The sequence below is a fragment of the Hibiscus syriacus genome, unplaced genomic scaffold (genome assembly GCF_006381635.1).
Source record: "Hibiscus syriacus cultivar Baekdansim isolate YM2019G1 unplaced genomic scaffold, ASM638163v2 tig00000329_pilon, whole genome shotgun sequence".
Lineage (NCBI taxonomy): Eukaryota > Viridiplantae > Streptophyta > Magnoliopsida > Malvales > Malvaceae > Hibiscus > Hibiscus syriacus.
The window spans coordinates 2,258,100-2,330,188 of NW_024061782.1; the positions used below are offsets into that span (position 1 = coordinate 2,258,100).

Here is a 72,089-nt window from a genome sequence, read left to right on the forward strand (position 1 = left end):
ACATGATGTAAATGATGCAATAATGAAGAAATTTAACCACACCAAATATATAAGTTCAAACATCCATAATCCATCAAATAAGTTCAAATATCCAACAACAAAAAGAAAACAATCCAAAAACATTCAAAATGTTTAAACAATAAGCTTTAAGTTCAAAGTACTAAAGCAAAACACAGAATCAAGCATCAGTAGGAGGATCGGGAGGAGGAAAACGAGCTCGCATAGCGGCCATTTCATGAGTGAGTTCATTAATACGAGCGTTGGTTGCTTCATTGTTTGCACGTATCTCCCGGAGAATTTCCAATTGCTGAGCTCTCATTGTGGATAAATGAGATTCTAAGGAAGAGAAACGAGAATCCATGGAAGCATATCGGAAATCGAATGTCTCCATAAAGGATTGAAAATATGGAGGCACTTGTTCTTCGTGCTGAGCTTGTTCCTCATGTTGTTTCGGCTCATCGTCGGCTTCGTCAATATCTTGCATTAATTTCTCAAGTTCAGGATCGTCGTCATCTGTTGGAGGAGCTTGAGAAGAGCTAGCTCCCGGAGTATTTTCAGAAGATCGAACCCATTAATCGGTGTCCTTATTCTTTATCTATCCCGCTCTCGTTAAGGAAAGAAGATTAATTTGTTTCTTGAGAGGAAAGACGTCATCTAGACCTACTCTAAGCCCGGTTTTAGAAAATAGATTACTTAGAATGCAACCATAAACTAGAGAGGAACAAAGTTTCTTATTTGGCACTAAGTTTACGGTTTCAACGATTTCAGCAAAAATAATCTCAGGAAGATTTATTTTAATAATGTTTTTAAAACAATGTAACCACCAAAGATCTAAAGCACGAAGAGTAGAGTAACGACCTCCGGATGGTCGAAACCACCAAGAAATCATTAGATGAAGAAAACGATCATGAAGATCTAAGACACTCGCAATATCCCTTCTTTTATAACGAGAATCTAAAAGCTGTTTTTCATTTGATATACCATCATTATTTAATCCTAATTCATTAGCTATTTAAGCCGAGTCAAGATGGATGAATTGTCCTAGGAGATAGGAACGAACTGCTATGGTTTTGGTTTGAGCTCGGTTTTTAACACACACGACATTAGAATAGAATATGCGAACAAGTTAATGGTAAACTATAGGTTCAAGGTCACAAAGTTTATCAAATTTCCACTCTTGTAAAAGAGGAAGATATCTAAAATTGATATCTATCATAGCTTGACGAGAAGGGATACGTTATTCTCTAATTTTGTAAGAGTCAAAATATTGATAATACCAAAAACGATGATTTCTAAGACCAGGATGAGTTTTGGATAGTCATATTAGGATAAATGGGATTAGGATTAGGAATTGAAATTTCAGGAATAGGAGGAGGATTTGGAGGTGGATTTGGTTGACGGTTTGAGCGACTAGATGATGACCTAGCACGTTTAGGATTGGACATTGTTTAGGAAATCAGAATAGAATGGATAACCTGCAATTTAGAAAAACACATGTATTCAATTCAATTAATCCCGAAACTCATTTGAGTTCTCAATATTTCAAGGTTTTCTAAACCAATCCTAATGGGCAAAGTTTTTGAAAACTATTGAAAAATAAGATTTTGAAAATCAGTATATGTATAGTTTTCATAACAACAACATAATTCAATCAAAACACAATAATTTAAAAACAATTTTTTTTTAATTTCGAAAATTTCAAAGAATTTTGGAAAATTCTTGTGTTTTTGATGAAATTAGTTGTAAAATCAAATCTAATCACTAAACAATCAATGCCCGATCACTATTTATATCTTGAACTAATTGAAACTAGTCCTATGTTCAAAATCAATGAAATAGAGAGTTTAGAAAAATTTACCTTGAAAGATGAGATTGAGTGGATTTTGATGTTGTTTGCACGATTTTAATTATGCTAGCAGGTTTAGGATTTGAAATATGATGAAATTCCGACTAAAAATCGATGTTATGAAGCAAAGAGGAGATAGGGAGAGAGGAAGAGAATGGCGTGAATGAATAAATATTGAGGGTTTGAGGAAAAATTAGGGTGTTCTGCCCGTAAAAACCAGAACCCCAGGGGGGTATCGATTCCCCTAGGGGGAATCGGTTCCCCTTCAAAGGGGGAATTGGTTCCCCTCAAGGGGTATCGATTCTCTCTGCCCTATAATTTAAAAATCTGTATTTTAAACATTAAAAATGCTAAATTAATCTTCTATAGTGGTATTGGCAACTCATATATCAAAAATTAATTATGTTTAATCAATCAAATTAATCCTTAAACTACATTTGAACATAAAGTTAATTTTTCATCAAAAATCATAAACTCCCCCTAACTAATAGCAATGAATGTAATCAGAAATTACTATTATAAGCATTTTTCATTTAGTCTTAAAAGTGCTAAAATTATTTTAAACGCTGAGTGAAGATAAGTCAGTTAAACCTAATTCTCTCCTAAGTGTCCAAAAACGTTCCTTATCTAAAGATTTTGTAAAGATATCCGCTAATTAATGCAAAGTATCAACAAATTCTACAACTACATCTTCCTTAGTGACATGGTCTCTAATGAAGTGATGTCTTATTTCAATGTGCTTAGTTCTAGAGTGTTTGATGGAATTTTTAGTAAGACAAATAGCACTTGTATTGTCACACTTGATAGGAATGATACCTACTTCAATTCCATAATAAAAAAGTTGTTTCATCCATAAAACTTGTGTACAACAACTACCAGCTGAAATGTATTCGGCTTCAGTGGTAGATAATGCAACACAATTTTGTTTCTTTGAAAACCAAGAAATCAACATATTTCCAAGGAATTGGCAAGTACCGGAGGTGCTTTTCCTATCTAATTTGCATCCTCCATAATCCGCATCAGAAAAGGCATGCAAGCTAAAGCTAGAGTCTCTAAGATACCAAAGTCCTAAACTAGGAGTGTCCTTAAGGTATCTAAAGATTCTCTTAACAGCTAGTAAATGCGATTCCTTAGGGCATGATTGAAATCTAGCACATAAGCAAACACTAAACATAATGTCCGGTCTACTTGCAGTTAGATAAAGTAGAGATCCAATCATTGACCTATATAATTTAACATCTACACATTTACCTCATTCATCCAAGTCAAGCTTTGTAGAAGAGCTCATTGGAGTGTCATGAGGTTTCCCATTTTCCAGTCCAAACTTCTTGAGCATATCTTTGACTTACTTAGCTTGATTGATGAAGATGCCATCTTTTCTTTGCTTGATTTGGAGTCCCAAGAAAAATGAGAGCTCCCCCATCATGCTTATTTCGAATTCGCTTTGCATTAGCTTAGAAAATTCTTGGCAAAAAACATCATTAGTAGAATCAAATATTATATCATCAACATAAATTTGAACTACTGATAAATCTTTACCTTTATGCTTTAAAAACAATGTAGTGTCAACCTTCCATTTTGAAAAACCTTTTTCAATTAAAAAATTTGACAGTCTTTCATACCAAGCTCTAGGAGCTTGTTTTAAACCATAAAGTGTTTTTGTCAATTTAAGAACATGATCCGAAAATTTTGAATCTTCAAAACCTGGAGGTTGTTCCACATACACTTCTTCTTTTATAAAACCATTTAAAAATGCACTTTTAACATACATTTGATATAGTTTAAATTCATGAAAACATGTAAATGCTAATAACATTCTAATTGCTTCCATCCTAGCTACGGGAGCGTATGTTTCATCATAGTCTATGCCCTCTTCTTGAGTATACCCTTGAGCAACAAGTCTAGCCTTGTTTCTCACTATATTACCACTCTTATCAAGCTTATTCCTAAATACCCATCTAGTATCTACAATAGATTTATTACTAGGCCTTTCAACTAATGTCCATACTTTACTTCTCTCAAATTGATTTAATTCTTCTTACATAGCCATAATCCAATGTTCATCTTTTAATGCTTCTTTAATATTCGTAGGCTCTATGCATGAAATAAATGCAACATAATTACAAATATTTCTAAGAGAAGATCGACTTGTTACCCCTTTGGATGGATCACCTATAATCTCACCATCCTTGACATAGTTGTACTCTCTTGGATAAGATATTTCCCTTTCTTCAATGGTTGGATTCTCAAGAGGATCATGAGTTACCTCATCTCTTGTTTCTTCCTTTGATGATGGTTCTTCAACGTCATGTCTAACTTCATTTGTATTTATAATACCTACATCATCATTCACATAAGAATCCTTCCTCGGAAGGGGATTTATCATCGAAAACAACATGTATAGACTCTTCTACAACTAAAGTTCTTTTATTAAATACTCGATAAGCTTTAGAATTTAAGGAATAACCCAGAAAAATTCCTTCATCACTTTTAGCATCAAATTTGCCAAGGTTTTCTTTACCGTTGTTAAAAACAAACCATTTACATCCAAAAGGATGAAAATAGCTAATGTTAGGCTTTTTATTTTTGAAAATTTCATATGGAGTTTTCTTTAAAATTGGCCTAATCATTACTCGATTTACAACATAACAAGCGGTATTTGTGGCTTCCGCCCAAAAATATTTTGGTAAATTATTTTCACAAAGCATGGTTCTAGCCATTTCTTCTAAAGTTCGATTTTTCCTCTCAACAACTCCATTTTGTTGAGGGGTTCTAGGTGCTGAAAAATTATAGCTAATACCATTAGAATTACAAAACTCAATAAATCTAAGATTTTCAAATTCAGTACCATGATCACTCCTAACACTAGTTATAGAGTAAACTTTTTCATTTTGGATTATTTTTGAAAATGTGATGAAATGTTCTAATGCTTCATCTTTAGTGCTTAAAAATAGAACCCAAGTATATCTAGAATAGTCATCTACCAAGACAAATGCATATTATTTTCCACCCAAGCTAGTAGTCCTAGTTAGCCCAAAAAGATCTATATGGATCAATTGTAATACTCTACTAGTTGATACGTCATTAATGGATTTAAAAGAAACTCGCTTTTATTTTCCTTTAGCACAAGCATCACATATTTTATCATTATCAAATTTTAGTTTAGGCAGTCCTCGAACCAATTCTCCTTGAACTAACCGTTGCAAAACACTCATGCTAGCATGTCTTAGTCTCCTATGCCATAACCAACTATCATGCTCATCCTTTGCAACTAGGCATAAATTAGTCATTTCTATAGAGTCTAAATGCACCATGTATATGTTTCCTATTCTATGACCAACAAGCATAATCCTATTAGATGCAATATCAATGACTTTACAACCATTAGTTTCAAATATGGCATTGAATCCCTTATCACATAATTGACTAATACTCAAGAGACTATGCTTTAATCTATTCACATATAAAACATTCTTAATTTGTATGGAAGAGGTATTACCAATAGTACCAATACCTTCAATGTGACCTTTTGAATCATCACCAAAAGTCACTTCTCCTCCATTTTTGGCGTTAAACTCAATGAACCGGCTTTTGTCTCCGGTCATGTGTCTTGAGCATCTACTATCAAGGTACCATGAATTTGGATTTGTTTCCCGTGCCTTGTAGCAATGCTCATTTTCCTACAAACATAGATTAATTTCTAATTTTTGGTACCCAAATTCTTTTGGGTCCATATTCATTAGTTTCCAAAATCCTAGTCCCCTTAGGTATCCATTTGTGTAGGATATCCTTATCTTTAGTAGTAATGAGCTCTTTAGGAACCCATATACTTCTAACGATTTTTCCATTAGAGGTTTTTTTGGGACCTCTATGATTGTAGTTTTTAAAACTTTTTCTAACAAAGTTGGATTTTGAATTTTCTCCATTTTCAAAATGTTTTGTTCCAACTTTATCAAAAGAAGCTTTAAGATAATCAATTTTCTTTTGATGATCATCATTGACCTTTGAAAGTAAATTTTGCAAATCCAAAATTTTCTTTTCAAACTCTTCTAGTTTGATTTGCAAATCTTTGATTTTACTTTCAAGATCGTTGTTGGTTTTAGATATGAGTTTATTTTCATTTTTCAATTTTGAAACATCATTTTTATATTTTAAAAACAATTTCTCATAATCCGAAGCCAATCCATTATATTCCTCTAATAGCTCATCATAGGATATATCATCAAAATCAGATGAGTTAGAGGTTACCTTAGAATCTTCCCCGAATGCCATCAAGCACAAGTTTGCTACTTCTTGTTCTTCTTCATCGAAACCTTCTTCATCGCTCCATGTAGCCACATGAGCCTTGTGCTTATTCTTTGATTGACCCTTTCTCTTCAATTGTGGGCAATCATATTTGACATGCCCAGGCTTTTTGCATTCATAGCAAATGATCGTGTCCTTCTCTTTTGGTTCATTTTTGAGGCCTTCATTTCGTTTGAATTTTCTCCCTCGGTAAGGTCTCATCATTTTTCTGAACCGTTTGGTAAACAATTCCATTTCGTCATCATCGTCATCTTCATTCCAATCACTCTCATCTTTTGTGGATTTGAGAGCAACTCCAATGTTTTTCTTATTCTCCTTCTCCTTTGGTGTCTCTTCAATCTTATCAAGGTCCACCTCATCTTCAAGCATCATTTCATGAGTGAGGAGTGAACCGATTAGCTCTTCAAGAGTTAAGGACGTTAGGTCCTTAGACTCGATGATTGCCGTCTTCTTTGATTGCCACGATTTTGGAAAGGAGTAGACTAACTTCCTCACAAGCTTTTCATTTGAAATGATCTCTCCATATGATTTGAGACCATTGACAATCGCTGAAAATCTATCCGTCATAGCTTTGATATCTTCATTTGGTTTCATCCTGAAATTTCATAGCTATGCGTTAGAATACTAATTTTAGATTTCTTTACCTCATCGGTACCTTCATGAGTGACTTGAAGTTTGTCCCATATTTCTTTGGCGGTTGTACAAGATGAAACTCTTTCTTATTCATCTGGTCCAAGAGCACAAAATATGATATGGATGGCTTTGGAGTTGAGCTGGAACATTTTTGTCTCTCATTCACTCCACAATCTTAGATGAGTGAGAGGCTTGATGTATCCTTCTTCTACGACATTCCATGCTCCCATGTCACTTGCTTGAATGAAGTACATCATCCTACTTTTCCAATAGGCATAGTTAGCCCCATTGAAGAAATGAGGCTTGTTGACGGGCATCGAATCGAGATCGGAGTCAAAGTTTGAAGTAGACGCCATTGATGACTTTGATTATCGATGTAACTCTTCCTGAATCGACTCGAGAGGCGATTAAACCTTCAAATGAGTTAGGCTCTGATGTCAATTGTTGAGTTAATCGATTGACGAATATGGCCAAGAGGGGGGTGAATTGGCAATTAAAATTTTGGTGGAAGCTTTTGCAAAAAATTGAAAGAAATTTGCACAGAGATTTAGAGTGGTTCGACTTTTTCAACCAAATTCTACGTCCACTACCTTAGTTATCCACACTAAGGATTTTCCACAAATTCACTAATTTGTCTTTCTTTTGAGGACAAAGATAAACCTTACAAACCCTCAAGAATTATACCCCAAATTCTTGAGAACACTCTCTCCCAAAGAGAACAATACAAATTTGCAAACTTACAAGGAGATCCTCACAAGGTAGATTGTTTGCACAATTCTAGAACAAAGAAAATAACACTCAAGAATGAATACAATTAACACAATAACTGTTCTTGAAAGCAAAATGAATATTGAATGAAAGATAGACTTGAAATGCTCAAACTTGAGGTTTGATTCTTTCTCTTTGATTCTCTCTTGATTCTAGTTGCTTGATGTTTCTTATTTTTGATCAATGGCTTCTAAGCTTGCTTAAATACACCTTGAATCACTTCTGAACTTTGGGGATCATTAATGAAGTTATTGTAGCAGTTTAAGTGTGAAAATAATTAATATTTCTGCTTGGAGTTTGGGGGGAATCGGTACCCCTCATGGGGAACCGATTCCCTAAGTGTAAAATTCAAATATTTCGACCGTTGAACAGTGGGGGAATCAGTTCCCTCTGAGCATACTGGAATTCTTGGAGCCAAACCATTCAGGGGGGAATCGGTTCCCTCTGAGCAATCTGGAATTTTTGGCTTTGAAATGGTTCGAAATATTTTGTAAAATCATTTTGAAATTATTTTAAGATTAAAACTTAATTTTACACTTGAGTAAGGATTTAAAATGAACTTTGAAATACTTTGAGTAATATTTTGATATTCGATTTAATATATCGAATATGCTTAGAAAAAATCTTTTTCAAAATTAAAATTCTTTTAATTTAATTTGTTATATCGAAACATCAAAATGTTTTCAACACTCTCCATTGGGATTTCATCTCTGCTACTCTCAAAGCCATTGGCCTTCCTAGTATTTTCTTAAAATGGATAGAGGTTTGTTTCAAAGAAGCCATATATTCTATCTCCTTCAATGGTAGCTTAGTGGGCTATTTTAAAGGTCAAAGGGGAATTAGACAAGGAGACCCCTTATCACCTATCTTTTTGTGCTTGCTATGAACATACTCTCCAAAATTCTTAATCTTGCTGCTTCTAAAGGGATCTTTGGGTATCACCCTAAATGCAAAAAAATTGGTCTAACCCATCTCTCTTTTGCTGACGAACTTCTAATCTTATGTAAAGGAAATCTTGAATTTATTGCTGGAATCATTTCAATTTTAAACCATTTCTATGCCTTGTATGGACTCAAGTTTAATGTTAGCAAGACTGAATTATTTGCTGCTAGTATTTCCTCTAGAAATCTTGAAAACATTCATGCCATTTCTGGCTTTAAGATTGGTCAGCTTCCAATCAGGTATTTAGGGGTTTCATTAATCATTAAAAAACTTTCTGAGCTTGACTGCCAGCCTCTACTGGAAAAAGTCAAACTAAAGCTGTATCATTGGTCTAATAAACTGCTCAGTTATGCGGGGAGACTTGAGTTAATCAAAACTATCCTATTCAGCGCGGTTAATTTCTGGTGCAGGCAATTCATGCTTCCTCAGTCTATTATTAACCTAATTGATCAGCTTTGTTCTCGGTTCCTGTGGAAAGGTACTGATCAATATGCTTCAGGGGCACAAGTTAGCTGGTCAAATATTTGCTCTCCTAAATTAGAAGACGGCTTAGGCCTGAAGAACTTAAAATCCTAGAATATTGCTTGCATGATGCTGTTAATTCAAAATATTATGGCAGGTGAAGGATCCATTTGGGTGGCTTGGCTACATTGTTATGTTCTCAAGAACAATGATTTCCGTGATATGGTAGTAAACAATGCTCACAGCTGGAGTACTAAAAAACTTCTGAAACTGAGACATACTGCTCTTCCCATTCTGAACTCACGAACAATTTGCACAAAAGATATTTGGGAAGCTGTTAGAGATAGAAAGAGTAAGGTTTCTTGGCACAAAATCATTTGGTTCCCTATGCATGTTCCCAAGTTTAGTATGATAGCTTGGATGACAATCCTTGACAGACTTCCAACTCGGGAAAGACTGTCAAGGATAGGAGTTCTCAATGATACTCAATGTGTTCTATGCAATGAGACTATCGAAACTAGGAACCATCTATTTGCATATTGTAGCTTTGCTAAAAACATGTGGCATGTTATCTTAAACTCGACTCACTTGCGTAAACCCCAAATATCTTGGGAAACAATGATAGAATGGGCTTGCCATGAATGGAGGGGTAAATATTTGATCTCCATCCTACTGAAAATTGTATGGACTTCATATATATATATGATTTGGGAGAAGAGGAATAGAAGGATTTTTCAACAAAGGAAAAGGGAGGTTGCTCAACTTCTGACAACTATCAAAGAAATTGTTCGGGTCAAGCTTAGTGGAAAAAACATTAACAGAACTGATTTTATTAACTTTAATATTTGCTGTAAATGGGGTATATACTAACTATTATTTTGTTGTAAGTATAGTTTCTACTCCCTTAGGAACGATATGTAGCTACTGTTTCTCTGGATAATAAAATCTTACTTATCCAAAAAATATAAATGAGTTTAAAATAAGTTGAGATAATTAATTAAATTAGGGTCAAGTACACAAATAGTCCTGTGACTATAGGGCTTTGTTTTATTGAGTTTTTCGACTATTGAAAATTATGAAATGGTCCATTGAGTATAGAACATTACTTTTTTAGTCTCTCCACTATTAAAAATTTAAAAATGATCATTGGACTATTTATATGTTCTAAACTTGTAATTTTTTTATGTTAAAAATAAACGTTAATATGATGATTGTGATATTATAAAATATGATCTCAAAATCTCAAACGATTATCATATCTCAGTCAATAAGTTAACGTGTAGCTCAAACCGTCATCAATTTTAATGAAAAAGGATGAGTTTGAAACATTTAAATAGATAAGTGATCATTTTGTAACTTTTAATAATAAGGGCACTCAACAAAGCAAGAAGCAAGGCCTTATAGGTGGGGGACCATTTTATAATTTTTAATAGTTAAGGACTCAATAAAGCAAACACGATATAGTTGGGGGACCATTTATTTACTTTACACATTAAAATATTACCAAGTTATGTAAATTATTATACATGAATATTGTAACATTATAATAATTTATATAGTTTTATCATAATCTTATTTTTCCTTCATAAAACTATCCGTAAAATGGCGTACGTTGGGGTGCGATGCGAGAGGATATAAGAAAAACAACATCAAAATCAAAGGGCATTGGCGCCAAAGCCCTAAAACCTTCCCGCCATCCATAGTATTAAAATATATAATTATATTCCCCGATTTCACCGAAAATATTGAAATCAAAGGCATTCAGGAACTCTCTTTCATCGAAAGAAAAAAGAGAGAAAAATCTAGTAGATCAATGGACGTTGATAGGCCGAATGATCAACCTACAGACACTGGAGGCCGCCGCCGTGGCCGAGGAGCGGAGGCGGAGAAGCGTGCGGGAGCCCTAGAACGCTTAAAAGCTTTACGCCAAGGCGGCCGTCGCTCTGACTCTTCCGTGCCTGCTTACCACGTCAAGCTCGATGAGCCGGTGTTCGTTAACTGCGACGAAGATGCTTACCAGGAGATCGTGAACAAGAGGCGAAAAGAGGCTGAAAATTTCATCGAGAATGACGATGAATATGGAGACTTTGGCTACGGCGACGACGGAAATGATGACTGGACTCAGGCGAGTCATTATCTGTCGTCCGATGATGATGGGTCCGAAGGCGGAAGATATTCGAGGAAAAAAAAGGTTGAGAATAAGGAAAAGAAGGAAAATAACAAGAATAGTAGCAGAGTAAGCAAAAGCAGCGCTTCCTTGTCTGCGGCGGCGGCAATGATGGGGAAACAGAGGGTTTCTTCGATGTTTACTTCATCGGCTTTTAATAAGAAGGGTAAAGAAACTGATAAGGTAAAATGCGAAAGCATTGTTGATGATGTGATCAAGCAGTTTGCCCCTGATGAATCTGACAGGGAACATCGCAGACGAGGCCAAACCAGTCTTTTGGCTTCGGTTAGGCCCTCCAAAGTGGCTCCCACGGTGGTTAATTCTGTTAAGAGTGAAGATGAGTTAGTTTCCGAAGGTTTGACGGAATTGGTTGAGAAGTGCACTAAGACCATTGAAGAGGCGGTTGTAGAATCTAGTGAACTAGAGTTTGACAAACTGGAGCCTGAGGTTGAATTGAAGGTGGAGTCCACCGAGGAAAGGAAGGAAGAGAAAGAGGAGAATGTGCATAAATTAAATGCAAAGATTTTGGAGGAGAAGAAGGACGAGGCTTTGAGTGCAATGGCTGGATGGAAGGCAGTGAAGAGTGAAAGGAATGTCAATATGAATGGCTCTGGGGAAGGTATAAATGGATTTAGTAGTGAAAGACAGTCAGAATTTGAGCTTGATGTGGATGGTTCGGTTCCATTTTATATACTTGATGCTCACGAGCAGTTTTATGGTGCTAATATGGGTACTGTTTATCTCTTCGGGAAGGTAACTGTATTGTTATTGACTTATCTATAGCTTCTTTACATTAATTTTATTGCCCCGCGATTGGTTGTTGCTTTAAATTCGGATGTAAACTCTGTTTTCTATGTTTATTAGTATGGCGAATGATATTTGTAGTCTGAAATGGGAAGTGAATTTAGGTCAAAGTTGGAAGTGGATACCAAAGTTGCTGTGTGGTTGTAAAGAATATTCAGAGATGTGTTTATGCAATTCCCGACCATTCTATATTTCACAGTGATGAGAATATGAAACTTGAGAAAGATGCAGAAGAATCAAAGATTTCACTTTCCAGTTTCCGAACTAAGTTGCATGTGAGTTTTTCTCTGCGTTCATCGTCTCTCTTTGTTTTTGTATCCCTTTCAATTCTGATTGATGGCTTGATGCCTCTCCTATTTTTTTCTTCAAGGATATGGCATCAGGGTTGAAGAAAGAAGTTGCAAAACACTTGTTAAACCTTAATGTTTCAGGTTTTACCATGGCACCGGTTAAGGTTTGGACATTCAAACAATCTGACTTTTCGTACTTGTCCACGATTTCTATTTCCTTACATTGTTATTCTGTTTGGTTTGTTGAATTGGTGATCAAATTTCAGAGGCGATATGCATTTGAGAGATCAGATGTACCTGTTGGTGAGAATTATGTCCTCAAAATCAACTACCCATTCAAGGTACATCTCGAGCTGTAAATCAAACAATTACATGGTTTCACCTGGAGTTTATTTTCAGACATTTTGTTGGGGAACTATGTTTTGTTTTATAGTTAAAGTAAATTTAGAGTCTGGCAAGCTTTCAAGGACCATGATTTCTTTGTCACAAATAGATAAACTAGATACTTACTCTATCCTCGATTATTACCTCTTGTTTAAAATTGGTTTTTTCCTCAATATTCTTTTTTCAGGATCCACCACTTCCATCAGATTTAAAAGGAGAAAAGTTCTGTGCTCTGCTTGGAACTCACAGCAGGTTTGAGTACTTGGAACATTTTTCTTGAAAGGAAAAAAGTAATGGATTGTAGCTGAATGTACAATATATTCATTCTAATCTTCTCAATGCAGTGATATGAGTTGTTACAGCTGTTTGTAAAGTTTTCTTGATTGTTTAGTGTTATTCTAGCGTCTAGTTTTTGCAATGCTCTTTTTTAACTTATCTTGCGTGGAAACTGTTGAGTCAACGTGCTTTTGGTGATTGACTCCGTCATTTGATATATACGATTGATTGGTTAGTGATAACCTTATTAGTTTTTCTATGAAATGCAATGGTAATGTTATAAAGCTATTTTTGTAATTTAAAATTGATTTGACTTAATTATCTTCCAGAACATTTACTCTTGATGAGTTTCTGTTTAACCAAAGTAAATTTTCAAGGACTAGATAATGCTATTACCTATGGGTTCTTTACTTGAAAAAAACTGGATTGATTACTGACTAGTGTTGTCACTTGCAGCGCATTGGAGCTTTTCCTTGTTAAAAGGAAAGTAAAAGGACCTTCTTGGCTATCAGTTTCAAAGTATTCTATTTGTCCAGCTCCCCAGAGGGTGAGATTCTTGAACATAGCATATGGTGGTATTATTTTAGCTAATTTTGCAAATTCTTTGAGCATGTTTTTAATTCTTCGTTTGGTTAAGCTTTGACAGGTCAGCTGGTGCAAGTATGAAGTTGTTGTCGATTCTCCCAAAGACATTAGGGTTTCAACTTCATCAAAGAAAACAACAGAAATTCCCCCCATAGTTGTTTCAGCCATAACTTTGAAGACTGTCATCAATGAGAGGCAGAATGTAAATGAAGTTGTCTCAGCATCAATTATCTGCTGTCACAGGGCTAAGGTGTGTTGCGGCTTTTTCTGATTAAGGTTCTACATAGTGAATTTACGTACGTTTTGTGAAAATTTTTTAAAAGTGGTTTTGCTAGTATAATTCAACCCCCCTTCAGGCTTCTTTAGGAAAACACACCGCACTTAATATTACAGTATTCTACACTTTTTTCTTGGACCATCTTTAATCCAAGTAGCAGAAAAATATCATCATCGGTATACTCAAACATCAGGAATACTAGTTAAGCATGTTATATGCTGGCTTAGATATCAAAGAAACTGCTGCGTTGACCTAAGAAAATAATGTCTTATATGTGGTTTTGGCTTTTCAGATAGACACTCCCATGTTGGCATCAGAATGGAAGAAACCTGGTTTACTGAGCCACTTTACTGTTGTCCGCAAACTTGATGGAGGCATTTTTCCAATGGGTTTTACCAAGGAAGTGACAGATAGAAACTCAAAAGCCGAATCAAATGTTTTAGTCTTTGAGAGCAGGTAAGTTTTATATGTCGTCTTCCATCAAGTCTTTTAACTGTTGCCTGTTAACATGATATCGTCTTTGAATGATTATATTTAGTGGCTATTGTTGAAGCGTCTTTTGACATGATGTTGTAGTGAAAGAGCTTTACTAAATCGATTGATGATTGAGTTATACAAGCTGGACAGCGATGTTCTTGTTGGGCATAATATATCTGGATTTGACTTGGATATTCTTCTGCATAGAGCCCAGGTGGGAATCTCAACAAAGTGCTTTACTGTGGAAGAAATTCAAAGCTGCTTTATGTATATATATATATATATATATGTTCTTAACCACGGGTAAACGATCATGGGCAGGCTTCAATCATCTGTCCCATAAGTATATTTAAGCAAGAGTTGGCAATTGATGATATTTTAATGCAGTTCCTTATTTTTAATACAATATTAGGCCCATGACTTTTGAATCACTATTAATCAATGTTTCATTATGCAAACAAGAGTCTTCTATTAGCAATTAGCGTATTTTGCCACCATTAAATTTTCATTTTCCTGATCTTATAGTTAACTTCTCTGCATTGTCAAATCTTTAGATGGCAACAACCGTATATAGGTTGCTTCAACTTTCATGATCATATTCTTTAAATGCAATCTGCCTCTAAACCTATCAAATGCCCATATGATGATTTGCCATTAATCTTATAGCAGTAATAATTTGCTCTTAGTCAGGCTTGTAAAGCACCAAGCAGCATGTGGTCCAAAATTGGTCGTCTGAAGCGTTCTGTGATGCCCAAGTTAACAAAAGGAAGTACCATCTTTGGGTCTGGAGCCAGCCCTGGGATAATGTCATGCATTGCTGGTCGTCTTTTATGTGATACATATTTGTGTGCCCGTGACTTGTTAAAAGAGGCATGGCAACTGGTTCATTACACCCTTCATGCAGTATGTGAACTTTAGATAATGGAAACCTTCGCTTATTAAACATGTAATTTTTGTTCTCAGGTTAGCTATTCTTTGACACAACTATCAAAGACTCAGCTCAACAAAGACCGCAAGGAGATTGCTTCACAAGATGTTCCCAGAATGTTCCAAACATCTGAATTGCTCATGGAACTTGTAGGTTCTGGTAACCTTGTCTTATAGTAGTATGGTTTTGAACTTTTCTTTTTGTTATGTCTAATTACATTTAAATTAGGTAACATCCAAACTTCAATAACTTTTATAGGGGTCATACCTTTAAAAAACATTGATAGAGGTCATTGTTAAACATGTATTTGAGAATATAAATATTAACGTTAATTAGATATTAAGGGCCCAACTTACATGATGATTGTTTGATGATTTTCTTGAAGTGTTCAATATATGTTATAAGTGAATTAATGAATTATCCATTCTTGGCTAAAAGCTTTTAGTGGACCGTACTGCTTGAACTTGAGGATAATAAAACGCAGGGAATGTGCAGCAGGACAAACTAGTCAACTGTGACAGGAAATCTGCTTCTATTCTGAGCTATTATGCTTCTAATTATATCTTGTGATGTGTTCAGATTGAATATGGCGAGACTGATGCATGGTTATCTATGGAACTAATGTTTCATCTGAGTGTTCTTCCCCTTACCCGCCAGCTGACCAATATCAGTGGTAATCTATGGGGAAAGACTCTCCAGGTGAGTACCGCTTGATTCCCTGTGTGCATTTGTTTCAATCTGTTCATCGACTTGACATAAAAGCGATCCTTTTCAGGGTGCTAGGGCACAAAGAGTAGAGTATCTTTTGTTGCACGCATTTCATGCAAAAAAGTACATTGTCCCAGACAAGTCTTCACCTCACACTAAGGAAACAAAAGTTTTGAAAAGGAGAATAACTCATGGTGCTGAGGATGGGAACAGGGATGATGTGGATAACAATGATGTGAATCTTGAAGAGGAAGCTCATAATGAACGTGGAAAAGGCAAAAAGAGTCCTGCCTATGCAGGTGGATTGGTTTTGGAGCCAAAAAGAGGACTGTATGACAAATATGTATTGTTATTGGATTTCAATAGCCTTTACCCATCCATAATTCAGGTTAAATTAACTACTTTGTGTCTCTTATCTTTACAATCAGATTATTATTTTTTGCCTCTTGTTCAAGGTTGTGGTCTTTTCTGCTGTTGTATACTTTTCTAACTAGTATGAACTACCAATTTGGTCCAACAGGAATACAATATATGCTTCACAACAGTTGAAAGATTTCCTGATGGATCAGTTCCTTGTTTGCCCTCTAGTAAAACAGCTGGGGTTCTACCTGAGGTATAGTCTCCTCTTGGTTTTGCTGATTTGAAGAGCTGAATTTGCCAAGTTCAGTCGAAACTTTATTACAATTTGCTTCTTTTTTTGTGTTATAGCTTTCCATAGTTCTTCATAACTGTCTGGAAGTGTGATTCCTCAATATAAATGCTCTAAATTTAATGAGGGTTGTTGCCTTTACCTTTAGACATTTTAACTGCATTGATGTTTTCTCTTGTTATAGTTCGTGATATAGTGTACAATAGAATTGAAGAAATTTTCTTTGTAGTAATTCCAAAATGTTTGAGGTCTTCAAAATGGAATAGTGTTTTGAGTTGTATAATTAATCACTTGTATTGATGTTCGAATAAGTAAATCATTTGTATTGATGATTTTGAAACTAGAAAGGAATTTATAACTATTTATGATCAGAGGTTATTGTTACTATTTTAAGTGATCAATAAATTATGAAAGGAAATCTGAGATGAGTATTGACACTCATGAGCGATCTGCCTGATCATTGCTTGAAGAGCTATTCTCTCCTTAAATGCTTCTGCATGTTCAATGAGATTTCTCCATCGAAGATGTGTCTTTACATACCCTTCTGTAGATAATTTGTTTCCAATTATTCATGAGTAAATATTAATAGATAATTTGTTTTTCATACCCTTCTGTAGCTGCTGAAAAATTTGGTTCAGAGGAGGAGAATGGTAAAGTCATGGATGAAAAATGCATCTGGTATCAAAGTTCAGCAACTTGATATTCAGCAGCAAGCACTTAAGCTCACTGCAAATAGGTATGTGTATTTTAATTGTTGGTAGTTCTCTTTTGGGGCCATTTGGTTGAACTATATAGGTGTAACCATCACTGTTCCTTGAAACTTCATTTTCCTTTTATTTCTTTGAAAGTTTTCGTGGGGTTGCCAAAGCCTGTCCTGCTATAGATGGCACTTTCAAAATTTATTTTCAGCTTGTGACATTTTACTGGAGATTCTTATTTGTAGTTTAGATGACAGCTCTTCTTGCATATGACCTGATAATGTTTACTGTGCAGTATGTATGGATGCCTTGGGTTTTCCAATTCAAGATTTTATGCAAAACCCCTTGCAGAGCTTATAACACAACAAGTAAGCTATATGTAGCATACAAACAAATGCAAAGAAAGGCGGTTTGTTGTGGGTTATTTTCTTTTGTTTTGATCTATAAGTTATATTGCTGTTGATTAGGGAAGGGAGATTCTACAAAGTACTGTTGATCTTGTTCAGAATAATTTAAACTTGGAGGTATGTGTATTATGGCTAGGCTTTGATATTCAGACTCCATGAAGTGCCAACATCATGTCTATGCTAATGAATTATACTCCTGAAGATAGGATTTTTGGTAATTGGCAGGTGATATATGGTGATACAGATTCTATTATGGTTTATAGTGGATTGGATGACATTGCAAAAGCAAAAGCAATTGCAGGAAAAGTCATCCAGGAGGTGAGGCTCTGAGAATGTGATTTGTTTCTGTGCTGTGCTTGTAATGTGATGCAAGTACATTGAATGTTGCTAGGAATGTCATTGATAAGATTTTTTGGAAGGGTTTATTCCTCAAACCTTTAAATAGCTCCATCAATTATTACTGTATAGGCCGCTCTGTTATAGTCCTTTTCTTAGAATTTTATGGAATTGTTGCCACCATTCAAAATTTTGATTCCCTCTTTTCAAATGTATAGATTAATGTGCCATGCATTTTTCATTTTGAATTTAAACTCTTCTTTTTTTTTTTACCTTCTACAAAATGACTTTTCTATCTCTTTATTTCAAGGTGAACAAGAAATATAGGTGCCTAGAAATCGACCTTGATGGCCTGTACAAGAGAATGTTGCTTCTGAAGAAGAAAAAGTATGCCGCTGTGAAGGTGCAATTCAAGGATGGGATACCATATGAGGTACTGTTGTTTTTTTAAATACATTTTCGTTCACATTGACTCCTAAAAGAATTGGAGAGATAACCTTTTAGTTATAGGTTATTGAGCGGAAAGGTCTTGATATGGTTCGTCGTGACTGGAGCTTACTGTCAAAGGAATTAGGTGACTTCTGTCTCACTCAGATCCTGTCAGGCGGGTATGTGATATTCTATTTATTTTTTAATTTTAAGTTGTGTTATTTTTTGTCATGTTGGCAATCTCTGCGGTACTTGGTCACTGAGCATTTGTCAGAGTGGGTCCTATTTCACAGGTCTTGTGAGGATGTTGTTGAATCAATACATAACTCTCTCATGAAGGTTAGTAGTATAATTCGTTCGTTCTATTTTTATTTTGTTCTTTTGTTTGGTGCTTGACTGAAAGCCTTAGGTCCTTGGAATCATTCGCCAATAAAGGTTTCAATGTGCTACTGCTTATGGTTTATTACACTCATCATTCGTCTGAACTTTGTAATTTGAAGTGTACTTAGACTGCTATCATATAATTGACTTGTTTACTTGTAACAGGTCCAAGAGGAAATGAGGAATGGACAAGTAGTACTTGAGAAGTACATTATCACAAAGACATTGACTAAACCACCTGAAGCATACCCTGATGCCAAAAACCAACCTCATGTTCAGGTGAATTCAACAAACAATAACTAGTCTTTCATGCATTATTACTCTAATCTTGTATAATTTTCCCTACCATGTATCTAATCATTAGATGGATGTTACTTGAACCAATTTATAGGTGGCCCTCAGAATGAAGCAAAGTGGTTATTCTACTGGATGCTCGGCTGGTGATACTATTCCATATATAATTTGTTGTGAACAGGTCTGTGCTTCAATTTCTTTATGAAGTATATATGAATTTTGAGTATTGGCTGCATTCAAACCCTTCCGTTATACTTCATCTCAATTTGATTTCCCTTCCTTTTCCCATTTTGTTCTGTCTTGGACAGGGGTCTAGTTCAAGCAATTCAATGGGGATAGCTTACCGAGCTAGACATCCTGATGAGTTGAAAAAAGATGAGGGGAGATGGATGATTGACATTGATTATTACTTGTCACAGCAGATCCATCCAGTTGTATCACGATTATGTGCTTCAATACAAGGAACAAGCCCAGGGCGGTTGGCTGATTGCTTAGGACTTGACTCATCAAAGGTATTCCCTACATGCTATCCTGATTTTTAAGGACGTCAATGTTCTATCTTGCAGACAGCTCGACAATGATATTATCTGATTTTTTATTTCCAGTTCCAAAGTAAATCAAGTGAGGCTGTCAGCAATGACACTGGAAATGCTCTCTTGTTTGCTGTAGATGATGAGGAGAGGTAACTATTTACTCCTACTCTGCTTTTTTCTACATAATTTTAAAGAACATTTTAATATTTTGTTAATCCTGTCAATTTTGGCTATATTCTATTATATTTATTATTCCTTCACAGATGAATTTTCATAATACCTTATTGTTTATCATCCCAGATCATATATAAAAAATCTCATTGAAATTGACTAATTGAGTACAGTGACAATGGATGTACTTCTTCCATGAAATAATGTATGTATTGGTTTGTGTCGCAGGTATCAGGGATGTGAGCCACTGACATTGTCATGTCCAAGTTGTTCAGGCGCTTTTAACTGCCCTGCTGTATTCAGCTTAATCCGCGCGTTAGTTGAGAAACCAGAAAAAATGCAACAAGGGGAATCTACGAGCAATTTCTGGCGAACGCTGCGCTGCCCCAAATGTTCAGAAGAAGGTGACATGGGTAGAATGTCTCCTGGAATGATAGCAAACCAGGTATTTGTTGATTTTTTTACTTGAATGTTGCTCTAACATGACATACATTGATTGATTGATTGTCTGGTCATCCTAACATGTTAGAAGATGACACATTGCATGCAATATACAGTCATGATACTAAAGGATGTGCTTTGTCCTCTGTCAGGTCAAACGACAAGTGGAGGGGTTTATTTCAATGTACTACAAAGGCTTAATGACGGTAATAGACCTTTTGCAAAATCTCGTATATACAACATAAAAATCTCGAGTTGAGCAGTAATTAGAGCTGATGGCATGTTTGACTTTGCTTTCAGTGTGACGATGAAACTTGCAAACATACTACACGAGGTGTCAACCTGCGGCTGATTGGTGATTCTGAAAAAGGATCGGTTTGTCCAAACTATCCATGCTGTAATGGGCGTCTTGTGAGAAAGGTTTCATGACAATCCTTTAAACATTTTTTTCCCCATAACGAGCTCTTTATGTTTAAACAGACATTTAATTTTTTTTCCCATGAAATGTGTAGTATACGGAAGCAGATCTTTACAAGCAACTAGCTTATTTCTGTCATCTCTTGGACACCACACGCTGCGTAGAGAAGGTTGTTTATTTTTGGTTTACAGCGGATGTTTAGGGCAATAACTGTTGAATATTTGCAGGTTGCGAATTAGTAGGGTATCTAAAAGTTTGTTTTTTGGTTGTATGTAGATGGAGGCAAGTGCGAGGATAGCAGTTGAGAAAGAGTTGGGCAAGATACGACCAGTGGTTGGTTTGGCTGCAAACACAGTTCAAAGAATTCTAGACCGGTGTTCCTTTGGTTGGGTGCAGATGAACGACCTCATCGTCACATTTTGAATCTTTATAATGTATGTATTTGACCTACTTGATGTAATGACACATTATCTGTTCTCTCTGCTCAAGGCTTTGATGTAAAACGTGAGGCACAACTAGAATGCCAACAAGAGACAGAATTTGCAATGCAGAGAGAAAGCAATGATTTATTTGTGTATTTTGGAAAAATATGTAGGTATAAAGGTAAAGACAATGATTTTAATGCATGATTGGATTAACTTGGGTTGCTCTTAGTTTGGGGCAAATTGATCGGTTCATCTAAAATTCAGGTTAGTTTTAGTTTATTTTGTTCCGAATTTTGGGTCATCATGTTTAAGTCTTCAATCAAATAAATCAGTTATATTGGGTTCAGATCAAGTTTGTCACGTCTAGCTATATAATCAGGCGTAATTTGCTTGAGCTGTTTGTTGTAATGGCCCCTGATGTCTTTGAGAGCTGGTAACTCTTCTCTAAGTTTACCTACAAGAGTGAATAGAGAATATTGTTTCTCGATGTTACAGAGACTAAACACTGCTAAATTTACTAAAACCTGACGATTTCTAGAAGAAAAAAAGGAATAAAATAGACCCACTGAACTAATAAGCTTATTAGTTAGTTCTGCTCTATATAGGAACTGCTCAATCAGTCTCTTATGATACTGATTAATTTGAAGATGGATATTTTAAGCTTTACGTTGAATTATATGGTTGCTAAAGATAAAAGTTGGATCTACGACATTTATGATGCTCTAAACATTCATGATAAAAAACACTAGATAGTAGATATTATATACTATCTTTATCTACATGTAGGATAAGACTTGAATAATACTAAACTATTAGAGATTGTCATAACGTTTTGAAAAATCGAAAAACATTAGGGTTAATTTTGATTAAATTAGGTTTTTCTTTAACAATTGAAAAATGTGATCCGATGACCACTAATCTTCATTTAGGGTGTAATTGGATCACCAAAAAATATTTTATTATTTTAATAAAATTTAAATTTAAAAATAACTTTTTGTTTACTTTAAAGAAAAATGAGATCAAGAGTCGATTACATGTAGGGAATGATTAACAACTCGCAATGCCCGAAAATCGGTACCTAGTCGATTAATTATTGTCTTTGCAATAAAATTTATGACTTTGAATTTTAATTTAACTAATGATCCCTTTTTTAATCGAATAAATACAACATTATTAGGTAAGCATACAACGTTCCAACATTTTGAACAAGGATAAATATCCTCTAATATGTAGTAGAGCGATGATTTTTCCATTCTCAAAAAAGAAGTAAGAAACATTAATATTTTCTTTACAATTAAACGTTGATTTTATTCACTTTGAGACTAGCGACAAACAAACATTTTATTAATAAAAATTATCAAACCTTTAAGATAGATAAAGGACATTCAAATATTTATAAATATCGAGAATAGACCATTGAATAGGGTCGAACGATCTATCCTCGTTAAATTTAAATATAAGAATATCATATTTTCTACCCTCCTAATCGATGTTAATATGTTAACATTTTATTTATTTGTTTATTTATTTTAAATCACTAGAATCAGACTATTAGTTAGGGGCAATAATTTAAAATAAACAAATATTACCTTTTACTTAATTATGAAAAGTCTCAAGTTATGCACGTCCCATAAGCTACTGATAGGGGCCTCCTACGAAACTCAGATCTAGCCCCACGGTCTACACTTTGTCTTGGCCTCTTAGACTGGCTCGATGGAGCCCTCCACGAGCCCTGAGAATCTCTGGCTCTCTTGGCTGATGATTGCGACAATATGGACGACTCATGAGCTCTCATACTCTGCCCTATTGACATTCTATGTGCTTTGGCCCTCATGCCCAATACTCTTTCAATCGTCTTCGCTTGGCGAGTCAACTCAGTAAAAACCCTTGATGGATCGATGACTAGATGGGTGAGGATGTCGAGATAGAGGCCTTCTCTGAACCTCTTACAGTAGTGGTATTCAAACGCTGCCAAATCCGGCATTTACTGACTCAATCAGAGGAACTTTCATACTCAAACACGAATTGGTCTCCCTGAGTCAGGTGCAGGAACTGATCACTCTCATACTCACTCGGAAGAACTCCCTCTTCTATATACTTCTAGTGAAACTCGACCAAGAAGTTCTGTATTTGGCTCCATCGCCATCTCGACGATCCCCCACCAGTCTATAGCGTCGCCCTTTAGCAGGGCGGTGACATACTTTAACTTACCTTATGAGGTAAGATGCAATTGACGGAGTGTTTAAAGGGTTTTTATTAAACATTGGTCGACTACTATCGGGTCATCGTCTCCGATGCCAAAGAAGTCGGTGGTTTTATACCTCTGATGTTTCTCAACTGGGGGCTCTTAGACGCTACTATGGGAGGGGCTAGCGATGGTGGCTGGGTAGGTGATGCAGCTAGTGTCCTTGGGATGGCTCTAACTATATGTCTAAGGACTTCAGTTAGATCTCAGGAAAAAGGTAGTCTCTTTAACCCCCATATCTCTATATATCTTAAACTTTGAGTTCGGGGTGAAATCGTTATCGGTATCGACAGCTAGGGAGGCTTGACTCTCATCTCTACCCTCATGACTAGGAGCTATAATATCGTTCATAGGTTTCTATGTAATTAAAAAGAAATGAGAATTTATTATCACTATTCCAGACATAAAAGTACTCTTGACGCTCTACAGGCATATAGACATATAGACATATATACACTCGCTAACTCTAACTCACGGGTCCTAGGAATGACTGAATTTGACACTCTGATACCACTAAATGTAACACTCTAATTAAATATGACCTGAAAATCAATAGATTAAAGGGTACAAGGGACTACCCAAGTGGCTAACCCAAAAATTTACTTTAAAAACATTTGAAAACATCATAAGTAAATCATCCAACAATTACAAAAGATAAAATAATAACGTTTGAATTTACAAATATGGGGAGTTCCCAAAATACATCTTAAGCTTTACAAATAGAAAACTTCAAAATAGAGTTTCGACTCGATACATGAAGGTCTATGAATAATATTGTAACACCCTAATTTGATATGACACAAAGTCACCCGATTAGAATGTCACACGGGACCACTAGAGTGGTTAAACAAAACTTTTTTTTAAACCATTGTAACTGTAAAAGTAATACCATTTTAAGAATAAGTAAATCAACATAACTAAAATAAAGTTTACATCGAGAGCTCCAAAAAAATAAGTATATCAATATAATACAACCCAACATTCAAAATAAAGTTACGACTTAAGTACAAGAAGGTATATGAATTATACATGCCCTAAAAAGAAATGACATCAAGGCGCACTCTACTATTCGGACTGTCTGGAATGTTGGTTGTGCAATATGCTCGTCGAATGCTCCTCCTAACAATCTGTGCATGGAAACAAATTTCTAACACTGAACTTACTAGCCTAGTACCACGCTAACAACTAAATCATACTAAAAGTGTTCATCAAATGCTCATGCTATCGAGCGCAATAAGGATAGTGAGTATGCTCATATTCCACACTCTAATCTAGGGCAAACATCATAGTGTGGTCAAATGGTTACACATCTCAGGACACACACCCCTCTAGTCTACCTAACGTGAAGTATGAAATCTCTACATCGGACACAACACCTGACTAACCTACCCCTTGTGAGCATTCGAGCTTCGTGCTCTAGTTAGTCATTTTAAAGTGTCTCACCCACTACCAAAGGATATACGAACAATCTATACTTTAAAGCTATTTTCAACTACTAAAGTAACTTGGGTGTCCTGACCGTCCCAAGCATCAACCAATGCTAGTTTTATGTCATCCTAATTGATATTGTTCCTATATGATTTGCATATCAATTGTTGTTTTGATTTAAAATCTTACTTGGTGGTGTATTAGTGTTATGGGGTCCCTCAACTTCTTCTAATTCACTTGGACTTCTTACCCAAAAATGTCTGATGGTATCGATACTATGTTAAAACAAGCTGAAAAATGGTGAGTAGTATCGATATTGTTGCACCAGTATCGATACTCCAGAGTTGGGGTATAGATACACATCGTGGTATCGATACTGAAATTTGCTTTAATATTTTGAAAAATATCTTGGTATCGATACTCCTATCGATACTTATACTAAAGTTCCCTCATTTTGGTCCTCGTAAAAATAATGCACCGATACCTAAACCTAGAAATACCCTGCTTGGGCATGAATTTGACTCCCAAAGTTACCCAATATGCCCTTCTATGGTCCCTAAACATTATTAAAGTCTTATGTGTGATACAAGGGTCATAAAAAGGCTTTAAAACATACCAAAAATGCCAAAAGATGAAATCTACCATAGATACTCAATCATGCTTTATAATTCAATTCTCTAGCTATATTACATTCCAATGACTCACAAATGGTATAAAAGAGTTGTGAATGTGTTACCTTAGTCTCTTAGATGTTGAGAATTCCCTCAAATCAACTAAGGGTCAATTTTTCATCCCATCTAGCCTTGGAGCTCTCTCTAACTTCTTTCACTAATCGAGGGCAAGAAAATGAGTTACTAACTCGTCTAGTAGCTTTGATTGAAGTTAAGGACACTTCCTAAAACTTAAATCAACTAAAAAAATGTTGGAATTCACTCGGTTTCTTAAACCCTCTAAAACCCATTTTTGGTTTATATGGCCAAAACTTGAGATTAAGGGCTTAAATTAAAGCTTGAAAGGTGAGGATGAATATTCTTATCTTATTAAAACCAAACTAAGCTTGTAGCACCACAAAGTTTTGATCTTTGAAAGATTTCTTGAAGAGGAAAATAAAGGATGAAGGGGAAGATAAAAGACACAGTTTGTGAAGCTAAGAGAGGATGTACCAACATGAGATCACCCAAATTATTGCATGATCAACTTTTATTTTTAAAAAGTGGGGAAATTACCCATTTAGTCCTCTCTTTTTCAATCTTATTATTAAAATGTCTCATCTTCCTCCCAATTGGGCCCCAATCCCAAATCAACATTTAAATGAACCAAGCCTTCACATATATTAATTTATTTAATTTAGGACCCTCTCAGATTAGCCCAAACTTCTAACTCGTGATTCAGGGCGTTACAAATACATATCAGTTTGGAAAGTCAATGAAGCGATAAGATCCTCGATGCTCTCTCTAAGAACTTGTGCACAAAAACAAAAATTCTGAACGTTGAATTCACAAGCTCATTGCCACACTAATAACCAAACTATACTACATGTGATCTCTGCATGATCATGCTGGTAAGAAAAGTCATAAGCATACAAGTGTATTAAGTACAAAATACTAAGGTAGGCATATGGTGTGGTCGAAGGGTTTCGATGAACCTCGGGACACACACCCTCTAACCTACCTGGGGTGAGATCCAAAACTTTTGTATCAAAAAAATATCACCTGGCTGACCCACTCCTTGCGAGTAGTCGGACCTTGTGCTCAGTTAACCACTAAAGTGCCTTGCGCACTGATTGAGACATGTATGGACATTCTAACAAACAAGATGATCATCGTACAACTAAAGTAACTCGGGTGTCCTGATTGTTTCTCGGGCGTCACGAAATGGTCAATTTTATGTCATTCTAATTTACATCGTTTCTAGTTGAAATTATATTTATCACTGTTGTTCTCACTTGTAATCTTATTTATAAAGTTTTGATGACCCTTAGTTTCCCATCTCAGACACTTAAATTGAAATGAGTTTCTTACCCAAATTAAGGCAAGGGTACTGTTGAACCTATATTTTGATATAACAAATAAGGGAAAATTATTTTTGGACTAAATTGAATTTGCTCAAATAATTCAAAGTCTAAATTAGCTTAAAAACATGTCCTAGATGTTTTCTAAATTTTGTCAAACTTTTAAACATTGTTCTAAAGCTCAAAACTATTGAAAGTTGCCAAAAACCCTAACCAGTCTCAAGACCAGAATTCCAGAAGGCTTTTCTGGTTTCGATATCATAGTGTTGGGTATCAATACTGGAAGGTGAGTATCGATACTCCTTCAAATAATATCGATACTTAGGTCTCAACGACAATATTTTTAAATGTTTTTCATGCTCGGTCTCGATACCAACTTCTTGGTATCGATACCAAAGTTGTATGTGAGTATTTAATGCTCAAAATTAAGGTTTCTAACTGCTCCAAAACATCCCCAATGGTTAGAAACGGCTACAAACTCATTCCAACATTAAAAATAAGTTAAGGACACTTGAAGAAGTTTACAACACCTATCCAAGCAATCCACATCAAAAGAAAAGCTCTTTCATTCTTTTTTTTCCCTTTTCTCTTGTACATAGAGTGTTTTAGTGAGCTAAATTGTGTAAACACCTTCCTTTGAGAGGTTTCTTGTTTACAATCTTTTATCCTTATTGAAAAGGGGTTTTAGTTCTATCTTAGCCATTATAAAAGATAGGGAATTTGTAAATGTTACTCTTGAGCCTAGAAAAAGAAATAACAAATTAGTGAATTTGTTAGAAATATTTAGTGAGGAGCTAAGGTAGTGGATGTAGACTTCATTGAGAAAGTTGAACCACTATAAATCATTGAGCCAATTTTCCTATCCTTTCTCCTTAATTTCCAAAAATTTAAAAAGGCCAATTCACCCCCTCTTGGAAACTATTTCAGTTAATTTCTTTGAGCCTAAAATCCCAACAGGCATTGATACTGCGTCCTTTAGTATCGATACTGACTCTTGGGTATTGGTACTAACCCGTGGTACCGATACCAAAATAGGCTATTATGGTTCATGAAATCCTAACAATATCGATACTCTTACTTGGAATACTAATACTAGCATGCTAGGGTATCAATACCACCTTGGGCATTTGTACCAAAATTGGTTTTTATGTTTGGAAAATTAGCTCAGTATCGATACTCTTACTTAGGGAAATTATACTTTATTCCTGGTATCGATACTCCCTTAAGTACCAGTACTAAAATGGGCTACTAGAATATGAAATCTAAAATAGGTATCGATACTCCACCTTGAGTATTAGTACCATTGGAATAATATTGATACTCCTTGAACTGATATCGATACTCTCATCCCTAAAACACCTTGTTTTAGGCTAAACGATAAACAATATCGGTAATGTTTATCCAGTACCAACACCTAAACCCATGAATGCCCTATTTTGAGCAAGAAAATGTGTCCTAACACTACCCATTTTCCCTTTTAAGGCCATTAAGCATTGTTTAAGTCTTCTGTATATTGATAGGGATCATAAATAGTCATTTTTCATGCTTTATAACATCATATAGTAGAATCTACCATGAACATGCTTATAAGATCCATGAACTAATGAACACTAACAAAGATCAGTTAGTGACTTACAATTGGTATAGATAGGTTAGAAATATGTTACATTAACTTCCTAACTGTTGGAAATGTCCTCAACTCAACCAAAAACAAATTTCTCTTTTCCTTTAGCCTTTAAGCTTTCTCTCATTTCTTTCATTATACAATAATTATGGAAATGGATTACTATCTCGATTTGAAGCTCATTGAGGGATTAAAAACACTTCATAAGGTTTAAATCCCTAAAACACATATTGAAAACTCTTGGGTCTCTAAACCCTTACTAAAACTTATTTTTGGTTACTATGGTCAAAACTTTATCTTAATGACTTGAAAGAAAGCTAGTGATGAGTAGATTGCAACCTTTACCTTGGTGTTCCCAGATTGGACTTGCAAGACTATAAAGTTTCAACTTTTGTTTAAATATTGGAGAGAGGGGAAAATATGAAGAAGAACGAAGAAGGAAAAGGAAGTGGGGAAAATGAGAGATGTTTTCAAACATGATATCATCCCAATTAATGAGATTTCAACCTTTCAAAATAAAATTGGTTTAATAGCTCCATTGGTCCCTCATCTTTCAATATCAAATCAAGGTCACCACGTTTGAACCCTATTTGAGTCCAAACCAAGCCCAATCCACAAAATCTTGGACTAAGACTTCCTATATGTAATTGAGGTCATCTAAGGCCCTCTCGGGTTAAACCGTAACTCCTAACCTAGGATTCAGGGTGTTACATAGAAAGTCTAAAATTTAATTCAATTACAAATTATTAATAAAATAATTAAAAAATCTTAATGATGTGAAATTCTTGTATTGGACCTTATAGAATTTTCTACACGAGTTATCTTCGCTAAAATAAACATATATTGAGTCCTTGATGTTTGATTGAGGCGTTTCAATATGCGTTGGAAAAATAACTGAAAGTCGGTCTAGTTCAAGAAGATATATTTACTTGGTAATGCTCAGAACATGTCTAAAAATTCATTGGAAGTTGACTGATGTCTTAGGCTTCAAAATCAACTTCAATATAAATATATGTCTTAAAAAAATTGGTCAGACAAAAATAAGACAAAAATAAGATATTTCAAAGATAAATACAAAATAAATTTTAATCTTTAACATATAAGTCACACTAAGCCACATGTATACAACTTACAATCCTCAACTGGTGAGTATATATTTTAGAGTCCTAGTTTGAATGTTATCTTTTCTAAGTTATCTATTGACAGTACCTTAGTAAGAACATCAACTAGATGATCTCTAATAAGAACAAAAATTGGTTTTACTTCTCTATGATTAACTTTGAAATGTCCATCAATTTTCACATGCTTAGTTCTATCACGAAGAACTTGATTCTTGACACTACTAATGACTAGTTGACTATTACCGTAGAGTTCAATATTTTCTTATTGATTAAGTTTCAATTATATAATTAGTCTCTTCATCCAAACACTTAACTTCATGTTGTTCCTTGTCACAACTCACTGCTCCTCAATGTAACCAAGTTATCTTAAATAAAGAAGCAATATCTACCCATGGATTTTATGTCTGTTAGCGTTGTTTCCCAATTATAATTAGTGAAGATTTTTATAATTTTATCTTCACTTTTGTTAACAATTGGGCCATGCCTAAGAATTCCTTTTAAAACCTTAGAATTTTGTGCATCATATCAAGATCTTATCCCTAGGATCGTACATGTGTTGACTGACAATGTTGAATGGAAAATTTATATCAGATAATAAAAGTGACAAATAGTTTAATTTTTCTACTAACCTTCGATATTTCTCTTTGTTGATAGGATTACTCATCTCATCATTTTTTTACTTTGGCTTTTATAGGAGTGTTTGTTGGCTTGCATCCCATAATTCTCGCTTTTCAAAATAAATTAATAATTTACTTTCTTTTATTAATAACAATACTGGCTTTAGATCGTGCCATCTTCACTCTAAAGGAATATCTAAGGCTTACAAGATCTTTAGTCTCAAATTTGGTAGTGACTTGTTTCTTCGATTCTCTTATTTCAACCTCATCATCTCCAAGGATAATAATGTCATTTACATAAACAATTAGGATGATTCTCTTTTAATTAGGTTTAACTTTTATAATGTGTAATCTGGTTGACATTGTTTATAATCATTTTTAATAATAACCTTGGTGAATCATTCAATATATAATCAGGGTTAGGATATAATTACATAGTGTAAAACTTTTTAGTTTTATTATTTTTTTTAAAATTATTAGATGAGGAAAAATCAAAGGTTGGGATTAATAGTATAAAATGAGAAGATATTCATTAGGAAAAATAATAATGAGTTAATCTCGGCCTTTGATTTCTCTTCATCCAACAATTCTAAAAAGATATAAAACTAAAACTTTTACACATAAGTAGATTTTAGCCCATATAATTATTTTTTAATAAATAAATATCATTTGTTTCTTACCATGGATGTTAACCGAAGATATAGATTAATTATAAAATGAATTTTTTTATAGATAAAGAATATATTTTAACCTCATAATTAAAAGATGTAATGAACTATCATGTTATTATTATTCTTATGTATAATGACAAAAAATACACCGTTTAAATTGTCACTTTTTTTTTCATATTTTTTTCTAGAGCATGTTATCTTCCAATGTTTTAATATTTTGTCAAAAACAGATATTGTTTAATGAAAATTGTTAGTTGATTAAGATTAATTTATGCTAATTATGTGATATTTTTACATATTTCTAATTATTATTGTGGTATAGTCATATCTTCATTTTTCTGACATTAAACATGTTAGGTCATCATTTTATTGATATGACATATGTACGTAATTATTTTTATTGATATGACATATCATGTCATAGTTTTGAGTGACGTGATATATGTTATGTTATTACTTTAAATGACATAATATATGACACGCGACACATCAATAATTAAACACATATAAAAATATTATATCATTAATATGAGATGATTATTAGAGGACTAACAATTTTAATCTAACAAGATATATTTTAACTAAAAAATTAAAATATTTAAGATGAAATACACTAACAAATAGAAAATAAAATAATTGTACGTGCAAACGTTGATTTGGTATTTTTATTATTGTGACTTATGCTTATTACATTTATTTAAAAATAGAAAATAAAATAATTGTACGTACAAACGTTGATTTGGTATTTTTATTATTGTGACTTATGCTTATTACATTTATTTAACCCGAATTAATTTTTTTTTCAAATAATGATAATTGAATTTCATTGATAAAAAGAAAGAAACAAATCAAAATTAAATTGCACTTAAATATAGAGAAAATAATAATAATCACTAAACATTTTATAAAAGATAAATATTGAATTCACATATACGAAAAAAATAAAAATTTCTTTGAGACTGATGATCAACATCAAAAGAATATAATAACTTTCATAAAAAAAATATTTTTTTTGGATAATTCAGATTTTATTACCCAAAATAGCACTGTTTTGTTAAAACCAATCAACCAATCAACAACAAAAGAAAACTATGAACAACCTAAATACAAAAAGAACCAATGATTGGTTAAACTATACCCCAAGCATTTCAAAGATTAAAGTTAAAACTATCGAGTCTGTTTATAGATTTACCCCTAAGCTGAATACCAACAACTTCAATGATTTCTTTGAGCATAATATCGACAGATCTGAAATGACCCTGAAACATTGTTGGTTTCTTTCCCGCCACAAAGTGTAGATAAATGTATTTAAAGAAATCTTCAAAATGGTGGTGATAAGGGACTTCCCTTTCTAAGTTGAGCTTGCCCAAGAAACCATTTCATCCCAAGTCAAAGAGGTAAAATTCATCCCATTCAGGTTCAAGATTGATTTCCATAGTCCAATAGCCAAAGAACAATGAGAGAAAAGATGGTCCCTTGTTTCTTGATAATTGTTGTAGTTTACACAAGTTCCTTCAGTGCATATTCCCATTCATTGTAATCGATCTCTAGTAGGTAACCTATCCAATAGGGTCATCCAAGCAATCAAGCTATGCTTTGGAATATGCATAGGAAACCAAATAAGTCTGTGCCAATATACTTTCTTCCCTTGCATCCGAATCTTGTCCCAAATTTCCTTTATCGGCAGAGAACCAGAAGAAATTAGAGGATAACCTGTAGTCCTCATTTTTTGAATTCTGCTGATGCTCCACTAACATTAGTACCAGCTTCAAATTGCCAGAAATCTTGCTCCTTAAGAACATAGTTTTAAGCCATGCAACCCAAAGCGATCCATCTCCTGCAAGAATTTTCCTTATGAGATTAATAATACAAGCTCTATTCCAGGTGGTGATATTTTTCAGTCCTAAACCTCTTTCAGATTTAGAGAGACAAATTTTATCCCAACTAACTCTAGCTCTGACAGCAGATTTATCTGCTCATTTCCAGAAAAACCTGGAGCAAAGTTGTTCCACCATTTTTAAGATCGATGCTGGTAAAATAAGTTGTATGCACCAATAGTTGCTGACACTGAACAAAAAAAGATCTAATAAGCTCAAGTCTGCCAGCGTAACTAAGGTTTCTACAAGACCAGTGCTGCAGTCTTTGCCTGATTTTGTCGAGTAAAGCTTCACATTCTTTCACAAAGAGATTTTAGGTTACAAGAGGGATACCAAGATATCTAACAGGTAGACAACCAATTTTAATTATCTCTTTTATTATAAAAAGAATTTATTGTCTCTATCGAACAAGACGTTTTATAAAACAATAAATGAATGATGAACGAATCAAATTATCTGACAAATTATTTCATTACACGACTTTAATTATACCAATAAATAATCTTTAACTGAGTAAGAAATCTACCAATACTTAACCACGACAAAAACAATAAAAAAGTAAATAGTGTGAGGCTATATGCGATAGCACCAAAGATTGAATCAAAATTTATGGATAAATGTAGCCATAATCCCCGGTTTTCTTTTACACAAATATATCTCAATTAAAATCCTAATCTGACGTACACATCAATTTTTTTTATTCTAATGCCATTTTATATCACGGAAGTGTAAGGTACTTTGTATCTGAAAGTGTTTTCTAGAAGACGTTTACTTTAGTAAGAATATTCAAATAGAAATATCAAAACTCTTCAAATTGAACTAAAATAAAAGAAAAAATATTAGAAAATAAGAATGAATTCTATGTAAAAAGAACGAAAGCGGTCGTTGTATGTCGAAGACAAATGATTGTACGAGAACGAGCATGGATCGAATTGAACGGCAGTGATAACAGTGATCAGTATTATCGTAACCGGTTTTCGTCCGGACACAAAATTTTATTTGGCATGAAAAATAATGTAGATAAAAAATGATTTTGATTTAAAAAATGTTTTGCGAGTCGTCATTGACCTTTTTGGGTTAGGTAAGTCGAATACCTAAAAAAAATCTTTTAAAATAGTTTTGAAGAAAACAGAATTTAAAAGATAAACTGATCTGCGTATAACTAAAAAATTTTAATAAAAAAAGATTCGTTGTCGGTTACATTTAGGGAATGATTAACACCCCTATAACAACTAAAATTGGTACACATTAATTATAAATTGTTTCTATTATTGGAAATTTAAAAATTTAAAAATATATTCAATTCATAATCATATTATTTCAAATTTATTAGTATAATTTTAAGAAAATATTTATAATTTTATAAATAAGATATTTATTTACTTAGAAATATCAGAAAATGACTTCTAGGTACTTTAAGACAGCCCATTTCTTAATATTAAAAAATAAATAAATAAAACATTTCTCTAAAAATAATTAAAATAAATTAATATATAATTTATAAAAATATGATATTTATTTATTTAAGAATATAAGAAAAGAACTTCTAGTTGCTTTAAGGCAGCTCTTTTCTTTTGATAAAAATAAATAAACATTTTTATTTAATTAAATATATATATGTTCATAAAAACAATAATTAAATACTATATTTAATATATTAAAATAAATATTTTAAAACTTGGTTTAATATTATATATAATATATTATTGGTGTATAAACATCACAAATTTCTCCTTATCACATGAGGTAAAGGTGCATGCATATCGGTAAACTACTTTACTAAATATAATATATTACAACTACCTAACTTTGAATTTGTAATGTGCACAGGACCCAATTCTTATTGTTTAATAATTCAATTTGTATCATATGAATATATTTAAAGGAATGGGACCCAATTTTTTTAATCAAGCTGACTTTCATAATTTAGATTCAAATATCATTTTGATTGTATAGTTTAGAAATTTTGGAAAATAATTTCCAGCTATTTGGGATCAAAATAAAATTTAATAAAATTATGAGAGATTAAATAGGGTATTTACCTAAATATATATAAATATACGGACAAGGACTAAAATATAATATATTAAAATTCGAATACCAAATTAAAATAAATAGAAAACAGATTTCAGTGACCATAATGTAAGTTTACAAAGTATGAGTTATTGCGCGTGTGGTTTGACCATGCTGGAAATTACAAAGAGGCCCTCACTTTTGGTGAGGGTATAAATACCCTTTAACCGGCCCTAAAGGCCTTCATCATTCTCTTTTCTTTGTTTCTTTCTCTCACTAACAGAGAGAAATAAATATTTCTCTATGTCTTCTCTCTAAAGCCTCCGGCCGACCGCCTTTTTTCAGCGCTGATCGTCACCGCCGACCACCGTAGATGGTGGCCGAAATTTATAAATATACCCCAAATCGAAGCTCGAATCTTCTTATTCCTAAATCTAGCCTTATTTTTACCTTAAAACCTCTAAATAACCCTAGATCTAAAAAAATCGAAGATTTTTACCTTCGAATAAACGAATATTCTGGCACCGTTTGGTTTTCAACGTGATAGCAGGTAGGTTCTCCTCTTTCTTCTGCCTTCTTTTATTTCTCTACTGGTTGTTGATGTTAGAAAATGGTTGTCAATCTTGTTCCGTTTGTTTTTTTTTCTATGTGTATGTTGTCGTCGTCGTCGTGGCTGTCGATCTCCTTTGTTTTGCAGGTTCAGCGAGGCTTTATAGCTCATCCCGGTGCTTGCTTAGGACCTGTCCCATGGGTAACTTTCGGTGAGTCACCAAACCTCTAATAGTGACTCATCCAATAGCTGCGACGTGTGCGGTTTAGTGGTGCTTCCTTCGGCAAGGCGTGGCAGCAGGTGGCAGCATTGGACCTTCTGGAGTCTTCGACGGAAGCTTGGCGTGACAGCGGCGCTGGATAAGATGAACAGTTGGCTGAGGCGACTGGAAGCTTCAGGAAACCCTAGAAGGGTTAGGGTTTCTCAGGCTTGGTGGGTCTGGACTAACTCGTTTGGGCCTTCGGGTTATTGGGCTCCGAGATTTGTATCTGGACCTTTTGGGTCTGATTGTAATTTGTAATATTTTATTTAATAATAATAATAATAATATTTATAATAATAATAATAATAATAATAATAATAATAATAATAATAATAATAATAATAATAATAATAATAACAACAACAACAATTTAAAATGGAAAAATTAGTGTCTACAGCTGCCCCTCTTTGGTCATTCTTGTGTTAACAAGAATAGAGCAAAGACGAAAATACAATAATTTTTTCATTTGACTTCTATTGATTAGGATGGAAATGCTGAAAACATTCTGCCCAGAGGTCTTAAGAATGGCCCGAAGGCTTTAACATCTTGCACTGAAGGTCTTACAGATGACCCGAAGGCTTTGAAAATATCATGCACTGAAGGGATTACAGATGACCCCGAAGGTTTTTGAAAACATCATGCACTGAAGGGCTTATAGATATCCCGAAGGTTTTTGAAAACATCATGCACTGAATGGCTTACAGATGACTCGAAGGTTTTTGAAAACATCATGCACTGAACGACTTACAGATGACCCGAAGGTTTTTGAAAACATCATGTACTGAAGGGCTTACAGATGACCCGAAGGTTTTTGAAAACATCGTGCACTGTAGGACTTACAGATGACCCGAAGGTTTTTGAAAACATCATGCACTGTAGGGCTTACAGATGACTCGAAGGTTTTGAAAACATCATGCACTGAAGGGCTTACAGATGTGGGAAATAGTTTACTAAGTAAGAAACTATGAAAATCGTTTTCTTACTATTCAACAATTTCATTTTCAAAAAGATTAAATAAGAAACTTTGGAAATCGTTTTCTCATTGAAATAACTTGTTGATTGGGTAACATGTCCCAAAATAATAATTCTTTTGTGGATTACGACCATCTATTCTTCAGATGTTTGCCTCTCCTACATTCGAGGTTTTGAATTCTACCTTCTTCTTGTAAGGTATTTTTCATCATGAATTTTCTTTTTCATACGAAGATCTGTAAAACTTCATGTTTGAATGCAATCAAATGTATTAATGTAATGCATTGTCTATTGATTAAATAATGTTCTTATGAATGCATGAATGTTAATGTAATCTTTATTTGACTTCAAAGTGGCAAACTCGGTATTCCTTCACTTGATCATTTATTTCCAGGGTTACCTTTGGAGTGTAGCAACTTATTCTATATTTTTGAAGAACCATTTGATCAACTGGTATCTTTGTCTCTTCTTTACTTCATTTAAGTCTCAGAAGAAATGTTTCATTTATGGAACTCTTGCCGTAGTCAGAACTATGACCTTGATGCCCCATTTTGTCTTTGATAACATCGACTTTCTTAGTATGGACTTGTGTAGAAATCCAATAAAGCTTTCGTCTTTGAAAAGAGAATCTATCATCTTTGAAGAGAGAATCTATCATCTTTGAAGAATGTAGATATGGTAAACTCAGCAGAGAATTAATTAAGAGAGTAGAGTCAGTTCTGATTTGACTCTTGAAACATATCACAAGGAGGATTTTATCCTAATTCCTTTCATGTCTCCACATCTAATCAAATCTCAAACAAGGCAACTTGGACCATATTATGTCGATATGCTTAACAACAACCTGTCGTTCAACCTTACTTGGATCCACTAGTTTCTTATTGTTAAAATTTTTGCTCCCTTTTTCATGGAAAGAAATCTTCATCATATCTAACTTCTAACCTTGGGGTCGAAGAAGACAGACTTTATCTTGAATCAAAAATGGAAACCATATGATCACAACATTGGTTCAGCATCAAAATAATTGGTTCGTAAAACATTTGACAACACATTCATCATTTCATGTGGCTTCTGCTCAGATTTCTCAATCATTGAAGCTCTTTGCATATTGTTCAAAGCTTTTGTATGCTGTCACAAGACCACTTGAGAACAAAACTCAATGAGAATACAAGTGAGATATTGGCGTGTTTTATGAAAAAAAAATTTGTCAAATTCACAAAATATATTAATGTTGGATTGAATAAGAGATACCAACTGATCTTGATATCATCTTGAGCAAGGTAAAAGTGATATCGATCACGTTTTCTTCGGTAATAAGCGTTGTAGGAAGTAGAAACACATCCATTATAGGAGCCATGTACAGAAAGAGGTCCATGTAATTCTTGCTGCTGTAAATGACACGTACATGATAAACTAAATAAATGAAAACCCAGTTTATCCTGACTAGCAATGATAACCCCAGTAACAACGGAAATAAGGATAAAATTCAAAATAAGGATAAAATTCAAACAAGAACTGATGTGTAAAGCAACTTCGTAACCCCAATAGTATGGTTGAAACTAACTGCCAGGAATCTTAAAGAAATATTTCCAATCATCACCGACACACAGAATACAATATTCAAAGCCGAGATTTTGAGGAACTGAACCCTAGATCAAATGGTCTGCATGGGGACCCTCTGTATTCATGCAACTGTGATGTAACTTAACAAAGAACATGTTGTCATGTGACACATGGTTAAGAAGATTGGGTATTTGAAACCATACTTGTTGAGTAAATATTTGTTCAACATCAAAATCATAATGTAACTACCTGATGAACGAAGCAATTATGTATAGTCAGTTCGACTGCCACTGTTTCTCCATTTTCATTCTTCATACCTTTCTGTCTCTTTTGAAATATTTTCTCAAGTTAATGATCTTTCCATAAGATATGGGCCTTCAGCATGTCCTAACATTTGCTGATACATCCGTTCAAAATGCGTCAACATTCCTAATTCTGATTAAATGGGCTTTCAGCATGCCCCAACATTGGCTAATTTGTTGATGTGAGCTTTCAAAAATGCCAAAATATTCATATTGACGCGGGCCTTCAAAATGGCCCAGATGGATCATTTTTGTCTGAAATGGCTTTTGAGATGCCCTAATATTCTATTTCTGGTTTACTCTCAACGTCTGTTTAACTTGAATATCATGATCCCTACGAGGTCCAATTTTGACAATGCACTGTTGTGGGTACTTGTGGCTTTATTCATGCCCCAAATCTGTTTATCTTGAATACTCTCATTCTGATGTCACTAAACAGCAGTTGTCAAGTAACTTGAGGAACTCTTTTCATGTTGTCACAAACTTAAGAAGCAATCAATCATTTTGACGAAAATGTCTGAGATATGTGTCTCTTCTGAACGAGGTGCCCATTTTTTAGATCTGGAGGGATATATTCGGACAGAGTGGTATAAGTTGCTTGGTAATTCATTCCAGATTGACACAGTGAACCTTGCTTTCAGTGAAGGCTATTTCTGGAATATACTTTTCTGTGGGAGAGAAACAAATTTATATGAACAATAATCTTATTTTGATGCAATAGCAAGATTACATATACAATGGTAAAGGCTCTTGAAAAGTTTGTACTCATGCAACATGTTGATTCTGATAACTACTTATCTGATTATGAAACGATATTTCAGGATGATTTAACAGATATTGATAGTTCTTCTGATACCGATGAAATCTTGAATTTTGATTCTGATGAGGAGAGTAAACTGTTATACTTGACGAAAATGGGGTACTCAGAGGCTGAGGCTTCAATAGCCATGGAGAGATGTGGTACGGATTCATCAATTGCAGAGTTGACAGATTTTATATGTGCTTCTCAACTGGCTAAGGCTGCTGACACACTTCTTTCGGTAGAAGATAGGAAGCCATTATGTAATGAGCTCAATTACAAGAAAAGGCAAAACTCGGGCTATGATTTTTTTAAAAGGAAGAAACAGAAGAAGCTTGAAAAGAAGTTTCTTAATGGAAACGATCATGCAGTTCATCTTCTAAATCTAATGATTGGTTTTGGGGTTCCTACCAAACCAAATCAGATAACTCAAAGAACACTTCCAGAAGATGCTATTAGGCCTTCTTATTTCTACTACGAGAAAATGGCACTTGCTCCAGTTGGGGTTTGGACCAAAATGTCACAATACTTATATGATGTAGAGCCAGAATTTGTAGATTTGAAGTATTTTTGTGCTGCTGCACGAAAAAGGGACTATATTCGTAATCTGTCAATTGAGAACATATTTCCTCTTATTCAGCTTCCTCCACTCACCATACATGATGTTTTTCCATTGACAAAAAAATGATGGCCTTCCTGGGATCCAATAACAAAGTTGAATTGTTTACAAACATGTACAGGAAGTGTCAAATTGACAGAAAGGATTTGTAAGGCTCTAGAAGCTTATGACGATGAGCCACCTTCGAATGTCCAGAAGTATGTTCTTGATGAGTGCTGAAAATGGAATCTGGTATGGGTTGGAAGGGATAAAATTATTGCACTTGAACCTGATGAGGTGGAAATGCTTATAGGTTTCCCTAAAAACTATACACGAGGAAGAGGATCTACTAGAGACAGGTTCCCCGGTGGTATCAATGTCCTGTCTCTTTTCTCTGGGATTGATGGTACAGAGGTTGTCCTTTATCAGCTCAACATACCTTTGAAAGAAAATGTACAAGAACTGAATGGTGATCAATTGGAGCAATTGATGAGTAAATTTGTCGAATTCGACCTTGTTGTCGGTGGCATTCCATGTAACAACCTTACCGGAAAAATAAACATCATCAGGATGAACTAGAAGATTTTTGTTGGTGCATTTTCTTGCAATGGCTGCTACAACAACTTTCTTTTCTGTAACCCCAAGATATACACTGCCATATCTCACTCTTCCCGAAACATGGAAAGGTTTAGTTGATAGCAAAACTTGGTTATCTCTATTTTTGGAATCCTGTAACCAAGGTTAAATATGAAAGATCTATAAGTGTAGAATCTGTTCCAATATCTTATTATGTGCCATAAGTTCTCAAATTCAAGTTCAACAATCTTCTGAAGGACATAATGAATATAATCCTGACAAAGAAAATGATCGACATGGAAGAGACAACAATGATGAATCAAGATCTGAACTAGTATCACAGTATAACCAGAGTGCAAGTGGTTACTTGTTCATTCCCATAATACACCTTAATGGGACTTATGACTATGTGATTTGGAGAATCTGCTAGAGACATGGATTGATGGCTGGGGAAAATAATTTTTTTGGTGATGCTTATCGCCCTCAACATGAAATAAATGATAATCTTTCTTGATGAACTGCTAATAATGTCATAGGAAAGAGTCACAAGTTCAATTCTCTAGACTTTCTGGCTTCTTGGACCATTTGCTTTCAAGAAAGTGAAATGTTTCATCATTCTGGCATCACTCATTCTTTTTCTCCAATGGAGGTAGAATATGAATCAACTTGCTTCAAGGACCTTCCTCATTTTGAGTCCGTCCTGTTTGAAAATGTTTTTTCTCCTTTCTTTATCGAATAATGAAAGAATTTTGTAAAATGTTGCCTATCACAGGTTCACAATAGAATCAAATCATAAACATGAATTCAAAGAATATCAAAAGAATCAACAACTCTTTAATGTTTGAGAATTATAGTTCTTTGACAAGTATCAAAATTTGGTTTGGCTTAAGGATGACTTTCCTATTTTCTATGGTTACATCTATTTAAGATGGCATTCCTCTCTCTCTCTTTGTGAACATTGTCACATACCTCACTTTAAGGACTTGGTATTTTAACCGGATGCATACAAAATGACACAATCTAGCATAACGGTTACTAGACCTTCTAGAATACTTCCATTTCAATTCTCTGAAATCCTTGACCATTTTTATTTAGTGACTTTTTCCCATTTTGGCTAGCTGAATTCAGCTTTATTGTATATAATAATATAATAACCTTTATCAGGCTAGTTGAAACTTATCCATAAAGCCAGGGAGATTAACCAATTGCTCTAGAGGGACAGTTTTATTGCATATAATATAATAGGTTAGCTGGATATTATCCATAAAGCTGAGGCGATTAACCAATTGCTTTAGGGGGATAACTCAAGCTTTATTGTATATATAATAATATAACACGGGTATCCAAATCCAATTTCTTAAGCTTATTAAGAAGAACCTGTTATAGTCTAGGTGTTTTGGTGGATTTCAAAAAATCTCATTACCAAATGACTTTAGATTAGATTTGTCAAAGTTTCATCATCGAACTTCATCAATAGAAAAGTAATCTAGTCAGTTTTGCAATGTTACACCAATGATGCCCCACGTTGTATACTCCTATATATAAATACCAAGCCTTTTTGTAATTCCTTTCAATAGGAGAAGACTATCTCATATTTGTGATAGGATAGTGTTTGGGTATATTTCATCTGAGGTAAGGTCAAGGGTCCTTGTTTTTCTGGTTTTCAATCCTGATATTTGTCAAAGATTATAACTCTAATCATGAAGAGCTTTTTTTAATCTAGTTGATATTCAAAGAACTGCAAGATTGCAAAATTGACTCAATGTTCATAACCTTACAAGCAACACAAATTTATTTATTGCACAAAAGGTGGAGAAAGGAACAAAAAACAAGTTCAAACAAGATGCTGAAAATAGAAAGGTACTACAGTGGTAGATAATACTTCTACTTGTTTATGCATTATTACTCCTCTAATGTTGGGTGTGTAATCGGCCCAGAATTTTCATCCTTATTTGCCCCCCATTTCTTGATCATTTCTTGTGTCAAGACTCCCTTGTTAACAAGCGTCTCTATTTCTTTTAACAGTGGCCAATAACTCCCTGTTGAATGCCCCTTCACCCCCAAGTGAAAATTACAGAAGTTATTTTGATCATAGCTATGAGCAAAAGGGTTTGGTGGCACTTTCGTTGGTCTTGGTGTGATGTATCGACCTTTAACCAAATGAGGGTATAAGTCTGAAATGGAAGTTTGGAACACTTCCAAAGTTTTTCTTGATCGTATTACTTTCTTTGGTTGATCTGAACAACTATTTGCTCCTTTTTTTTGCACGTGCGAGGACTCTGGATGCGACACTCATTTACATAATCAGCTTTCTCTTTTTGATCCGTCGGGCTCTTGGATGTGACTTTTGAGTTTTCTTCACTGATTACATTCTCAATTAATTCTCCACTTGTCACAAGATTCTCGAATTCCTTCGTCGGATTTGCCTGCATTAACTCAAAGAAAAGAGCGGGAAGGGAATCACGAAACATACGTGATATCTCTTTTTCTAACATGGGAGGTTGAACTTGTGCTGCCACTCCTCTCCATCTTAAGGCATATTCTTGAAACCTTTCATTGAATTTCTTCTTTACTCCTTGAAGATTCATACTTGTTGGAGCTAAGCCTTTAACATACCGATATTGTCCCAAAAATACATCAGCTAGATCAACCCATCTCTTGATCTGTTCTTGGGTCAACTGATTGTACCAGACTACTGTTGGGCCAATGAGGCTATCATGGAAGGAGTGAATTAACAGATCATCAGAACTTAAATATCCTTCTATTTTTCGGCAAAACATTCTCAGGTGGATTAGAGAACAACTGGTGTCATCATATTTCTCAAAATCAGGTATTTTGAATTCATGGGGAATAACCAAGTCTGGAACCAAAATGAGCTCTCTTGCTTCTAATTCTTTGTGGGAGGCATCAACACCTTTCATATTTCTGATTGTTTCATCCATCCTCTTGTATCTTTCCTCATATTGTGAATAATTAATGAGGTTATTTTTAGGTTCGAGTGTGATCCCTCAGGGTTTGTTATCATTCTCGACTCTTTAATCTGACAGCATGGTTGCTCTTTATCAGTTATCTCTTCTTTATCAGATGTCATCCTATGAATAATTTGATTTGGTCCATCTTGTACTAAATCTGATGCATCTTTCCCTGTATCTTGAGGTAACCTTGTCAATTGTTATGGCCACTGATCTTGTAGTCCTTCATAAGATTGCTCCATTGTTTTCATGATAATGGTACAATAAAATGAATGAATGATATTAGTTTTACTGTTACAAAACCTTTCATGAATTATGTATATGTTTTTTTATAATTAATGCATATAATAATACTTAAATAAAAAATGTAATGGAAATGCGAAAATACATAAATGCAAAAATAAGAATGCAAATTGTGCAATGCAAAAGTAAACAGAAAAGTATAAATACAAAATGAAAATGCAAATGTATGTATGAAAAGGTGTTACTCAAGAGTGATCATCTTAGAACATATTTCATTGAACACAAAAGTTTTCGTGCATTAAACAAAACTTTTACATGTAGGGGGTAACTTTCACTCCTAACGTCTCTATTTCCTTTAAAATCCAAATTAACTTCCACTCATGTTCAGGTGTGGAGTTATCAATCTGCCTTAATTCTCTCGTGAAGCAAACTAAGTCCACCAGCTTATGAGCCACATTGTTTGCTTGAGCAACAACTTCCTTCATGATATTGTCTTTTTCCTTCATCTTTTGTGTCAACTCTCGAAGTTGTAGACAATGTTGTTCATTTCTTCTTGTGAGAGAATCTTTGTGTTCAAGAAGTTCCCGTACAAGATCTCCGTAATCATCTAAATATTTCTTCAATGTATTGTTCTTGGCTATAATAGCTTTTAATTCAGTATCAATTTGATGCAGATGGATTTGATATGATGCTTCCATATTGATTATAGCACTATTTAACCTTTGATTTTTGACTTGACATCTTTTCAATTCATTGATAGATGTGTTGCATTTTTCTTCTGTAACTCATAAATCATGAGAAAACTTCTTGGCTCGTCCTTCATTTATGTTACAATTCTTTTTCAGTTTGGTGACCCCTGTTATCCACTCTTCTGGGGTGCTTCCTATGCCAGCGTTTTGAAAGGCTTGACTGACCTTCTAGAAATCTTCATGCATGGTTTCCATTTTGGTGCTCAATTTATCGTTTTCGATCTTTAAATGACATATTTGAGCCTCGAACCTCAGCAAATCTTCTTTTTTCTGGGCGCCCTTATTAATACTCTTACCTTTGAAGACTTTTGGTATTAATGTAGTAGGACCTTCGGTTACCAAACTAGGTCGATCATTTATCACAAACTGTAAGGTTCCATGATCTAAAAGACTTTGGACTCGACGTTTGAAGGCAAGACAATTCTCGATGGTATGTCCTTGAGCTCCGGCGTGATATTCACAATAAACGTTGATGTCATACCAATTCGAATACGGAGGTTGGAACGGTTTTATATAGTACGGAGCCACTTCTCGCACTTCAAGTAGTTTCTCATATAATTCCTTATATAATATAGAAATAGCATCAGAATGAGAACCGCCTTTTGTCTTGGATTGAACCTGAGTTTTAGACGTCGGGAGCAGACTAAACTTCGATGATTTCAGATTACATGATTTCTTCTCATCTCTGGGAGCTTTTACAGTTGTCACCATTTCTTTGGTATTTCCAGACAAATTGTGAATATAAATGATGATTGTCTATAATTTTTCAAATTGTTTAGGATCCAAAGTTCCTTGTATATCTGAAATTGCAAGGTTATGTTCATTGACCCCTCTCTCTCTTTTTTGTGCAGGGGTCTCTTTTCCTTTGGCCAAAACAGATATTCTACCCATCATCTTAGATATATGCTCTCTTATTTCTCGTATCTCCTTTTGCTCTTCAGTGGACATACAATCTTTGGGGTGCATAGCTCTCCTCTATCCTCGAAATTCCCTCAGAATGTCATTTCATGGTTGCGTCATATTTTGCTTGATCATAAAACTTTTTGTCCATTTATGATTTCTTTCCAATTTGATGAACAGTCTTTCAAGTCAACACCTTTTGGTTATGCCATGATCATGCAATGCAAACAAAAGAAATTAATATAAACAAGTTAGAGCGAAATGTATGAAAAATAAAAAAGAGAAAGGAAAAAATAAATTGGTTGGTACTAATTAATGGAAAGAAAATATCCTATATATCATGATATAAAAATCCTAACCTCATGTTTTCTAGTTCCATGTTTTGTTTGGAAAAATTAACCTAACCGCATGATTTCTAGTTCACATGCATTTATTCAGGAAAAAAGAAAATAAAATTTTAAAAGCTAGAACTTATTTCTCCTTTGTGTACACCTACAGACAGAGGTTCAGTATTGTCTTAGATAAGGAGAATTTCTAGGGTTTATTAAATGTAACACCCCCAACCCATACCCGACCCGGATATGAGTCAGAGATACTACATTGACTTTAAAACACAACTCTTAATAAATAATAGTAAAATATTTGAACTTGTATTAAGAAAATACAATAATATACATACTGTAATATAAGTTTACCAAAATATTCAGAGCATACACAACTTAACCCTTTAATTACATGCCAACTGCTATTTACATAACAAAATGACCTACTGATTAAGTTGCTTCTGATCTGGTGGTTGCAGGAGTAATACTGTCAAGCTGCTTCACCTGTCTCGTCTAATTCCTCGGATCCTACGTGTGAAACACTCACACGCTAAGTCATCGACTTAGTGAGGCATTAATAATAATAACAAGGCAATGTAATGTAATGAAAATGTCAGGATCATATGAGATGAGATGCAAACATGTACTTAATCAATGTAGTATACTTCATCAATATCCATACCTGTAAGCGTATGACTGTAACATTCATGAATCTGTATTAATAAGTTTATTGGCCCATGATAGCATATTGAGAACCTAAGGTATTGGAGTAATGTGAGGTTGTGCACTATGCTGTCACCACAGCTCGTATAAATGCACCGAAGTGCCCCGTAGAATTGCACCGTAGTGCCATATAATAATGTCCATAAGGACCACATAGAATTCCTTAAGAATCATATACATATACTATGGATCAAGTATGTGTCTTTCAAGACTTCACACAGGTTCCAAAGGATATACATATGTCCTAAAGAACCGCGTAGAATTGCACCGTAGTGCCATATAATGATGTCCATAAGGACCACATAGAATTCCTTAAGAATCATATACATATACTATGGATCAAGTATGTGTCTTTCAAGACTTCACACAGGTTCCAAAGGATATATATATGTCCTAAAGAACCGCGTAGACCCTCTACCCTTGGCATGCCAACTATACCTATAGTTCTCATCTACATAACATGGGCTTATACATTTCCCGTAGTTCATATCGCGTAGACATAGTATTTCCATACCTTTATCACATAGGCATATCATTTACATACCTTTATCACATAGTTCATATAACTTTTTCTGCATATTCATGTCATGTAATACATATAATATGAATTCATGTCATGTAATACATTTAATATAAATTCATGTCATGTATCATAATATGGAATGTGATCATATGTCAAAATATGGAATCTAGACTTATCACAAGTCTAGAACTGAATTTACTACTATATTCATGCTATGCATATGCACTCACCTATACTTCTTTGCCTTTTCCTCGATCGATTCTACTTGTAGATTGTTCCCGAACTTGAGTAGGCTCGGTATCTACATAAACAAAATTTTCAAGATGATCATCAGATGTCTATGTCTTGAAATTAAGCTTTAATAGCTTACTAATTTAAAGAATTTATAGCTTAGTCTTGCTTTCTTTTCTTTCTTTCTTTCTTTTTTTCTCATGGGGGAATCGGTTCCCCCCCCTGGGGGTATCGATTCCCCTCAAGCATTCTGGAATTTCATATACGATGAGGGGGTATCAGTTCCCCCCTGGGGGTATCGATTCCCCTCTAGCATTCTGGAAATTCATTTCGTTGAGGGGGTATCGGTTCCCCTTGAATGGGTACCGATTCCCCTAACCCAGAAATCCTATTTTGAGCCCGGAAATCATCTCATTTCAGCTCAAACATACATATTTCAATCCCTTTAATACTCTTAGCTCTCATACACTTACTTAAACTAATTATTATCCATTCAATACCTCTAAAACTAAGAAAACTACTCATCCATATAGAATTGAAGAATCTTACTCCAATTCCAACTTGTTCTAATTTCAATTCTATTACTTCATACTTCTTAATTAGCTTATTGACAAGTCAAAAATCAGATTCAAACATCAAAAACTCATCCATATCAAAATTTCATCTAAAAACTCATTTTCCAAATCTATCTCTAAAACACTTATCTTGTAGTTTTAATGTCATATAAGCTTTCCTTTAGCTTATATAACATACTAACTTTCATTTCCAATCTTAAAAATCAAAGAAACTACCAAGGTTCAGTTTCTTACCTTTACTTGCAAGCTCCACGTTTGGAGAAGGAAGAGAAGAAGATAAGAAAGAAGAAATGAGAGTATTCTGGAACCTAATACTCCACGTGGGTTCTCATATATCCCCATAACATTTTTTTTAATTAAAATTTTCCTTACAAATGACCATTTGGTCCTCACCTTCATTTCATATTTACTAACCTTTATTTTTAAACTATATAATTATTCTACTTTAATCACCAAATGTTGAAACTTTGCAAATTAATCACTAACCCAGCATGGAGGATGTTACAAATCTCTCCCCCTTAAGAAAATTCGTCCTCAAATTTTTCATTGCACGAACAAATGAGGGTATTGACGTCGCATATCCTCTTCACGCTCCCACGTTGCTTCTTCTACTCTGTGATTTCTCCACAACACTTTGACCAAAGGAATAGTCTTGTTCCTCAATTGCTTAACTTCATGGGCTAAAATTTGAATCGGTTCTTCCTCATAAGTCATATCCGGTTGTACCTCGATCTCTTCTGGATTTACAATATGGGAGGGATCCGATCGATATCTTCGAAGCATTGAAATGTGAAAAACATCATGTATCTTTTCCATCTCAGGTGGTAAAGCTAGCTGATATGCTACCGGTCCTACTCTCTTTACAATCTCATATGGTCCAATAAACCGAGGACTTAATTTTCCTTTCCGACCAAATCTCAACACCTTCTTCCATGGAGACACTTTTAAAAACACTTTATCTCCAACTTGAAATTCAATTTCTTTCCTTTTAAGATCAGAATAGGACTTTTGCCAATCAGAGGCCACTTTGAGGTTATGCTGAATTTCTCGAACTTTCTGTTCTACCTCTTGAATTAAATCCGGACCAAGAACACTTCGGTCTTTGAGTTCATACCAATTTAATGGAGTACGACATTTCCTTCCATAAAGAGCTTCATAGGGAGCCATCTTTATACTCGACTGATAACTATTGTTGTAAGCGAACTCTGCCAGCGGTAAATACTTTTCCCATGATCCTTTAAATTCCATTACGCATGCTCTCAGCATATCTTCCAATATCTGAATAGTTCTCTCTGATTTCCCATCAGTCTGAGGATGAAAAGCCGTACTAAAGTTTAAACGAGTCCCCAACGTTCCATGCAAAGATTTCCAGAATCTAGAAGTGAATCGAGGGTCTCGATCAGAGACTATGGAAACAGGTACTCCATGCAATCTAATAACTTCTCTATTATACAGTTCTGCATACTTTTCCATAGAGAAATCCGTTCTAACAGGGAGGAAATGCGCTGATTTAGTTAATCGATCAACAATTACCCAGATTGATTCTCTTTTGTTCGGAGTCAAGGGTAACCCCGAAACAAAATCCATCGTAACATTTTCCCATTTCCATTGAGGAATGAAAAGCGGTTGCAATAATCCTGATGGAACTTGATGCTCGGATTTGACTTGTTGACATATCAAACACTTAGACACAAATTCGGTGATGCTTCGCTTCATCCCTGACCACCAAAATCGATTCTTCAAATCCATATACATCTTGGTTCCACCCGGGTGCATCGTTAACGGACTGCAATGAGCCTCTGTTAATATTTCTTTCTTCAAGTCGTCATTGTCGGATATTACAATTCTTCCTTTACAATATAGATTTCCATCTGACTTAATCTCAAAGTCTTTAATCTCTTTGTTCTTTACTTGTTCAATTCTTTTCAAACACATTTCATCTTTACCTTGCAATTCTCCTATTCGTTCCAACCATGCTGGTTTAAGGGTTAATTCTGCACAAAGACCACAGTCTCTCGTTAAAGATAATCTTGCATCCATAGCTCGTAAAGCTGCAAACGTCTTTCTACTCAGAGCATCTGCTACCACATTAGCCTTTCCGGGATGATAGTCATTTATCACATCATAATCCTTTAAGAACTCTACCCATCTACGTTGCCTCAAATTCAATTCTTTTTGAGTCATCAGGTACTTCAGGCTCTTATGATCCGTATATAAGTAACAACGCTCCCCATAAAGATAATGACGCCAAATCCTGAGAGCGAATACTACAGCAGCCATTTCTAAATCATGAGTGGGGTAATTTCTTTCATGTGGTTTCAACTGTCTCGATGCATACGCTACCACTTTTCCTTCTTGCATTAATACACACCCCAACCCGTTATGGGATGCGTCACTGTATACTACAAAATTCTTGCCCGATTCCGGTTGAACCAATATCGGAGTTTCCGTCAGAATTCTCTTTAAAGCTTCGAAGCTTTCTTGACATTCAGAAGTCCAAACAAATGGTACGTTCTTTCTCATTAGCTTTGTTAGAGGCAGCACAATCATAGAAAAATTCTTAACGAATCTTCGATAGTAGCCGGCAAGTCTAAGAAAACTCCGAACTTCAGACACATTCTTAGGAACTTCCCAATCCATTATAGCTTTAACTTTCTGAGGGTCTACTCTAATCCCAACTGCCGAGATCACATGCCCCAGGAAAATTACTTCCTTTAACCAGAACTCACATTTGGACAATTTGGCATGCAACTTTTTATCTCTTAAAATTTGCAAGACGATCCTCAAATGTGTGCTATGCTCTTCATGGGATTTCGAGTACACCAGTATGTCATCAATAAAGACAACAACAAACTGGTCCAGATAGGGCTAAAAAATCATGTTCATGAGATCCATGAAAGCAGCAGGTGTATTCGTTACTCCGAATGGCATTACTATGAATTCATAATGACCATATCTCGTTCTGAAAGCTGTTTTCGGAATATCTTTCTCCTGGATCTTCAATTGATGATAACCCAAACGTAGATCAATCTTCGAAAATACCGAAGCTCCTTTTAGTTGATCAAATAAGTCATCAATGCGCGGAAGGGGATACTTGTTCTTGATGGTCACCTTATTGAGCTGTCGATAGTCAATGCAAAGACGCATTGATCCATCCTTCTTTTTAACAAATAACACCGGAGCTCCCCAAGGCGATACACTTGGTCGGATAAATCCCTTCTCTAGCAACTCTTGTAATTGATTCTTTAACTCTTGCAATTCTTTCGGAGCCATTCGATAAGGTGCCATTGCAATCGGAGCTGTTCCCGGCATTATTTCAATTTGGAATTCTACCTCTCTATCCGGAGGTAATCCTGGCAATTCAGCAGGAAAAATATCAGGGAACTCTCGAACTATTGGAATTTCCTCTAACCTTTTCTCTTGAGCTCTGGAATCAATCACATTTGCAAGAAAACCCTGACATCCTTGTAGCAATAATTTCTTAGCAGACATCATTGATATTACATTTGCTAAAGGATTAAACTTTTCACTGCTCACACTTATCTCTATTCATTTTGGACTTTTCAGAGTTACCTTTTTCAATCTGCAACTAACATCTCCATAATAACGGAACAACCAATCCATTCCCAGAATCACTTCAAACTCATCAAAGGGTAATTCCATCAGATTAGCAGGGAATTCAATTCCCTGAACCTTTATGGGACACCCCTTACAGACTTTATTCACCCGGGCACTATGGCCTAACGGAGTCGTTACTATAATCTCATTACTCGTAGCTTCTAAGGGAATCCCCAACTCCTTTACTAACTTACTTGTAATATAAGAATAATTAGAACCCGGATCAATCAGTACCAATACTAATTTATCATACAACTGAAAAGTACCTGCTATAATATCAGGGTCATCACGGTCTTCACTTGTCTTTAGGTTGTATACTCGAGCAGTGGATCAAACTTCAGGTTGAGCAGAGAATTCAGACGGGTTCCTTCCTCTGCCTCTTCCTCGTCCTCTTTGTGAGGAAGAACCAGCTCTTCCAGATGGTGCCGGCTCACCAACAATCAATGGACAATCCCGGACAAAATGTCCGGCCTCTCCACATCGAAAACAAGTCCCAGCTGCCATACGACAAGTTCCATAATGGTTTTTCCCACAATGCTGACACTGTCTCCCTTGACCCGGAGTAGATCTCCCAGCACCAGATTCCACTGACTGCGTCTGTCTAGGTCTTGCCTGACTTGCTCCCCTAGCAGACGATGCAACTGATTCTGATCTAGTTTGTGATCGAAATCCCGAGTCTCTTCCCCTTTTTGTTGGTGCTGAGCTAGAAGAAGTAGTCATCCTCTTTGATGTCTGAACTCTTGAGTCCCCAAATCGTTCATTCTAAGCCCTTTCAAGAGCTTTTGCACGATTGATCACCTCCTGAAACGAGGACAAGTTTAATACTATCAACATTTCCTTAAGCCTAGGGCGCAAGCCCTCCACGAACCATTCGCAAGCATCTTTCTCAGTAGGCACAAGCTCAGCTGCAAACCTGCTCAGCTTATTAAACTCACATTCGTACTCATATACAGAGCGGCTCATCTGCTTCAAATTCATAAACTCCTGCTTCATTTGTCGGATAAACTGATCTCCAATATACTTGTTTTTAAATTCTTCTAAAAACAAAGACCAAGTCAACTGGTCGGTTGACATCCTCATGGTGACGTTCGTCCACCATATCCTCGCCTGACCCCTCAATAAAGACACAGCTCCATCTAATTTCTCCACTTCGGAACAGTGGAGACCATCTAACATGATTTTCAAATCATTCAACCAAAGATCCTCTGACACTGGACCTTCCTCAGCTTCTCCCTTAAATTCGGGAGCTCCTAAACTTCTCAACTCTTTTGCTACATTAATTCTTGGAGTTAGTGGAGCAGGAGGTTGAAGACGCGTCAGAATAGCGTCTAACGTTCTGAAGAACGTATCTTGATCTTGCACAGGCACTCCTTGAGATGCCCGTTCTTCACTCTGCCTGGCCAGGGCAGGTGAATTACTGCTTTCAGCATGCCTATCTTCTCCCGCTTCACTTCGGGAGCTATTATGTCCGGACATCTAATAAGAATAAACACATTGTTCTATTAGCAAAACAGCATACTCATACTATACCAGATCAGAAGTTCTCACTATTTGTTGGCATGTATTCCATTTAAAGACTCCATAGACTCTGGTTTATGCCTAGAATCGGCTAAACCATAGCTCTTATACCATTAAATGTAACACCCCCAACCCATACCCGACCCGGATATGAGTCAGAGATACTACATTGACTTTAAAACACAACTCTTAATAAATAATAGTAAAATATTTGAACTTGTATTAAGAAAATACAATAATATACATACTGTAATATAAGTTTACCAAAATATTCAGAGCATACACAACTTAACCCTTTAATTACATGCCAACTGCTATTTACATAACAAAATGACCTACTGATTAAGTTGCTTCTGATCTGGTGGTTGCAGGAGTAATACTGTCAAGCTGCTTCACCTGTCTCGTCTAATTCCTCGGATCCTACGTGTGAAACACTCACACGCTAAGTCATCGACTTAGTGAGGCATTAATAATAATAACAAGGCAATGTAATGTAATGAAAATTTCAGGATCATATGAGATGAGATGCAAACATGTACTTAATCAATGTAGTATACTTCATCAATATCCATACCTGTAAGCGTATGACTGTAACATTCATGAATCTGTATTAATAAGTTTATTGGCCCATGATAGCATATTGAGAACCTAAGGTATTGGAGTAATGTGAGGTTGTGCACTATGCTGTCACCACAGCTCGTATAAATGCACCGAAGTGCCCCGTAGAATTGCACCGTAGTGCCATATAATAATGTCCATAAGGACCACATAGAATTCCTTAAGAATCATATACATATACTATGGATCAAGTATGTGTCTTTCAAGACTTCACACAGGTTCCAAAGGATATACATATGTCCTAAAGAACCGCATAGAATTGCACCGTAGTGCCATATAATGATGTCCATAAGGACCACATAGAATTCCTTAAGAATCATATACATATACTATGGATCAAGTATGTGTCTTTCAAGACTTCACACAGGTTCCAAAGGATATACATATGTCCTAAAGAACCGCGTAGACCCTCTACCCTTGGCATGCCAACTATACCTATAGTTCTCATCTACATAACATGGGCTTATACATTTCCCGTAGTTCATATCGCGTAGACATAGTATTTTCATACCTTTATCACATAGGCATATCATTTACATACCTTTATCACATAGTTCATATAACTTTTTCTGCATATTCATGTCATGTAATACATATAATATGAATTCATGTCATGTAATACATTTAATATAAATTCATGTCATGTATCATAATATGGAATGTGATCATATGTCAAAATATGGAATCTAGACTTATCACAAGTCTAGAACTGAATATACTACTATATTCATGCTATGCATATGCACTCACCTATACTTCTTTGCCTTTTCCTCGATCGATTCTACTTGTAGATTGTTCCCGAACTCGAGTAGGCTCGGTATCTACATAAACAAAATTTTCAAGATGATCATCAGATGTCTATGTCTTGAAATTAAGCTTTAATAGCTTACTAATTTAAAGAATTTATAGCTTAGTCTTGCTTTCTTTTCTTTCTTTCTTTCTTTTTTTCTCATGGGGGAATCGGTTCCCCCCTGGGGGTATCGATTCCCCTCAAGCATTCTGGAATTTCATATACGATGAGGGGGTATCGGTTCCCCCCCTGGGGGTATCGATTCCCCTCTAGCATTCTGGAAATTCATTTCGTTGAGGGGGTATCGGTTCCCCTTGAATGGGTACCGATTCCCCTAACCCAGAAATCCTATTTTGAGCCCGGAAATCATCTCATTTCAGCTCAAACATACATATTTCAATCCCTTTAATACTCTTAGCTCTCATACACTTACTTAAACTAATTATTATCCATTCAATACCTCTAAAACTAAGAAAACTACTCATCCATATAGAATTGAAGAATCTTACTCCAATTCCAACTTGTTCTAATTTCAATTCTATTACTTCATACTTCTTAATTAGCTTATTGACAAGTCAAAAATCAGATTCAAACATCAAAAACTCATCCATATCAAAATTTCATCTAAAAACTCATTTTCCAAATCTATCTCTAAAACACTTATCTTGTAGTTTTAATGTCATATAAGCTTTCCTTTAGCTTATATAACATACAAACTTTCATTTCCAATCTTAAAAATCAAAGAAACTACCAAGGTTCAGTTTCTTACCTTTACTTGCAAGCTCCACGTTTGGAGAAGGAAGAGAAGAAGATAAGAAAGAAGAAATGAGAGTATTCTGGAACCTAATACTCCACGTGGGTTCTCATATATCCCCATAACATTTTTTTTAATTAAAATTTTCCTTACAAATGACCATTTGGTCCTCACCTTCATTTCATATTTACTAACCTTTATTTTTAAACTATATAATTATTCTACTTTAATCACCAAATGTTGAAACTTTGCAAATTAATCACTAACCCAGCATGGAGGATGTTACATTAAATGTAGGGTTTCAATTCTAGGAGTAAAAGTACTCGAACTGTCCTTGTTGGTGCCCCCTTGGGCTGCCAAACCCTCAATCCTATTCCATCACAGACTTAAGCGGATCGAGTTTAATTCGAGGGGACACATTTCCCTATGCCTGACACGGAGAATAAATTCTCACGAAGACATAGGATATATGAACCCCGAAAGCTACTTGCTAGGTCTGACACGGAGAATAAATTCTCACGAAGACGTCGCTTTCACTCCCACTTAAAAGGAACAAATCTCAAGTATAGAGATTATGTTTATGCAATGCAAGTGTTGTGTGTGAGGAGAAATGTTCAAACCTTTGACAAACAAATAAATAATGAAATTTAATACTCGAAAATAAAATAAAAAAATAATACTATACAAATAAATATTATGAAAAATAATAAGTATATATAAAAATTTTGAAAAGCAAGAATTATAAATTAAATATATGAATTTTTAATTTCTAATTAATAGAGACAATTTATAATTAATTTTAAAGCTTGACCAATTCCCCAGCGGAGTCGCCAAGCTGTCGTAACCGGTTTACGTCCGGGCACGAAAATTTTATTTGGCATGAAAAATAATGTAGATAAAAATGATTTTGATTTAAAAAAATGTTTTGGGAGTCGCCATCTACCTTTTTGAGTTAGGTAAGTCGAATACCTAAAAATAATCTTTTAAAATAGTTTTGAAGAAAACAGAATTTAAAAGATAAACTAATATGCGTATAACCAAAAATTTTTAATAAAAAAAGATTCGTGGTCGGTAACGTTTAGAGAAAGATTAGTACCCCTATAACGCCCAAAATTGGTACCAATTAATTATAAATTGTCTCTATTATTGGAAATTTAAAAATTCAAAAATATATTCAATTCATAATCCTATTATTTTAAATTTATTAGTATAATTTTAAGAAAATATTTATAATTTTATAAATAAGATATGTATTTACTTAGAAATATCAGAAAATGACTTCTAGGTGCTTTAAGACATCCCATTTCTTAATATTAAAAAATAAATAAATAAAACATTTCTCTAAAAATAATTAAAATAAATTAATATATAATTTATAAAAATATGATATTTATTTATTTAAGAATATCAGAAAAGGACTTCTAGTTGTTTTAAGACAACTCTTTTCTTTTGATAAAAATAAATAAACATTTTTATTTAATTAAATATATATATGTTCATAAAAAACAATAATTAAATACTATATTTAATATATTAAAATAAATATTTTAAAACTTGGTTTAATATTATATATAATATATTATATGTGTATAAACATAAAAAATTTCTCCTTATCACTGAGGTAAATGTGCATGCATATCGGTAAACTACTTTACTAAATATAATATATTACAAGTACCTAACTTTGAATTTGTAATGTGCAGAGGACCTAATTCTTATTGTTTAATAAATCAATTTGTATCATATGGATATATTTAAAGGAATGGGACCCAATTTTTTTAATCAAGCTGACTTTCCTAATTTGGATTCAAATATCATTTTGATTGTATGGTTTAGAAATTTAGGAAAATAATTTCCAGCTATTTGGGATCAAAATAAAATTTAATAAAATTTAATAAAATTATGAGAGATTAAATAGGGTATTTACCTAAATATATATAAATATACGGACAATGACTAAAATATAATATATTAAAATTCGAATACCAAATTAAAATAAATAGAAAATAGTTTTCAGTGACCATAATGTAAGTTTACAAAGTATGAGTTATTGCACGTGTGGTTTGACCATGCTGGAAATTACATAGAGGCCCTTACCAAAACGACGTCGTTTTGGTGAGGGTATAAATACCCTTTAACCGGCCCTAAAGGCCTTCATCATTCTCATTTCTTTGTTTTTTTCTCTCACTAACAGAGAGAAATAAATATTTCTCTCTGTCTTCTCTCTAAAGCCTCCGGCCGACCGCCTTATTCCGACACCGATCACCACCACTGGCCACCACAGATGGTGGCTGAAATTTACAAATATACCCCAAATCGAAGCCCGATTCTCCTTATTCCTAAATCTAGCCTTATTTTTACCTTAAAACCTCTAAATAACCCTAGATTTAAAAAAAATTGAAGATTTTTACCTTCGAATAAACGAATATTCTGGCACCGTTTGGTTTTCAACGTGATAACATGTAGGTTCTCCTCTTTCTTCTGCCTTCTTTTATTTCTCTACTGGTTGTTGATGTTAGAAAATGGTTGTCAATATTGTTCCATTTGTTTTTTCTGTGTGTATGTTGTTGTCGTCGTCATCGTGGCTGTCGATCTCCTTTGTTTTGCAGGTTCAGCGAGGCTTTATAGCTCACCCCGGTGCTTGCTTCGGACCGGTCCCATAGGTAACTTTCAGTGAGTCACCAAACCTCTAGTGGTGACTCACCCAATAGTTGCGACGTGTGCGGTTTAGTGGTGCTTCCTTCGGCGAGGTGAGGCAGCATTGGACCTTCTGGAGTCTTCGACGAAAGCTTGGTGTGGCAGCGACGCTGGATAAGATGAACAGTTGGCTGAGGCGGCTGGAAGCTTCAGGAAACCCTAGAAGGGTTAGGGTTTCTCGGGCCTGGTGGGTCTGGACCAACTCATTTGGGCCTTCGGGTTATTGGGCTCTAGGATTTGTATTTGGACCTTCTGGGTCTGATTGTAATTTGTAATATTTATTTAATAATATTAATATTAATAATAATAATAATAATAACAATTTAAAATGAAAAAATTAGTGTCTACAAGTATGTATTAATCTTATATTCAATCATTTAATAAATACATATTTTGAAAAGAGTTAAATGCACCATTACCCTTTAAAATACATCATTTATATCGAGATGCCTCATAAATTATTTTTTTGGGACGTTTTGCTTTAAGAAAGTTTAAATTGTTACATCGTTTGTCCCAATTTTTAACTCCATTAAAGTAAGGGTAAATTATATATTTAAACACTCAACTATTTTTAAGGTTCTATTTTGATCATCTGACTATTTTTTTCCTTCAAAATCATCCCTGAAATTATTTTTTTAAAAAAAACTTAAGTTTAGGGATGTTTTTGAAAAATAGTTGGATAACCAAAATAGAATTGTATGAATAATTGAATGACTAGATATATAATTTACTCCCATGCTTTTAATAGAGTTAACATTTTAGGATAAATGAAGTAACAATTTAAACTTTAATGATTAAAACATCCTAAAAATATTTTAAGAGATAACTCAATAAAAAAATATATAATTTAAGAAACAATAGTGTATTTAAGCGTTAAAAATTATATTTAGACACTTAAAATCTAATTATCTAAATACTTTATCAAACCAATCTCCATGGACATATTGTCTGGAGTAAAGCTTATAGCAGCTCCGTTTTTCAGCTAACAAATTACTTGGTTAACACCAACTCTGCTGCAAATAATAATTGAAAAATTAGAGTAGCAACCAAATGGCAAAGCCTAACCAGCTTGCCAACTTGTGCAAGACATCAGTTCCCCAAGCATTGGGAATGGGGACCCTCTTTGTCAAATTGGTGACGCCAACCAACGGGTGATTGTTTTCGGGAAGGTAGGTTAATATACGGTGTTATCAGATACATTATAATATATTTACAATATTCAGTTTAATATTACCGGAAATGTTGAGTAATAATAATATAGTAGGTCTAAATCATGAAGAAATATTAAAAAAATTTGGTAACCGGTAAACTTAGCTTGTCGGTTTGTGTCGATACAAATGAAAAATGGATCGCTCCATAGCAATATTACAGGTACAAATATGACAAAACCGGTCACAAAATGACAAAACCGGTAAAACGCTACCGAATATGTGTCGAGTGTCGATAATTTAATATAAATATCGAAACTTTCTGAAATTAAACTAAAAAGTGTCGACACTTTATGAAAATGTATCGATCCATAATAATATAACAGGTAAAAATATGATAAAACTTGTCCCAAAAATGACAAAACCGGAAAAAGTTACCGGATATATTGAAAGTGTCGATAATTTAATATTAGTATCGACACTTTCTGAATTTAAAAGAGAAGAAGTTATAGCGCTTAAAAAGTGTCGACACTTTATTAAAATGTATCGATCATTACCAATATAACAGGTAAAAATATGATAAAACAGGTCTAAAAAATGACAAAACCGGAAAAAGTTACCGGATATGTTAAAAGTGTCGATAATTTAATATAAGTATCTACACTTTCTGAATTTAAAAGAGAAAAAGTTATTGCGCTTAAAAAGTGTCGACACTTTATGAAAATGTATCGATCAATAACAATATAACAGGTAAAAATATGATAAAACAGGTCTCAAAAATGACAAAACCAGTCAAACGCTATCGGATATATTGAAAGTGTCGATAATTTAATATAAGTATCGAAACTTTTTTAATTTAAAAGAGAAGAAGTTATAGCGCCTATAAAGTGTCGATACTTTAAAAAAATATATCAATCCACAACAATATAACAAGTAAAAATATGATAAAACATGTCCCAAAATTAACAAAACCAGTAAAACGATACCGGATATGTTGAAAGTGTCGATAATTTAATATAAGTATCGACACTTTCTGAAATTAAACTAAAAAGTGTCGACACTTTATGAAAATGTATCGATCCATAATAATATAGCAGGTAAAAATATGATAAAACTTGTCTAAAAAATGACAAAACCGGAAAAAGTTACCGAATATATTGAAAGTGTCGATAATTTAATATTAGTATCGACACTTTCTGAATTTAAAAGAGAAGAAGTTATAGCGCTTAAAAAGTGTCGACACTTTATTAAAATGTATCGATCATTACCAATATAACAGGTAAAAATATGATAAAACATGTCTCAAAAATGACAAAACCGGAAAAAGTTACCGGATATGTTGAAAGTGTCGATAATTTAATATAAGTATCGACACTTTCTGAATTTAAAGAGAAGAAGTTATAGCGCTTAAAAAGTGTTGACACTTTATGAAAATGTATCGATCCAAAATAATATAACATGTAAAAATATGATAAAACCGGTCTCAAAATGACAAAATCGGTAAATAGATACCGGATATGTAACAAGTGTCGATCCCAAAAACATCGAAAACTATAATTATAATGTAATAGGTAAATTATGCAACAACCATGATTCGTCTACAGCGTATGTCACAAAAAACCCGGGATCGTCATGTTTCTTATAATCAAAATAAGCAATAAGCGCATTCACATCCCCATCGATGATTTCCTTTGATTTACCTCTTTGAAGTGCATTGTAGAGGTCTTTATGTGTAAATCCAACATTATGATATCCCCCTGCCTGCTGCGTTAAATAGTTCATTACTTGTGACGTGCCAACACCGACGTCTTTCAATGTGGTATTGGTAGTGATAGTTGGAGGGTGAGTACAACATTAAATTTGCAGGAGATATTCAAGTATGTACAATAACTACAACATTCAATAACTTTAAAGTAATAGGTAAATTTACAATGTAGGTGGTAAAAATATACTTGTTTAAGGACAAAATTAGTAAACACAAAGATTTGTTTCGATACATATGTAAGAATATGTGTCGATACATTTTCAAAAAGTATCAACTCCAAAAACATCGAAACAAATAATTATAATGTAATATTTAAATTAACAATGTCACCCGTATACATATACCGGTTAATTATAAAACATGTCAACATGAAGTATCGACACTTTTTAAGTTTGTGTCGATACTTTTTTCCAAAAGAAAGCACAAACAGGTTCACACATAAAGTGTCGATACATTTAAAATTGTATCGATCACAAAAACATCGAAACCGATAATTATAATGTAATAGGTCAATTTACAATGTAACCGGTTTAAATTTACCGGTTTTATGAGAAAATAGGTTAGAATAAAGTATCAACACTTGTGTAATTTGTGTCGATACATTTTGTCCATAATGAATGCCCAACGAGGTGCAAGAATAATGTATCGATACATTTAAAATTGTATCGATCCCAAAAACATCGAAACGAAAATTACAATGTTATAGGTAAATTTACAATGTACCCGTTATAAATATACTAGTTTTATGAGAAAATAGGTCTAAATAATGTATCGACACCTTTATAGTTTGTGTCGATACTTTTTTCCAGAATGAATTAAGAATGCCCAACGAGGTGCAAGCATAAAGTGTCGATACATTTAAAATTGTATTTATCCAAAAAACAACGAAACCAATAATTATAATGCAATAGGTAAATTTACAATGCTACCGGTATAAATATACCGGTTAAATACCTATTTTATTATATAAGCGTTACCTATTATATTATATAAGCGTTACCTAATATGTTATTATGCTTGATAATATTTTTGATTAAATAATATAACATAACCGATCTAAATTTTAACCGATCACTTCTTTAACCGGACACATATTTTTTAGTCGTTTTTTAAACGCTGTACAACAGAATCACTCCTATCAACGGTGAAAAGAGAACTTTGGTTGGTTTAATCCATGGCTTTTGCTGTCCTAAGTTTGTGTCAGTGGCTATGGCGAAGAGCGTACAAACACACATTGATATTAGCCGATTAGGCTCTGTGAAAGCCTGCACATCTTGTGACTACTCAATCCTACCAAATCCCAATATTCAATTAGGATGGTTCGAATAGACGGATTGAGATATTTATTTATTAAGTTTAAAATTATCTTATGTTTTAATTATATATATATTTTTTATTAAAAATTTATTTTTATTTTTAAAATTTTATAAATTTATATTTTTTAAATTTTAGAAATTTATTTCCAATCATAAAATCTTACGGTGACACTGAAATTAAGGATATGTTTATTTCACGGAAAATAAATTTTAAAAAATGAATTTACAAATTACATTTCTTAGAAAATATTTTGTGAAAATTATTTTATAATATTTGAATAATGTTGTATAATTTATTTTCTATTGGTTGGTAAATTTTTAAAAAATTCTTTATTACAAACATCAAATTGCAATAAATAATATTATTTATTAACAAAATAATTATATTAATTTTCAAATATTAAAATAATTTATTTCAATATTATTATTAAAATATTATATCTAAAATTTTAAATAAAAATAAAAAATATTATTATATTTTATTTAAAATAAAAATATTATATTTATAATAAATATTTATTAAAATAAAAAAATATATATTATTAAGTATATTAATTACTTATTAAAATAATAATATTATTAAACTATTAAAACTTATAATATTGAAATATTCTATTCTATTTTAATGAATATATTTTAAATACTTAATGATTCAATAATATTATTTTTATGAAATTAATAAATAATATTAGTTTTATTAATAATTCATTATATATTATTAAAATAAAAATATCATATTATAAAAATTATCAATAAATATAATTTGATAATTAATATTTTTATTAAAATAATACTAAAATAATATATTAATAATAAAATAATAATATTTTGAGTGTTTAAAATTTAAAGTGAAAAATTTAAAAAATGACTTACGAAAAAAATCATATCACAAATCAATTTTGAGAAACTATAAAGATAATTCAGTTAATTAAGAAAATAAATTACATAAACTATTTATTTTTCGTCAATCAAACACTAAAAAGTAAAAAAATTAAATCGAAAAACTAATTACAAGTAAATAAATATACTCTAGATTCCGTAAATTCTCCACACTAATCACAACCCAGCCACCAACATTTCAGCAAACCCCCTCCTCCCTTTCCATCACAATTTTTCAGGAAAATTAACCGAACCACAATCGGGTATTGGGTTGGTCAAACATTTTAAAACCAAATATAATAATTTTCTTGAAAAAGCAGCAGTGTATTAATTGTGTTACATAAATACAAGGTTGGAGGTACGGTAAATTTTAGCTGGTGTATCATGCGTTTATTGAAACTCAGTACAAGTGCCATCTTTATTTTATTTACAAGATTACAAAAGATAAATCTTCTGGAAAGAACTTTGGGTAAAAGGAGTTAAAGTCTTATGACACAAATTGATATGATTTTCACTATACATTTTAAAACATAGCATGATTATATAGATGGGGTTTTTTGACAGACTCCCAACTAAAGATAGACTTCTTGACAGACTCCCAACTAAATTCTTAGAATGAGAATCATTACTGACAGCTCATGTATATTATGCAATGAAACTACGGAGACTAGAGATTACCTGTTCAGCGAATGCCCTCATACAGTTTCCTTGTGAAAACATATCCTGAACCTCTCTAGCTTATGCATTCCTCCTTTACGATGGGTGAGCATGTTAGACTGTGCCAACATCACTTGAAAATGTAAGCCCCTCCTCACTACTATCTTGAAACTTGCTTGGTGCGTTTTAATATGTTCACTGTAGGAGGAAAGAAATAGAAGACTATTCCAAGGAAAGAAAAGAAGTGTGAAAGAAATGTTGAACTCTATTAAAGAGATTGTACGCATCCAAGTAAGAGGAAGGAACATAAATAGATTAGATAATATTAATATTTACCTTTGTAATCGTTGGGGTGTTGACCATCTAATAATGTTGTAAGTAGGCAATCCTTTATCCCAGTGTTGAAATAATAGTTTGTATTATTTATCCCATGATTAAAATTTTTTTTTGCAGAAGAATTATGCATGTTGAATAATAAAATTAAATTTATTAAAAAAAAAAGGTTGGAGGTAGGGATCCAACATTATAATGAGATAAGACCTCATGAGAGGATAAACCAAATAAATGGGGATGCAGTTTCTATAATTTGCGACTACATTCAGTTATAAAAATAAAATCTTATATTAGTGATGAGATGATAAAATTTTAAAATATTAAAAAGAGATAAATTTTAATTTTTTTAAAAAATTTAAAATATATTTTATATATTTACGAGAGATGAATGTTCTACTTGTCAGTCGTCCCTAAATCCATTCCTAACTACATTTGTCTTGTCTTTGAATCTAAATTAATACAATAGCTGGCTATCACTGTTATTAAAGATCACCAAATTTGAAGGAATAAATATATATTTTAGTATAACTTATTGAGTGACCCCATTTATAGAGAGATTGTTATTCATCTTAGAAATATCGAATTTAATTACGTTTATAAAGTGTGTATGTATTATTAATGATTAAAAATATTTTAGACATGTACTATCTTGTAATCATCACATACTATATATATATAATTTATTTTTTAACATTATATTAAAAATATTATTATTTTTAAATAGAAGTCATTAATTTTATTAAAAAAAAGAAAAATATCTTCAAACACAAGTCGTATATATAAATTAAATCTGATATCCGAAACAAATAAGATCAATATGATAATAAATAACCATCATCTTGATTAGTCGATGTAATGTCAAATTCAATCTTAAAAAATTAAACAAAGCAAATGATCAAACAACTGATAAAAAATGAATTCGTGACGAAAGACAATATATATATATGTATCATAAAAATAAAATTATTAATTAAAATATAAAAATAAAAAAGATAGATGACAAATAATCAACTTTAAGATTATTATTAGGGATGGCAATGGGTCGGGTCGGGTTTTTGGGCCACTCGATCCGACCCGAGAAGAAAGGGTTTTTCACCCGTGACCCGACCTGACCCGACGAAATTAAGGTTTCACCCGACCCGACCCGACCCGAATATATGACTTAGAAACCCCACCCGACCCGACCCGAAATAATAATAATAAAAATTTATTCAATGAAAACAGTGACTTAATTGAAAAAAATTATATATGGAGGGACATTATTGTAATTATCCCTAAATATATATGATAAAATTATATATATTTTTCTGATCGGGTCGGGTCGGATTTTTTTCACCCTAAACCCGACCCGACCCGACCCGAACAGCACATTTAAAAAACCCCGACCCGACCCGAACCCGAATTTTTTTTAAAAAATCCGACCCGATCGGGTCGGGTCGGGTCGGAACCCGTCGGATTCGGGTTGGAACCCGTCGGATTCGGGTTGAGTTGCCATCCCTAATTATTATGGACAAAGATGAAAAGAATAAAAAGTAAAGGAGCCCCGCAAAAAACTTTAGAAAGAAATTGAGTAAGTTGCCGCTTTTCAATAAGAAAAAGAATTAGAAAAGTATAGTAAGAATGATTAATTTTTTGGTTAATCAGTATTTAGAAGATAAATCCATGACTTAATGTCCCCCCACGTGCGCTCGTGACAGCAAGTGCCAGTTTACCTGACTGTTTTAAAATTTTCTTACTCTCACCATGATGGGTCACTTTTGTAGTTTGACTGCCCAATCATTCGCCGTTAAAAAAGCCACTATTCATGTTTGTCATCTTGTTTTAAATTTCATATTTAAAATCTCTAATTATATCAATTTAATTTGAAAATCGCTTGCATAATTACATCTATATTCATCCTTAGGTATTAAAAAATCTCTAATCATATCAACTTAATTTGAAATTATAATTTATAATAATTGTAAACACACTACAATTAAATGATTATACTAAGTTTAATTATCATACAACTTTACAAACATACTAATAAACAATAACATAGTATGAACCAAACTACTTTAATGATAAAATAGATGATTGTTATTTTAAAGGCCATGAGTTTGAGTATTAACGACTACATAACATTTAAGTGTCTATTATTAAATAGTTAAAAAATTTATAATAAAATACTACCAGTAGTAATTACCTTAGATTAATTAAAAAATTAATGGAATGTAATGAAGATTGATGAGTGTCATGATCCCCACCCAAAAAAATATATTAAAAAATAATGTGTATATATATATATATATATATATATATATATATATATATAATTATTAAATTTGCTCCCTCAAACATATTTATAATAAATTATTAAATTTGTGTTCTGAAAATAGGGTGAATTCACGAGATAATGTTCTCGATTTTTTTTTCACGATATGGTGCACATCCCAGATTAATTGCTGGAATGGGGTGAATTATACAGTGGTCTTGGAGGTCGCCATGGCATCCGGGCGACCTTGGAGGTCGCCATGGCATTCGGGCGACCTTGGAGGTCGCCATGGCATCCGGGCGACCTGTGTGTATTTTACAAAGGAATAGGTCGCCATGCAATCAACATGGGACGTGGGAATGCATGGGGGAGGGGATGCATGGGACGTGGGAATGCATGGGGTGGGAATGCATGGGGTGGGAATGCATGGGGGAGGGGATGGTGCATTGGACGTGGGAAAACCTTCCTCTAAGTGGTTGTTGTGTAACAAGTGCATAATGTCCACTGGAACGCCCATGTATTTTATCATCAACTTGATGAATTAATTTCAAGATATAAGGTTTTCCTATTATAACAGGTTGTTCAAAAGGGTCCCCCGTTCTTCCATCAAATATTAGGTAGGTCGCCATGGAGTCTCGGCGACCAAGGTCCTGTAGCTGTAGCTGCATGCATGCGTTGCATCATAGCTCATAGCTCAGAGATTCCTGCACCCGTAGCTGTATGTGTTGCATCTATAGTTACGTTATTGCAGCGTTAATTTAGCTGTGAGCCTTTCAATGCTCAATAGTTAACGCTCAGTTGCTTTATATAAAGGATATGGGGTATAGGGTAGAAGCACAAGCAGAACCAGCACATATAAACTTTACCGAGAGAAATAAAAGGAAGAAGAAGAAAAGAAGATAAAGGCTCAAACATAGTTGAGGTAATTTTTTTATTGTTTAATTTAGTTTATTATATGAAATTATTAGTTTGTTAGTTTCGGGTTTAGGGTAAAACTAAAATCTAGTTAATTAGTTTGTTAGTATAAATTATTAGTTTGTTAGTTTAAGTTATATTATATTAGTTTATTAGTTTAAGTTATATATTATATTATATAAAAAATTAGTTAATTAGTTTCTTAGTTTAAGTTATTAAATATAAAAAATTTTAATTAATTTGTTAGTGTCTTTAAACGTATATTAGGTTGTTCGTTGAAGTTGAAGTTATATTATAAAAAATTAATTAGTGCTTAATTAGTTTGTTATTTTAACTAAGTTATATATAATAAAGAAATAGTTTATTAGTTTAAGGTATATTATAATATATTAGATTATATAAAATTAATTTGTGGGAGCTATTGTTGTTTAAATAAATATTTTGTTTACACATACATGACATTATTTTACAATATTTGCCCACGTACAGATTGATTCGAAGAAAGAAACAAGGCAGGAAAAAAAAGTAAAGGAAGAAGGCATAAAGACGTGAGTAATTTATTATTTTTTGTTGTCCATTTTTTGTTGTTGTGTATGTGTAAATTAGTTAGTTAGTAAGTTTATATTAGATTATATAAACTAATTTGTGCGAGATAATTTCCGTTTTAAAAAATATTGTGTTTAAAAATATTTAGTGTTGTTTTAAAAATATTTTGTTTAATTTACATTGTATGTGTATATTAGTAAGAAGTAAAAATTAATTGAATGAAATAATCCGGACAACGCATTATCTCGCGAAATAATTATTTCGAGAACATTATCTCGACAGTTTTGCCTAACAAATTTGTTTGATATTTTTAAAAAATAAAAATATTATCAAACTAATCATTATTATTAGTAATAATTACTAAATGATTAGTATCAAATCTAAATCATTAAATATTTATAATAAATAATTATTAGTGATTATGACTAAATCATATTATTATTAAATCATTAAATATCAAATCATTAGATTAATAGTAATTATCAAATCATTATTAGGTTTATTAGTAAGCAATCAATCAAGTTAAATAATAACTTTTATTTGATCATTAATATAATAGTATATTATATTATATTTAATAATTTATGAAATTATCTTATCTAATTTTTTAATCTAAATTAATTTATTTTTTTATTTGTAGAGAAAATGAGCAACAACTTTTTCATGATTGTCCATTATAATGGACAGATTATGGAAAATGAGGTCGGAGTAGTTTTTCAGTCTGAAAAACCAATAAATATGATGTTCAAAAAAGACATCACATTTATAGAAATGAAGCATAAGATAGAAAGAAAAATTCGAGCTGCAGTTGATGGTTTGAGGTATAGGTTTATGATATGCTCTAACCCAGTCAGATATGCTGCAGTTCCACTTGAAGAAGATGATGATATTGGAACCATGGTTGGATTACATGAGTCAACCAATATAGCAGTTATTGAATTATTTGTTGATGTGCGTAACATATGTGATGTTCCTGGGTCATCAAGAGGTGTGGCTCAAAATCCATCTGAAATGGCTTTATATAGTCAGTTTGAGGAGCCGACATACAGGTTCCCGAACAGTTTTATGGCACTATTGGAAAGTGTAAATGAAGTCGGGGGGACATCTACAGCAGCAGAGTATGAGACGAGAAACATACCGGAATTGGTTGTTGATATTGACGCTGAAAATCGATGGGGAGAAATTCATGATGATTCAAGCGAAGATGAAGAAACTGAAGAACCCGTTTTGGGCGGTGACGAAAATATTTTTGGTGGAGGTGCAATTGATGAAGTTCCGACACCGTATGAAGATACTCCTCACATGTACGAGATAGATTATGATGCAATGAGGGCACCTGAATTCCCAGACATGCCACATTTACCTCCGTACCAAATGACTGAATCATTCGATAATTCTGGTGAATTTTCAGTTGGGGTGCAATTCAGAGGAAAAAATGAAGCTACGCTGGCTATTAAAGAGTACTGCATCAAATGCCATGTTGATGTCCATGTTGCAGAGTCCAACCAGAAAACCCTATACGCAAAGTGTGTAAAATATGGCCCAGAGTGCAAGTGGAAGATCAGAGTGTCGAAAAATCAAAGGCACGATGTTTGGGTCATCACGAGGTACTATGGTTCGCACACATGTTTGCGAAACTCCATCGAACAAGACCACCGACTATTGGACTCTGATGTAATATGTGAATACATGAAGGCGATGGTTGAAAAGGATCCAAGGATATCTTGTTCAGTGTTAGCTGCATCTATTCGAAGCCAATTTGGATATCAAGTAAAATATGGCAAGGTGTGGAATGCGAAAATGAAGGCAATGAAGTTGACGTATGGAGATTGGGATACATCGTACAATGAGCTACCACATTTGCTACAAGCAATGAAGCGATTTATCCCAGGAACTATAGTGAAGTCTCAAACCATGCCCGCATATGACGAAGAAGGTCAACTTCTGCCAGGGAAGAAAATATTTCATAGACTATTTTGGGCATTCAAGGCATGTATTGAAGGATTTCCATTTTGCAAACGTATGATCCAAGTAGATGGTACGTGGTTGTATGGTCAATATAGGCATGTACTTTTGATGGCAGTTGCTCAAGATGGTGAGCGAAATATCTTCCCAATTGCATTCGCCATTGTTGAGGGAGAGACAACAGAGGCTTGGGATTTCTTTCTGACCAATCTACGTCAATATGTCGTTCGTGAAGATGGAGTTTGCTTGATATCCGATAGAGGAACGGGTATTTTGGCGGCAATTGAACGACCAGGAAGTCGTTGGATACCTCCGTATGCATATCCGACATTTTGTATCCGTCATATTGGCAAGAATAGTATCGACCAGTTTCATAACGCACATATTCGTAGCGAGATAGTCAGCATGGGTAAGTTTTATTTTCAATATTTGTGTATTTTTTACGTGGTTTTTTTAATTGCGGTTTAACACAATATATTATGGAACAGGATACGAACTACGTCGACCAAATTTTGACAAGAGATTGGAGAATTTGAAGGTATTTTACGATGATCAGCGTGTTTGGAAGTGGGCTTCAAAAATACCGCGGGAAAAATGGTCGCAAGCATACGATGAAGGTCGGAGATACAAACATATGACCACAAACCTTGTTGAGGCCATTAATTCGGTACTAAAAGGTACACGCCATCTCCCAATAGCGATTGTGGTGAAAGAGACGTACTTTAGACTGGGTAAAGTTTGGTCGGACAAAGGCAAGGAAATTGAGAGTCTAATGGGGAGAACGCTCGTATGGCTCGCATGGGGAGAACGCTCGTATGGCTCGTATGCATGGGGAGAACCATTGGCTCGTATGGCTCGTATGCATGGGGAGAACCATTGGCTCGTATGGCTCGTATGTCACCCCGTATGTCAACCCGTATGTCACCCCGTATGGCCACTTCGCATGGGGAGAACGCTCGTATGGCTCGTATGCATGGGGAGAACCATTGGCTCGTATGGCTCGTATGTCACCCCGTATGTCAACCCGTATGTCGCCTGGATTGCATGGCGTCCTACAAGATCGCCTGGATTGCATGGCGTCCTATGATCACTGTATAATTCACCCCATTCCAACAATTAATCTCGTGTGTGCACCATATCGTGAAAAAAAAAATCGAGAACATTATCTCGTGAATTCACCCTCTGAAAATATGTATACTATTTATAAAATTTATAAATTACTTAAATATCATTTATTAATAAAAGTTAACATGCAATTTTTAATATTATTATTTTATTTTTAGACGAATAAATCTATTTTTCTTTGTTATTTTGATTTTAATATGCAAATTTTTTTGGTTTTTTTTTGGTTGTTCATATTCTTTGAATTGTTTATCTTCTTTGAGTTGAGACTTCAATTAAGCTATTAAGTATTTCATTTTTTTAAAGATAAATGCTTCATTATTACCCAAAGAAACAGGCAAAGTTGTTGCTATAATCAAACAAAGAATACAACACCCAGAGGCCTAAATGCCTCAAGCGACACAAAACAGTTGATTTAATGCATCCCTTTTAACTACCTTGTCTTGAATTTTGACTCTTATAACTTCTCGAATACAATCAATTATCTCACTTGTACGTTTCTCTACGCCTTTAAAACACCTACAATTCCTTTCTATCCAAACACAATATACATACGCACACCAAATTATTTTAAGAATATATATACGTAACAATTTACACTTCAATTGAGTGATCGACCATTCAAGCTCGTCACGTCAGCTTCCAACAGACTTCTGTATCATACATAGCCTTAAAACATCTTCCCAAATCTTTTTTAAGAAAGAATATTAAAACAAAATGTGATCCCTGATCTCTTAAACAACACCGCAAAGCTTACAACTACCCTCCATCATCATCTCCATACGCACAAAACGATCAACACTGGGCAATTTGTTGAGAACTGCCATCCAACCGATACCATCATGCTTTGACACATTTATAGAGAACCAAAGTAGTCAGTGTCAAGCAACCTTGCTCCTTTTTTCCCTTATCTCCTCCCACAAGTATCTTAGTCTCCAATCAATAAGACGAACCAAAATAGAACTTGCCACGTCTCTCAACTTCAAGACCTTGCTCAAAACCCACCTAAAACTAGGCTTACCTCAAAGAACCAAATATCAGCTTCCTTAATGACATATCTATGCACCCAAGTAGACAATAAGGACCCGTCATTAGTATCAATACACTTGAGGAGTGCAACCATGCAAGCCTTATTACAACATCTCAGTCTTTTGACTTCTAAACCCCCTTTAGATTTAGGAAAACACATACTCTCCCAGCTAACCCTAACCCCAACCCCATGACAGAAATATCCATTCCCTTTCAAAAGAACCTAATACATAGTTGCTCAATTATCTTAACCATAAAACAAGGGAGCACCAGCTGCTACAACTACGGTTTCGCTTCCCTTCGATACACTAGAATCTGATTTAAAGGAAAGCGATTCTCTCGATGCTAGCATGATGAGAAGGGACAAATCTAACAGTGTGCTGTTAAAGAATATGGATAATGACCTTGTACTTTCTCAGCACCAGACCGAGTAAATCCGCTTTCCTCATTAAGTTCCGCCGATGTCTGATATCGTTCCATTATTAATCCCATCATTGAATGTAGCGTGCAGGGCGGAAGAAGTGAAACCAGTGGTTAAATCAAGGCAGTGTGAAATTTCTGGTTAGACTAATGCTACTATGTTAACTTTTTCGATTTACATAGCAACAATTACTGTCAGGTTTTGTAATTCTAACACAGCATCTATAGGAACTTCCAGCAGTG

General features: G+C 34.0%; 1 protein-coding gene and 1 pseudogene across 1 annotated transcript; both read left to right on the plus strand.

Annotated features, from left to right (window-relative positions):
- The first annotated feature begins 10,694 nt into the window (after window positions 1-10,694).
- LOC120173280 (DNA polymerase alpha catalytic subunit-like) lies at window positions 10,695-21,184 on the plus strand. Its single transcript, XM_039180517.1, has 30 exons — window positions 10,695-11,876; window positions 12,032-12,202; window positions 12,298-12,381; window positions 12,484-12,558; window positions 12,789-12,853; window positions 13,334-13,424; window positions 13,524-13,712; window positions 14,032-14,195; window positions 14,316-14,430; window positions 14,907-15,086; window positions 15,180-15,293; window positions 15,724-15,843; window positions 15,920-16,240; window positions 16,373-16,465; window positions 17,119-17,237; window positions 17,495-17,567; window positions 17,667-17,723; window positions 17,832-17,924; window positions 18,253-18,375; window positions 18,453-18,550; window positions 18,665-18,710; window positions 18,918-19,031; window positions 19,144-19,227; window positions 19,355-19,558; window positions 19,652-19,728; window positions 19,979-20,195; window positions 20,344-20,397; window positions 20,492-20,611; window positions 20,704-20,778; window positions 20,886-21,184. The coding sequence occupies exons 1-30, from the start codon at window positions 10,770-10,772 to the stop codon at window positions 21,030-21,032; spliced, it is 4,590 nt and encodes a 1,529-aa protein (XP_039036448.1). The 5' UTR covers window positions 10,695-10,769; the 3' UTR covers window positions 21,033-21,184.
- Window positions 21,185-39,021: 17,837 nt separating this feature from the next.
- Window positions 39,022-40,262, plus strand: LOC120168145 (annotated as a pseudogene).
- The last annotated feature ends 31,827 nt before the right edge of the window (window positions 40,263-72,089 follow it).

Excerpts from the sequence above, each read along its gene's own strand:
- LOC120173280 (XM_039180517.1), top strand. The coding sequence starts at position 10,770 with ATGGACGTTGATAGGCCGAATGATCAACCTACAGACACTGGAGGCCGC. Across the intron at positions 12,382-12,483 it reads TTACCATGGCACCGGTTAAG|AGGCGATATGCATTTGAGAG; the intron begins GTTTGGACATTC and ends ATCAAATTTCAG. Across the intron at positions 12,854-13,333 it reads CTGCTTGGAACTCACAGCAG|CGCATTGGAGCTTTTCCTTG; the intron begins GTTTGAGTACTT and ends TGTCACTTGCAG.